Raw genomic sequence first — 68502 nt, 5'->3', positions numbered from 1 at the left:
TGAGCCCATCACAGCCACTGTCATCCCCCAGATCAGTGGGGTGCAGACCTGCAACACAGTCCGTGTGCTGGAGTGGAAAGATGGGGTGGCTACTCTGCCCGGGAGTAACCTGCGGGTAAGTGTAACCTTGGGCCACCATGTTTGCCCCCTCAGTCGCTTGCCTTTGTCAGTGGCAGGCCCCAGGCCTGTGCTGGCCAGGGACCACTTAGCTGTGATGTGGCCACCCTGGCAGTACCTGCAGCCCCAGCAGTACCTGCATCCCTCAGCTGTTCCTACTCTGCAAGGCTTTTCTTGTGCCCTAATCCCAGCAACACTGTGTTGTGAGTTTAACAGAGAGAGCACACGCATGGCACCTGGGGACTGTGGCAGCTCTGTCCTGCACAGGTGGCAGAGGGATGCTGCTTGCTGTGCAGGATGTCTTGCCTTTCCAAGCTGTGCTGTGGAGTTGCCCAAACTCCTGCACTCACACTGGAAACAGTGGCCTTGCACTCATCAGACAATGGGTGCCTTAGGTCTACTGTGGCTAGGGAGTGTGGCGGCCTGGTAGCATGAAACAGCTTGCACAAAGTGCATCTTCTCTCCTCCAATTTCTCAGCTGCTCTCAGGCCCAGGGCACCACATCTTCCAGCCATTGCCCTGCCCCCTTGATGCTGCCAGCTGGTGCTGGTCTCACCAGCAGGCAGAAAGAAGGCAGAAAGCAGGGGAGATTTGGGGGCTGCCTTCTCTCTTGTGCTTCATCCATCTCCTTGAGCCATGTGTCTCCCTGCTAGTACACCAGCCTGGCAGGCTCAAGAGCCAGCAAAGATTGCACGGAAGGACAGCAGGACAGGTGACTTCAATGCTGTGCTTGGCTCCATCATTGCTACCCTCAGCCTTGTGCTTCTGGGAGAGCTGTCCCTTTGTTGAACATCATGTCCCTCTCATTCTCAGAGCTCACATGCACCCACTAGCTGTTGTGTTACATTTCTATCCTCCTTGTTAACTTTTTTCTTTCTCTTTTTTGGGTCTATGACATAGTTTCGGATAAATGAGTATGGGACACTGAAGGTGGTGAGCGCAGATAAGATGCCTCCAGGGGAACCTATTAAGGAGAGTCACCCAGAGAAAGACGGGGACTCAGAGGTGCCACCCACCAGCAGGGACAATCCTACCGTTGCTCAGGGTAAGGGGACCACTATGGCACTTCTGGGGTTGGTATCGTCATGCAGCAGGTACTGTCTGGCTTAGACCCTGAGTGAGGCAAATACCTACTGCTTCCTGCTCTCCTTCCTTCACTGATCCTTGGGCCTCACTGCTCCTTTTCTGTCTCTCCTGACTCAGATGTAACAGAGCAGCCCAAGCTGCCAACAGCAGAGAGCATGTGCCACTGTGATACCTGTGGCCGGAGACATGTTTCGGATGGCACCCGGGAAGGCAGGGGCTTCTGCAGTGAACACTGTCACCAGCAGTTCAAAGAAAGGTAAAGGAGAGGGAGTCTGTGCCACAAGAGCTATAACCATTTGTCTGTCTGCTTACCCTCCCCGCTGTGTGTGCTCCAGCAAGGGATGCAGGTGCATCTCTCTCTGGCGGGTGCTGGGGACCCCATTTGTTTCCCTCTTTCCTTTAGGTAGGGTGCCCTGGCTGCAGCTTGGGGGTATGAAGTCCTGTCCCAAGGGGCAGCAGGAGTCGCAGAAAGCCAGATTTTCTCCTGCCTAGTTTGTGGCCTCATAAATGTGCAGCTACTGGCGCAGGATTGCTGTGGGAGGTGCTGCAAGAGGTGCTCCCAGGCCAAACTGCACGCAGAGGCATGGGTCAGGAGGGGATTTCCAACCTGCCGCCTTACCGACATGTTCTCTGAGGTGTCACCGAGTGCAAGGTGTGACTCCCAGGACTGGATTTCCATCATCTCTGAGCAATTCTGATGCAGCTTAGAGCCTTGCTACAAAACTAGATCTCTTTTGATTGATCCCCAGGTCCAGGTTTCTGACACTAGAGCATGTGAGGGTGGCTCAGACCTGTCCTTTGGTTCTAACCTCTTGGCAACTTTTCTCTAAGAGGAGTACATACATTAGTCAGGAGGAATGAAAATGTATGCGTGTGTAAGAAATGGGATGACAGTGATTCTGTAGCAGTCACTCTCTTGCAGTTGTGTTGACTGCCACCCCAGCTATTGCCACATGCTCTGCTGCAGTGATTTACTCTCCCTTCCTCCATGCAGGTCTGTCATTGTGGAAAACTCTGCCAGCAGCACCAATGTCACCGAAATCCTCAAGCCAGTGAAGAAACGAAAGAGGAAGGATTACCAGAGCCCTTCAGAGGAAGAATATGAATCAGAGCAAATGGTAGGAAGATGGAGGGTGTGCATGTGCTTGCATGTGTACATGACAATATTGGGGTGGGCCAAGGACCACCCATGTATCTGGTGCAAGTGTGTATAATTCTCATCGGTGCTTCTTAGTACCATGCCAGCTATGTGTCCAAGTGGTAACAAGAAGCTGTTAACACCAAAAAGACTTGAATGTGTGGATTGTCGTGGCTTCTAGACACTTGGCCTGCTGTTTGGCATGCTGAACATGCTGGATTATACAGCGCTGGGCATACACTGATTGGGTTATAGGTGCTGAGCTCTCCCAACTGGTCTCTTGAGTCTGGGCCACCAAACTCAGTGTTGAAGTAAGAGAGCATCTGTCTGATGTGTGTATAATGTATATCCCGGGGAAGGGAGAGTGACTTTGACAAGCCAAAGAACAGCTGTGCATGCAAGCCTTGCCTCTAGCAGATTCAAAACAATTGTGGTTGCTACCACTCAGCACCAAAATCCCCCTCAGGTTCCCATCACCAGATCCTCTTGGACACCCATTTCTGGACTAAGCATCATCTAATTCATGGATGTTGTGGACGCCCCTTATGGCACAGGCCTGAGGGTACAGTACGCAGTGTAAATCTTTGCACAGGAATCCATGACTTTCAACATGATGGGCTTCTGTTTTGTCTGCTCTCATGCGTAGGAGGAAAAGCAGGAAGAGAGGAAAAATTCTGCAGGAGACCCTGCCATCAGCAATCCAGACGTTGAAGCATGGAATGGGAGCCAGCATGGTATGGAGGGGCTGGGTGGGCTGTGGGGTGAGCGCTCTGCCATCATGGCTCCTTCTTGCCTGCGCAGAAGTGAGTGGGGCCACACAGCGGAGGCTGCAGGATCCCTCTGCAGCGCTGAGGAGCTGGGCTAGCATTATGGTGCTCCAGCAGTGAGTCAAACACACAGTGCCGTGAGCCGGTACCTGTTCCTGAAGGCTTGTAAGCTCCTCTGCTTGCTGCTCCTGCTCTCCCTGTCTCTTTCCCTTTCTCTCCTTCCTCTCTTTCTCTCCATGGGTGCACCCTTACAAGTGTACAGCTGTATCTTTTTCAGGATTTGGGCCGTACTGTACAGTGCTTTCTGGTCCCTCCCATTGGGAGCTGATTTTATTACTTGCTTGTGAATATGCTGTTTATGATGATCCCGTTTTGCTCTGAGAGATGCTATCGTGAGCTGTAGTGTGACTGTGTGCTACATCTGGCTTTGCCCCACTTTTCACAGTCTCATGGGGAACATCCCTCACATGATCCAGACACCATGAGTTTGGGGGCTGCTCCTGTAGGTCTGATGCCGCTGAAGCCTGAGGCCTTGCCATTTTGTCATCTCACAAGGTGGGCTGTTCCTAGACCATGTCAGAGCAGATCTCAAAGACAGAGCTGTGGGCACTGAGGGAAAAGAGACAGGCTGAGGGATGCAGTGTTTGCTTTGTTTGTTTTTCCCTTACATTGTGATAGGGAAGAAAGTAAAACTTGGGAAAATATTGGACATAAACATTTATGGGGAATATTTCCTCTTTGAATAGTGAAAGGTCACTTTTAGAGTCATTTTAAAATGAAATTGTTCCTGCTGCACTTTGGAAGCCCCCCAACAGCCAAGTGTAGGGACTCTAACAGGGGCCAGGTTATTGGAATAAGTCAATCTTTTGATGTTACACTGAGTTAACCCATTAAATAGGGAGCTCATATTCGCTTGCCAGGTCCCTTGCTCTACAAACATTAGTTTTCTTTGTGGGAAGAGCAGGTTTCTACTTGCATTGTTTCTGAGCCCTGAACATGTAACCTTTCTTGCTGCTTACAAGTAAGCATCATTGAACCTTGTAATTTTCAGCATTTTATTTTCTTTTATTTTAGAGATACATCAGTGGACAAAATACACACTTGGATACTTCAGTGCATCAGAGTTCTATCTCTAGGTACATTTGTCCAGAAGTGCAGAATTTGTACTTACCCAAATGTGCCTTTCAGTTTTTCTTCTATGTGCTAAATAATAATACAGGTGTTTGCCACTCTTGAGCATTAAATAAAGTATCTTTGTTAGTTAGTATCCTTGCTCACTGAATCTCAGCTTCAATTTCTTCCACAAGTTTTCATTTTTTCCTTTTCTGCCTCCTCTAAACCCAAGGGAAGAAAGGAGAAAGGAGTTGGTCTGTTTTCCCCATGCATCCTTGGCCTGCCCTACAGAAGGCTGCCTGCCATGGCTGCTATGTAACTGCGAATTATTTTGTGCTGGACTAGAGATCACACTCACAGAATCCCTTCAGATGCTAAGGAGCAGGGAGAGGGTGGCTAGAGAGCAAGAGATTTTGGGTGTGTCTTATGTGCCTTGGGCAAGGCCTCTGTGGCATTCCCAAGGGACTGAGTGTGTGAAGAGACACCTTCCTGCCTACAAAGGGAGGATGCTGTCTTCTTTCATGAGTATGCTAAGAGTAAATGCATCCCTAGGGCATCAGGGTGGCCCTGGTCTGCTGAGGAGGGCTTACGCAGGTATCTCAGAGTAGAGGATAGCAGAGCTGGTGCCTCCAGAGCAGCTCTGCCCCGGCTGCCGTGGGAGGTTAGCCTGCTGCAAGCCTGACTGGCCAGGAGCCCCTCTGCAGCTGGGGGTGACCTCCTGTTGGATGTTGTGGCCATTTTGGATGTACCAGCTGGAGGAGGAGTGGTTGTATAGGTCTCCCGACATGCTTTGTGCAGGATGGTTTTTCTCCCGAGGGCTCTCAGACACCTTGCCAGAGCACTTGTGTAGTGACAGAGGACATTTGGGGTCATGGGGACCTGTGTGAGAGGGGGCCTCTCGGCTCTGTCCCTTGTCGGACAGCCAGACAGGTTTGCTGGTGAAGGGGCTCTGGTAGGGTGGTGCTGAGCTTCATAGGAATGCTGGACTGTGTGCGAGAGCAGGATGTGGCCCCGGTGGGACCCATGGCCTCACCTGCCCTCCGCACTGCCCCGAGGCAGGCAGGGACTGGGGCTGGAGCTGACCCTCAGCAGCGCCTCTTGTGTGTGCGTTTGTGCTGCGCTCAGGTGCCAGCGAGGAGAAGAAAGAAGGCTGGTCTTGGGCGTCCTACCTGGAGGAGCAGAAAGCTGTCGCTGCCCCTTTAGATCTCTTCCAGGATGTGAGTTGGGATTTTCCTGTCTTTTTCCCTCTTTCATCTTCTCTTTTCTTTCCCTTTTTTTCCCACCCCTCCTCTTTCTCCTCTCTTCCTTGCTTCCCTATTTTGCGGGGCTCTGTGCAATAAGCAAGCTCCTTTCTTCATCCAGAGGTGACCAGTTAGTCCCACTGCCTTCCAGTTGTGATTTATCCCCACTGCTGCTCCCCGGTGGGGTCTTGTCCCCCAGCCCTGCACCTCATGTGTGCCTGGGAGACCCTGGTGGCTCTAGAAGGGTGGCGGAGCCCTTCCAGGCCTTCCCTGAGTCCATGCGTGAGTGCTCTGGGAAGCCGTGTGCCATGTTGGACCTCTGCTTCTGGCTGGGTGCTCACCAGGGCATGATAGGAGCCCAGACCCCAGTGCCCCCGCTCTCCCGTGGCCCCAGTGCTGTGCAGCTCTCAAGTGGGCTAGTGGCCCAGGGACACCCTGCCCTGCCAACAACGAGAGAAGCAAACCCGCAGGTAGATGGAAGAATGTGTTTTTCTACGGAGAAAGGATTAAAATTTGGCTGACGACATAACCTGTTGCCTACCATCTCCTGGGCCCAGAAGCTCCCATTACCTGACGGTTGCTCCATGGGATTGTTCTAGACCCCTTTACCTGTGTTGTTTTTTACATTTTAGTTTAATTTGTGTTTCCAGTACCAAGTAGCTTCGCAGCACAAGAATGGCTTTAAAGTGGGGATGAAGCTGGAGGGGATCGATCCACAGCACCCATCTATGTACTTTATCCTTACTGTGGCTGAGGTAAGGCGCCTCCAGCTTTGCGGGTGCATCCTCTGGCTCCTTCTTTTGCTCTCCTCATGCCCAGGCAGTGGAAGGCTCGTCAGGAGAGGAGGTGCTGCAAGGAGGCTGGCAGAGGGCTTTGGGTCCTCACCTGCACATGGCTGCCAGCACTGCTGGGCACAGAATGAATTGGCACTTTGGCACCTCAGTTAAGGAAATTGGAGGTTTCTTGCTGTTTTCTGGAGAACAGGAGATAACACTGGGGAGCAGTTGCCATTTCCAAGTGTAGTTAGTCTCTCCATCACACTGACACAGGGTGTCAAGGTGACACTATGGCTTCACCATGGGGCAGAGAGGCCATAGCAATGGCAACAGCTTCTTACCTTTGAGCTGATGCCTCTCAGATAAGTCTGACCCCTGGAGGTGGATGGTGTGGAGGTATCCCTTTTCTTCTGGGAGGTATCCCTTTTTTTCTGTCAGTGGAGGCCCACTGTCTCTGGGGCTCTCAGCTCAGCCATGTGTCATGCCCCAAAACCAGCCTTGCCTCACAGTGCTCCCAGGGCCCAAAGGGAACCAGGGAGAATGGCCATACAGCAGTGGCTGCTGGAGAGATTTCACCGAAACAGCATGGCATCCAGCCAAAACCCTGTGCTGGAATCTCCCACAGGTGCAGAAAAGGGAATCTTTGCACTTGCTGGATCTGGCAATGTGCCCGACCATTTCACAGAATCACACAACAGCTGAGGCTGGAAGGCAGCTCTGGAGATCATCTGGTTCAAACCCCCTGCTCAAGCAGAGTCACGGTCATGGTCACCTGGAGCAGGTTGCCTGAGACCATGTCAGACAGCTTTTGTATATCTCTGAGAATGGAGACTCCACAACATCTCTGGGCAACCTGTTCCAGTGCTCAGTCACCCTCACAGTAAAAAAGATTTTCCTTAGATTCAGATGGAGCTTCCTGCGTTTCAGTTTGTACCCGTTGTCTCTTGTCCTGTTCCCATTTCCTCCTATGCCAGTGTATAGGGCCGGCTTCGTGATGGCTCAACACTTTCCTTGCTTCATGCTGAACACCTCCTGGGATTGGCTTGTGCCTCCTGATTCAGGGGGCTGGCCTATTAATATGACTTTTGGTTTCCCTAAGTGATACACTGAGATTGTAGGTGGGAAGGTAGGTGTAAGCGGTGCTCAGCCAGGGCATCAAGAGGTTTCCATGGTCCTTCCCTTCTGCTCTCCCTGCTGGTAGGTGTGTGGTTACCGGATGCGCCTTCACTTTGATGGCTACTCCGAATGCCATGATTTCTGGCTGAATGCTGACTCCCCCAACATCCACCCTGCTGGCTGGTTTGAGGAGACAGGACACAAACTCCAGCCCCCGAAAGGTAAGGAGTTGGAGAGTCTGGGTCTACAGGCCCTGTCGAACAGGGGGATGAGGAGCAGACCCCCAAACTGCAGGTGGGATCTAGGGGCCAGGGTGGTTCCAGGAGGGTGAGGAGGGATGCTGCTGTGTTGGGGCTGTTGCAGGACAGCCCTGCAGGTACCTGTTGCCACTAAAGAGCTTGGCTTGCTCCCATCTGGGGCAAAGCCTTGTTTCCCTGGATGACACTGTGCTGCTGGAGCCCAGCGGCTGCAGCACCCTGGGCAGAACACAATGCGCCCCACAATACATCTGGGACCAGAGCTCTCCAAGGAGGAACCAAGCGCTGGATTTCCACTCCAATGCTAACATTTCTCAGCATTCCTCTGAAACAAGCCACTGGCCTGTGCCGGATGTGGCCAGGCTGCCGGATTTCCCAGGGTGCCCTAGGGCCCCTTCTCCCATAGTGAGGCAGCCTTGGCGGGGCGAGGGCTGGCCAGACTTGGGTGGCTGGGCTCAGCCATGTGGCCTCCTGGCTGATCTCTATGAACTGGCTGCTCTCCTTTCCCTTCCTGAGGGGTTGTAGGTTATAAGGAGGAAGAATTCAGCTGGACAAACTACCTGAAGATAACAAAGGCTCAGGCAGCTCCTAAGCACCTCTTTGTGATCCGAAACAGTGTGAGTAGCAGCTTCTCCTTCCTGCCAGAGCCTACAGGTTCAAGTGTAACTTCTTCCCATCCATCCCAGCCCAATCCCTCCCCCAGTTTTGGGCTTTTCAACATCCACCCCATGCCTCTGATCCCCCCCAGTGCAAAGGGCCAGGAGAATGCACTGCTGGCATTGCTTAATGAGACATGATATGATTTGCTACTGAGGATCTGCAACTTGGACGCTAGTCTGGTCTGTTCAAAACTGGGGTGGGTCTGATACACCAGATCCATCTCATGTACAGTTACAGCTCTCCCAGATGTACTGGTGGGGAAGAATTAGCCTTTTTTCCAATCTGTTTTGCCAAAAAGAAACCCCAACAGTTAATGTTTCATCAGTATAATTCTTTTGTCTCTGTTTTCTCTTGACCTTTGTTTTTCATATGGCAGCTTGGGTAAAGAAAGGGAGAATACAGGTGGAATGCTAAATGCTGATGGTTTTTTTTGTTAGTTGCAGAGGAAATTCAATCTATTGATAAATCAGTCTCTCCAAGTTATTTATTATGTCTAAATCCTCCTCCTTGAAATGATGTATCCCTGCCAAGGTGGAGATGTATGATTGCTGCAATGATCCCGCTAGTGTGTGTGATGCAGTGTTTTACACAGATTTTGCATCCAAGAAATAAAGGCAAGGTAGGGTGCAGGGCCCCATCCTAGGTCCTCCTGCCTAGGGGATTTAGTAGCTGCAAACAGTGGAGGAGCATGACTGCAAACAAGTATTTTGTGACAAAATCTGAACCAATATAAGCTGGAGACTGCTGCTGTCTTGGAGCTTACTGCTTATAGAAGATCCTGAGGGTCTGAAGATGTTTTTTTCTTCTTTCTTTGTGTGGCCAAGCCAAGTTACTTACCCTGTGTCTGTTTTCTTGTGCACAGCAGGGTGCTGCCCTCTGGGACCCCTAAGTGGTCACAGACCCCAGGTGGAGGCCAGGGCTGAGTTTTATTTTGGGAGAGTTTGGGGAGGCGCTGTGTTGCCACAGGTGAGGGAAGTGGTGAGGAGGGCGACTGGTACCACGGGCGTGAGCAAAACCTGTCCCCTCTCTCCTGCAGCATGAGGCTCCGCCGGGCTTTGAGGTGGGCATGAAGCTCGAAGCCGTGGACCGCATGAACCCTTCCCTGATCTGTGTCGCCACAGTGACGGATGTGGTGGACAATCGCTTTTTGGTGCACTTTGACAACTGGGATGATACTTATGACTACTGGTAAGCACACAGAGGCTCCTGGACACCAGTGCTGACAAGGAGCCTTGCTGCTGCTTCAGCAAGAGTGACAGGGTGCTCTGGGATGATCCCAAAATGCCAGGCCAGCAGTGGCCTGATAGGGCAGAGGGTTGCCTACCTGTGCTGAAGGAGAAACCTTTTCCTGTCCCATATCACTGTTACTTTCTAGGATGTAAGCACATCTCTCCCATTAACGTGAGTTTAAAACAGGCCTGAACACAAGCCCTGACCTGGACCTGGAGCCCACTTCAGTGTCAGGCAGGGCCACCTACAATGTCACCAAAGCAAAGGCTGAAGGCCTAAGCTTAAAAGGAGCTTGCAGGGCCATGGGCAGAGGGTGTGTGCGTATGTGGGAGGGGAGGTTGCAGATGAGGCTGGCCAAGGCTGGTTAAGGCCGATTAGTGCAGTCAGGGCCCTGAGACCAAGTCTGCATCCATCCTGCTTCATAGCCAGAGCCTGCAGATCTTCTCTCTCTTCTTGCTTGCTTCAGTTCCCTGCCTGAAGAGCTGTGTTTCTTTAGCTGTTGCTGCACTAATCATTTTAAATGCCTGACCCTTGCTGCTTGCTCCTTGCTAGGTAATGCTGGTCACAAGAAATGGCTCCTGTGTGCTGCGCCCCAGGGCAGACCCACGAAACAGGAGCATCTGAGTAGCTACGATCTATTTGGGGGCCATGACCAGTACTTGAGCTCCCCAGCCACTCAGCTCTGCCTGCTCTGAGCTCTGGAAATGCATGGCATGTCTCCCTTCCTACAGCAAAGCGTTAACTTTTCCCTGGGCAGCTCCACTGCGGAGCTTGCACCCAGGACGTATTGTCAGGGTTCATGCCCTGCTCTTGTGAGCTGGAGCCCCCCTCCTCTAGCCCTTGACTCCACAGTCCCCTGGGCTATTCAGCAATGAGGGTGTTGTAAAAGACCCAAGCTCATGCAAGGCCTTTTGCAGGTTACACAGGCCTGGGCTGTGCTGCCAGGCAGCATGCCCCGGTTTCTGACAGCCTGCACTGTTCAGCAGTGATGAGCCAGGTGTCTCTGCCACATAAGTGTACAGGTGTGTTTTGCAGGTGTGACCCAAGCAGTCCATATATTCACCCAGTCGGATGGTGTCAGGAGCATGGCAAACCCCTTACACCTCCTCAAGGTGAGTAGGTGGCCAGGGAGCACAGCCTGCATTAGCGCATCCCGTTGGGGACAGGCTTTGCCTGGGGAGACAAGGGTGCCCAGGGGCTTAAACCTGACAGCCTCTGCTCGCCTGCAGGTCTGGGAGATTTCTGTGCCAAGGAGGCAGCATGTACTGGCCAGGGATCTTGTACCTTTGTTCAGGTGCAGCAGCATTGTTATCAGGCCAAGTGGAGTTGTCAGGAAGCCCCAGTGCAGGCCCAGACATTTTTGCTTCCTCTGTACTCTGTATGTCATGGTTCATTAGAAAATAGTGGCACATCTTGATGTCTCTCAGGTTCTCACATACCTGGTGCAGGTTTGGTTGGTCCTTCAGGGCAGTAGGACGTTCTGGGATACTTGCTGTCCTCCTGCAGGCAGGTGTGTTTCACCCTGCACATCATTCCCCCTTCTAGATTATCCTGACCCTGACAACTTCAGCTGGGAAAAGTACCTAAAGGAAACTGGAGCATCTGCTGTCCCAGCTTGGGCCTTTAAAGTGGTGAGTGCCCCATTATCTGCTCCACTGTGCCTGAGCAGGCCTTCAGGTTTTCTCCATTGTCAGGTCTATGCTTTTATGAAAGGTGATGTTTAGTGTGCTCCTGCCACAGCCTGGGGTTCAAATCTACACTCAGGGTGCAGAAATCAGGGCTATACTGGGCAAGTAGATGCAAACTGGGAAAAATGAGAAATATGACCACTTCCTTGGCTAGATAGGAGCCAGGTGATGGGAAATCATTTCAGCTTGCTTGGTGGTTTTTGTCTCCAATTGCAGTAACAGCAGCTGTTTCCAGCCAACTGCAGCCACAATGTAAATCCCCCAAATGGGTCTCCAAGAGGCCTTTTTCCCTTGGCAGAGATTTCCTATCTTGCATCAACACAGTTCAGATCCAGGAAATCCATCCCTACTCTCTCCTGGTTGTAGTTGCAAGCTTGAGAGGGCTCCAGCCCAGATGGGCCAGAGGTGGGAGCTAGGCTTTGGAGCACATGTTGGTGGAAAAATGGGGAAGGAGTGCAGGAGCCCAGATTACAGCCCAGCTCCTCAATGACCTGGTGTGCTCCTCACTCTCAGCGCCCACCCCATGGCTTCCTGGTGAACATGAAGTTGGAGGCAGTGGACAGAAGGACTCCCTCCTTTATCCGAGTGGCCAGTGTGGAGGATGTGGAAGATCACAGAATAAAGGTGGGTTCTGGGGTCTTGGTGCTGAACTTGCATCCAGGCACTGTCCTGGCTTGCTCCTGCGCTTCCCGTTTCACTGTGCCAGTTGTAATGGCAAAGTAGGCGGAGGTCTGTGGAAGCATTAAGTACATAGGATGGCAAGTCTCATTGCCCAGCTCCGAGAGTGGAGCAGAGCCTTCTGTTGTAGTTCAGCTCTACCCTACTGCTTGCCATCAGCTTGGAGGGCTCCAGTGCTGCTTAGGGAGGTGCCCTGAGGTTTAAGGATGACCTTTCCACTTGTTTCCCCAGATCCATTTTGATGGCTGGAGCCACGTCTATGATTTCTGGATCGATGCAGATCATCCGGACATCCACCCCATAGGCTGGTGCTTGAAAACTGGGCACCCGCTGCAGCCTCCTCTCAGTAAGTCCTTGGCCTGGGGCAGCCTCTCACACCAGGGCCCAAGAGTGCCAGATCCCTACTGTCACTGGCCCCTGACCATGAGCAGAAATGTGTCCTGGCTGAGGGTGGGCAGGGAGAAAAGGCCTTTCTCACAGAGCTGGCAGCTGGAAATGTCCGTGCAGTTTGGAGCAGGCAGGGAACACAGACCTCTGGCCCTGCCGGGGGCCATGGCTATAACCGTGTTTCTCCTTCTGGTACAGGGCCAAAGGAACCAGCTTCCTCTACCCATGGGGGCTGCCCAACTCTGGGCTGCAAGAGCATCCCTCACACCAAGGGCTCCAAGTACAGCTTTCACCACAGGTGAGCTCCCCCAGCATGGTTTGGAGGGGCAGCGGTTCCCCATGGGCCCAGCCCCAGGGCCTTCCTCCTCTCCTCTGCCACCCACATGGCTTCTTGGCACCGTTCTTTGCCCTCATCCCGCCCACCACCCCAATTCTGGCTCTCCCTCCAGCTCAGGGGCAGCCCTTGCTCTCCCTGTGTCAGACCTGCATAAAGCACGGGGGCTCCATTCCTGCTGTAATTCTTTATTAGGTGGTGCTCCCTGCTCTGTACCTGCCCTGTGCCACTCAGAGCCCCCCAAAGGCACCTTAGACACCCATCTGCCTGTGGGGCACACGGGCTATGTAGGGGACAGCCTTAGGTACTTTATGACACTGCTCATTGATACCAGCTTCCAGGATGGTATTCTGCCAGTCCCTCATGGATGCTTTTTCCTATGAGATTTTGATCTGAGAAGCGCTGAGACAGGACAATAAATCTCCCCCAGGTCACTTGTGTGAGCTTTTTCCAGGGAAGTCAGAAATGGCGTAATGCTGACCCCAGCACGGCAAGCTGGCAGCAGAGCAGAGGAGCATGTCAGGTGGAGAGTCCTTGAGGACAAGGGAGGCAGATCAGGCTCCCAGGGGTTTCTCTTCTGGCCAGGCTCATGAAACTTGCTTCCTCCTTACTCTGTTGATTTTGGGGCCTGTGGATAGTCTAGATGTCTGTGGGGGAAAGGAAGGGATGATGGAGACTGTGAATCCTACTGACCTGGTTGATCAGGACTGTGGAGACCTGTACAGGGTCGCAGTTACAGCTGTGGGGAAGGTGGAATGGGGATTTGTACCTGGAGGGGCTGGACTTGTCCTGCCTGTGAATTCACGCGCTCAACGCCCTGGACCTAGGGCATTTGTTCAGCAAGTCTTTGACATTGCTGTGTGTGGCCAGAGCTGTGGCTTCCTGTGGTCTGGAGTGGAGGGGTAGCCATGCCACCAAATGTGCTGGGCCTGACTGGCGTCTGTGTGCTGCCCCGTGCTGGGTCCAACTCTCACCTACCCTCTGTCCTCTAGGAAGTGCCCCACGCCGGGTTGCGACGGGTCAGGACACGTGACTGGGAGATTCACAGCCCATTACTGCCTCTCAGGGTGCCCACTGGCAGAGAAGAACCAGGGCAGGCTCAAAGCAGACTTATCTGACACCGAGGCCTCAGCTCGAAAGAGGAACCTGATGGGCTTCTCTCAGCGAAAGAAATCTCGGCACCATGGGAGGTAGGGGCAAGCCTGGTAAGGCCAGTGCAGGCAGTGCTGCACCTGCACTGTTCTGGGCATCCTTGGAGGGGACAGCCAAACCAGAAGAGGCACCTTACCCATGGGGGTGCGTGCTTGCTGGCAGCTGGTGTTCATCCTTCCAGCTCTGTTGGGTCACCTTGGGCAGCTCTCCTGCTTTTTCTTTCCATTTTGTGTGAGCTTGGCTGTTAGCCCTTTGGGTCAGGGTCTGAGAGGGAATCCTTGCTCCCACCGCCAAGGCACAGCTCTGTGCTACGCAGAGAAGAGCCCTCAGGCTGGTCCCAGCTGTGTTTGAAATCCATCTTCTTGTCTCTTTAGAGGGCGACCTCCGAAGTACCGGAAGATCCAGCAGGAAGACTTCCAGAGTAAGCGCTGTCTTCTGCCATGGTGTCACTGCAGAGCAGAGGCATGGTTTGAGGACTTGGCATGGTGGGTGGGAGAGAAAAGTCTCCTCTTGGACTGTTTGGTTAGACCTAGTGCAGGTCAGCACCTTGTGGAGGACTCTGCAGAGTCTGTGCACAGCTCATGGCCTGACTTTCAAAGCTCTGTGACAGGGGACGTCCCTGCCTCTTACCAGAGCTGTGCTTGGTCCCTTATTATGTCTCTTGATTTATATTCCTGATTCCTTTGAGTGCATTAGGGCAGGGAATTAGGATCCTCTCTCCATGGCAGTGCATTTTCCAAAGCCCTCTGTCCACTGCAGACAAGGATGTTGTGCCCTCATCCTGTGGGTGCCATGTGTACCCCAAAACATCAGTGGGATTGTGAAATGCCATGTTATTGCCACAGTACAAAAAATTAGGGCTGAACAATTCACTTTGCATTTAGTTGTTATGATTGAAATAAAACACTGACTGGCTGCAAGAAGCAAAGACATTTCTTCCAGCAGTTAACAGTTTTACCATGGGCTGGTGCCCACCCCAGCACTAGGAATGAATGAAAAGGATCTCTTTTTGGGAGACATCCCTGACTCCTTGGGGCAGAGAACAAGAGAAAAACTCTGTTAAAAACCTGAAATGAACTAAATTATTAAGGATGTCATTCTGGTGTGAAATTTGACATTAGAATTTAGTTTAATTTAGAAAATGAGTGATGGGAGGTGGTAAGAACAAGGAAAAGCCAAGTTTGTTGGCTCAAAAATTCTTCCCCCACCATCGCCAGTCCCACCTACCTGGACCCTTTGATACACTAATATCCTGCTAACGCAAGGGACAACCTGGCTCTTGATAGTCTGAGTCCATGAGACCATCTGCTTCCAACCCCAGGTCCTCCGCTGGCAGGGGGTCTCTCCAAGGCCTGTAGGATGGGATGGGATGTTCATGTCTCTCTACCTTGTATCATGTCTTGCCTTTTTATTGCCAGCTATTTCCTCGGAGAATATGCACCAGTCGCTCTTTATGTCTGCCCTGTCTGCCCACCCTGACCGCTCCCTGTCCCTCTGTTGGGAGCAGCACTGCAAGCTCCTGCCAGGGGTGGCTGGCATCACAGCAACCACAGTGGCCAAGTGGACCATTGATGAGGTAAGGAAGTTTTGGAGAGAGCTTGCTGGCTCCTAACCCACAGGTGTGGCTGTGCAGTGCTGTTGGCACATGTGCCAGGTGCTGAGGAGCCTCGAGGGCCAGTTCCCTGGACTGGTGAGGAGATGGCCAGCTTGATGCACTTGTGCTCAGTGGGGGAAGGTGTGGATATCTGCCAGTCATGTGCCCTGATGGCAGCTGCTGGGAAGGGCACATGCAGGATAGGCTGCCAGAACTACCAGTTTGTGGCTTGGCTTGAATGTGACACTAGCTCAGGGCTGGGAGATGAAGGCAATCAGCAATCTCTTCATTTAGCCTATTACAGTTTTCCAAACAAACCAGTTTAATCTTTTTTTAAGTGAAAAAATTAGACCATTGACTCAGCAGAGAAGGAATCACTTCCCTGGTTCTCCTCTGAAGAAATCTTTGTCTCAGACCCTTCCTTATCATCTCTCATTCACTTTCTCAGGCATCCGTGGTAGTCCCTTTTGAGGCCAGGGTAACTGGACCTCTGCAGCCAGAGAGCCAGCCCTGGCTGCCAGGCTTGCCTGATATCCCCATTACCCTCCAGTGTGTCCTTCTACTGCCCTGGACCCTCAGTGGGAATCATCTTGCCATGCTGAATACTGCTTGCTGGAGATGAAACTGCTGTGGCATTTGCTGCTGTGGGGCTGGAGAAGGCCAGCACCTTTCCCCTGATCTGACGCTGGTCTCCCCTAGGCATAGGAGAGCACTGCAACTGCAGCACTTTGTCCTGTCCAACAGGCATGTGTTACCTTACAGTAGGCAAAACACCACTGTGGAAGTGAGGGTGTGGGCTCAGGGTGTTTCCAGTCAGGGAAGTCACTTCTTCAGGGAAGTCTTGACATTGCTCTCCCTGTCTGTTCCAAGGTTTTCAGCTTTGTTCAGACTCTGACGGGTTGTGAGGACCAAGCCAAACTCTTCAAGGATGAGGTGAGATCAGCCGGAGGACAGGCACAGGCAGCCCAGAACAGCAAAGGGGGAGGGAGGGATCGGCCAGCAGCCTTTGGCCCAAAGCACAGCCGTTGAATGTCGAGAATATGTTTGGTGCCTGACAGCAATCTCACCCTGCTTTTTCCTTACCCATTCATCCTCCCTATCCCTGTGTCCTCTCACTAGAGCATCAGTCCAGCATTATTCCTGTCCATCAGCCATGTTCATAGTTTTTAGACTCCTCTGCAGACAGAACCACAGAGGAGCTGCTCTCCACCATATGCAGTATGTCTGGGGCAGGCTAATCCTGGGCACTCTGGGTGCAGTGAGTGTCCCAGCCTGTTGAGTAAATGGCCTGTGCTTTAATGGTGCTCAGGCAATCAGAGCCAAGCTGGGGCAGCCTTCATGCAGGCAGAGGGCTGGAGCAGGGAATAGATTGGTGTTTGCCTGGAGAAAAACACCTGTTGGCTGTGTCCTGTGCCCTTTGCGGTCTGGCCTGCAAGCCAGTTGGCTAGCTGCAGCATGAGCTTCTTGGCCACCCTTGGAAGGGACATTTCCCCCCTGTTCCTGGGTGTGCAAATTGCCCAGTTTTGGCTTACATGACATAGCGGGTTGGGACATGGTGGGAATGGTGTGTGTGGCTCTTGCCCTGCTCTGTACGAACGGGGATGGCCTGGAGCAGGGAAGAGGCTGTGGCGCAACACTCCAAAAGGCTTGGAAGGGAACAGCTTGAGCTATCTGCTCCCTGCAGCAGATGTGGAGGTGAGTGTGAATGTGCGTGTCTCCAGGGAGTACCTGTGCTGGTTGTCTCTGGGAAATTGCAGCCTGGCTTTCCAATGAACGCCATTGTCCCTGCTCTCCTCTCCAGATGATCGACGGCGAGGCTTTCCTCTTGCTGACGCAGGCTGACATTGTCAAAATTATGAGCGTCAAGCTGGGCCCGGCACTCAAGATCTACAATGCCATCCTCATGTTCAAAAATGCTGACGACACCTTAAAGTGACTTTTCTTGGCCCATCTGAGACCCTCCCTCAGCACCGGTGCTGCCAAACTGTCTGGCCACGACAGAGACCCACCCCCCCAACAACTCGCAGCTTGTCATGTCTTCCCCATGCCCTTTGGATGCCTCTTGTCTGCTCTCGCACCAGTCCATCTCCCTGACCCTCTTCCTCTCTCTCTCTCTGTCCTCTCATGCTGTCCCTCTCCTCCAGTGCTGGTAGAGGCTGATGAGGCAGAGGGTGGATGTGGGACTAGCCTGCCTTAGTGTGAAAGCCACCCTTGATGTGCTCCAAGCACGGTGACTGCGCTAGCTCAGGGGTGTGTTCAGGGATGGTGGAGCTGAACAGAGGGTGCAGGAGACCGAGGACTGACACCACTGCTCAAGTAACCAAGGAAGGGGAAGGGACTGACTACCCACATGGATACTCACACCCATTTAAAGGCTTGGTTTTTCTTTGTTCAGCAGCTGAGAGAGATTTTTTTTTCCCTCAGTGTGTTCCTCTGGGGTGAGGCTTGTGCTAACAACGTATCTGAGGGACGCTCTCTCGAGGAGCTTCTGCTCACTTTGCCTTTTTCTCTCTTGACTCCTTGTGACTCCCTCTTTTAAGGCCTGATGATAACTTTGCTTTGCCCCTTCATTGCACTGGGAATCAGTGGCCAACCTCTTGCCCCTTTGGGCGAGCAGTGTGTCCCAGCCATGGCTCTGCCCATGACCAGCATCAGTGTTTTATTGCTCTTTACTGTAAGGCAGCAGCCCCAGGGCCCCATGTGGCCAGGGCTGTATGGATGCAAAACAAAGCTCCATTTCCTCTTATGCTTTGGGCTGTCTAGGCCAGCACATCTCTGGGAGAAAGGCTTTTTGGTTAACTTGTGCCCCTTGCAGCGATTAAAAGTTCTCTACAAAGGAGAGACAGACCCACTTTAGTCCCAATATTAGGAGAAAGGCCCTTTCTAGCATTGAGGCAGCTGCTGAGGGCAAAAAGCCTCTATTTCTCCAAAGGCAGATCTGGAGTTTGGTTCCTAAGGAATTCCTGTTAGTTGACTCCGTCCTGCCAAGCCACCTTCTCGCCCCCTTTTGCCCTCCTGAGGCTCCCAAGCTTTGGTATTGGAAAGGTAGTATTATTTGCTTTCATTCTCTGGTTTCCTTCCCTGCAGAGCTAAAAAATTCAGCAGTGGACAGGTTTTTCTGTCCTTTTAACAACACAGCGCCTTTAACAAAGGATGCATGCACTTTGGAAATGCTCATGTAACACTGTCCCCTGTAATGGAGGGAAGGCCAAGTAGTCTAGGATTTTTTAGCCTGGAAAGCTGACATGACTGAGGGGATCCACAGAGTCCCAGGTGACTTCAGATAGTGCCCATGTCACCACCTGCCAGGAGGGAGAGGACATGCAGTGCCTATGCAATGGTTGTTGGGGTCTTTTATCCCTCCCTGCACGTCTTCTGTGGGTGACCACTGGAGCGAGGACACCAGGCTGAGAGACCAGTGGTGTGCCTGTGCGGTGCTTGTGGTTCTGCTCTGTCGCACCAGAAGGAGGTCAGCGCAGGCTGGGCTGTGCATGACTGGAGGTGAGCTCCTGGGCCCCTGAGAACTTTCCACAGTTTGAAATGGTATGATCTGAGTCCTGGATGTTCCTTCTTTCCCATTCCCATGAGTGACATATCAGTAGCGAAACAAGTCTTTTCCCCTTTCCCAGTGCTCAAAGACAGGGGTGAGAGATTTTAGCGTGTGCACCAGCAACATGTCTCGGAGCAACACTGCCTTGGAAGCCGCTGTCACACTTGGGTCAATTTGTGCTAGGCTTCCCATGGAAATGTAGCATTTTGACTTTTTCTTATTGAATATTTGAGGTCACATTTGACCTGCTCTTGAAATGTCTGCTGCTTGCTGTTCATGTGGGGCTTGTAACTAGTCCATGTATTTATTTTGTCAATGCTTGGGTTTGATTTAGGCAGCTCTCCCTCTCCTCTCCCTTTTCATTTTCTTCCATCTCTTCAAGCACTGCGGTGCGGCCAGCTGTGGAGAGAGGGTGAGTGGGAAGGAACAGACATGTCCTTGAGTCCCACCATCACTCCTGGAGTCACCCTCAATCCACAGTAAAGGGTGTCAAACTTGGTCTCTTCAGCTGTCAGAGAGTCTCTTCCTGGGCTGCTGTGTGCTGGGGGAGAGGAAGAAGAGCTCTCAGACCTTCAGCTGTGAGATCCTCCATGTAAACTGTGCTCTGAAACATCTCCAGGTGTGATTTGGAATGGCACATCTCCTACTTGTCTCTCAGTACCCTTGCACAGGACCTGGTCAGTGAGCTTATAAGGAAATATCTTATGAATCCTGTTCTTGTCTGCTCCATTCCTTCATGCTAAGTCATTCGTCCTTTTGGGGGAGGGACTAAGTGCTTGCCTTGGGTGTGCAGGAAGAAATTGCTACCAGGGTATCAGATCTAAAACCAGCACAAAGGATGGAGGGAGAGTCTTGTCTCTCCCAGGGCCACCCCAGGGAGCAGAGGTGGTGGGGAGCTCCCAGGATCCCTGCTGAAGGGGAAAAGGAGCTATAAAGGCAAACCATGGCTGGCCCACAGGACCACGTTGCCCACACTGGCAATTCTTGCTCTGCTGTTGTGACCAAGCCGTACTCTGCCTAGGCCCTGGTAAGATGGACAGAGGTGGGTGCTCCAGCCTGTGCTGGCCTTGGGCATCAGAGGGTGCAGCTGGAGGCTGCTCCCATTGGATACTGCCTTCCTGAGCTCTTGTAACCCCCCTGTAAGAGCGGATGCAAACTGACTGAGCCTGCCATGCATGGCCCCCGGCTGCACGGCTGAACCCAGGGTCTCTGGTGGGGATGATGCTGGGTCCAAGCTCTGCATAGGGAAAAACAGCCTCATGGGAAGTGTGAAGTGAGATGTGAGGATTTCTGTCACACTCGCTCATCTGCTGTCTCAAGCACCAGTTCACCTGCCACTTGGGCTGGCTTCTTTCGGTCCTTTGGGTACAAAGCTTCTGAATTGGTCTGGGTGAGAGAGTTACAGTTTGTAGATGGTCAAGGGCTATTTACTGTTAAAGCTTATAACCTTTTTGTTTCCTTAAAAAAAAAAACAAAAAAAAACCCAAAGCATTGTGTGTGTGTGTGTGTGTGTGTGTGTGGCTGGATGTTTGTGGGTGCCAGTGTAGAAAAATCACAATGCCATTTCCTCTGCTGGTGGTCTGACACTGTTTTATTGTGGTGGTCTCTGCCTGCCGCAGAGATGTGGCTGGGAAGGTGATAGGCCCTGGGCCATGGGTAGTGGCAGCTGGGGGAGCAGGCAGCCTGTTGGGGAGCAGAGGTTGCCCCTGGTCCCAGCAGGGAGGCTGGGAGAAGGAAGGGTGGCTGCACCCTGGCTGAAGCAGGTCCTCCATCTCCATAGAGCCCCAGTGGGGAGCCCCAGGTCAGGGAGTGTCGAGGCAGCTGTGGCCAAGGCAGAAGCACCAAAGTTTGTCATCCTTCCCCTGTTGGCCAGCCAAGCTCCTCCTGGACACCTCCACTGCCGTGTCAGCAAGGAGCTGGAGCAGACGCTAGGACTGAAGCTGGCCAGCAGATCTTCTGGAGGCTCTTTCCAAGAGATGTGACAACAGCCCAAGTTTTTCAGTTCATGAAGGATTTTTTAAATATATTTCTGAGTGGAGGCCCCTGAAGCCTGTGCTCCCACAGCCCCACCTGTGCTGCCAGAGGTGGCGTTGGCTTAACTGGAGCCATGGGAGACTTCCTGCCCTGTGGTGAGTGCTGCAGCATCACTGCCCCTCCAGCCCAGGCCTCAGGTGCCAGAGTGTCTGCCTGGGCAGCGGGTCTGGGGATGGCTCTGGGTGCATGTGAGCAGTCTGAGCCTCCCAGGAGGGTGTTTAGCGCTTCAGTGAGAGCCCAAGGTCTCTTCCTGCAAAGAAAAGGGTGGGCCTGAGGCTCAGTGAGGAACTGGACCTTATCTGGCCAGAGTGTGGCTGGCTGCCTCTCTCTTGCTCCAGGAGGCCTGAGCAATTTTTTCATCAATCACAAGCACTGTTTAAAAAAAGAAGAAAAAAAATCCAAATTGTCTGAGAGGGATGATGGCTTACGGCAGCTGCCTCTGCCAAGGCAAATCTATGGACTTGAGTGCAATCAAGGGACTGCCAGAAGAGGAGGCAGCCGCATGGAGAGGTGACTTAGCAGCTTCTCTGCTGTTCTCCCTCACTCCTTCCTTTCTTGGGAGGAGGGGGCATACTGAATGCAAAGAGAAGGGAAACAGCCAACCAGCTGCAGCTCGGGTCTGTCGCCCCTCCCCTCTCCTCCCCTCCCCCCCCTTCTGGGGCTTGGGGCTTGCTGTTACCTGGTGGGAGGAAAAGGGAATTGCATTTTGGAAGAAGCGTGTTTGTGATGACAAAGCTTTTTTGCACTTTCATTCATTTTGCACTTGTTTCTAATTTCTATTTCTTGATTTTTTTGATATTTGCACCTCCTCTTTGTGTTTTCATAATGGAAATACTATTGTAGCCAGTGCAGCTATTCCAGAACTTGTGTCCTGAGTATACAGAGGTTTAAAGATCTTATATATATAAATTTATGTTTGTACAAAAATAAATTTATATATATAGATCAGTATGTGGTGTGTTTTGTCAGTGTTTCAAAATAACAATAAATAAATGTGAATAATGGAATTACGCACAGCTGGAGACTGGTTACTCAGCCCTGAGCCGTGCACAGGGAAGATGTGAAGTGGAGCAAGGGAAATGACTGCATCCGCCTTCGGCCACAACGGAAATTGAGGTTGGGGGGGGTGGGGAGCCTGCCCTGTGGCTCTGCCCCTAGCCCCGCCCCACCCTGGGACCCTGCCTCCATGCCCCGCCCCACTGCTGTGGCCGCCCTACCCCTGAGCCCCGCCCCCAGGCTGCCAGTGGCCAATCGGCACCACCTCTAGAGGAAAGAGAGGCAACTCCTCTGCTCCTAGAGTGCCCAAGGTGGAGTTGGACCACAACACAGAGACCAGGAAGTGGGGGATGGAAGGGTGTGGCAGGACGAAGCCTCTGCGGGGGTAGGGATCTGCAGTCCTGTGGTGTGAGGGAACAAAGGGGCCTGGGCCATGGTGGCCTGGCCTGTATGGGGCCCTGGGGGGCTGCCATGTCAGGTGCTGAATATGTCGTATGGCCCTGTGCAGCAGCCACTGCATCTGGGGCTGTCCTAGGGTTGGCCCTTCCTCTCCTCTTTGGTGCCCACACTACCCTGCCCTGGGGTGGGGGTCCCTGTGCCACCACTGGATGGGGGCCCTGTGCTGCCATGGGGTGGGAGGGGTCCCTGCACTGTCTTGGAGTGAGGGTACCCAGGCCATACAGGTCCAAACATCCACCCCAAAACTTTCCTGTCCCACAAAGGCAGCTGCTGGAAGCAATGGGATTGGGAAGGGCTGGTTTATTGCACTGTCAGGAGGTGGAAGGGGAATACCAGCATCCGTTTACTGGTCACAGTTCAGATGATGGTAGTTACTTGGAGCTCCCCATGCAGGGAGCATGCGGGCCGCCTCCAGCCTGCGTGGCCATGGCAGCATCACCTTCTCTCCTGATGATTTGGAGGTTAGCTCTGTTCCATTCTAGAGGGGACTCAGGTGTGCAGGTGTGGGCCTGTGGCTGTGCATGGCCTCAGCCACAATCAGCCCCAGCAGGACCAGGATCCCGGCACCCAGGGCCAGGCGCACAGTGTTGCCCCAGGTGTAGTCTGCAGGGTATAGGAAGGGACAGTCATTGGGGTCCCAGGGCAAAGGGACAAACCCCAGAGAGCTTCCAGAGCAAAGGGGCCCCATGGGGGCAACGGGACCCCAGAGGACAAAGCAGGGACACATGGGGCTCCCAGGGCAAACAGACCCATGTGAACAATGGGACACCCTGGGGGTCTCCTGGGCTAAAGGGGGATACAGGGAAGTTTATAGGGAGCCAAGGGGAACCCCAAGGGCTCCTAACTGCCTCTGTCTCCCCTGTCCCCGCTCCCTGCCCCACTGTGACTCCCCCCACCCACTCTCTGACCTGTCACCCTTCGTGGTGTGTCCTGGCGCTGAGGCCACAGAGGATGCCAAGAACATGGAACCTGCCCTCACCTGCCACCACCAGCCAGACGGTGCTGCTGAGCTCTGATGAGAGGTACGGCTGCTGCCGGGGGTGGTAGGTGCAGGCGTAGGTGCCCCCATGGTGTCCCATCACATGGGGCAGCACAAAGGTGGCCACATCCCCCTCTGGCTCTGTGTTCTTTACCATCTCCCTGTCCCTCCAGAAGTAAACCTGGGCATTCTGGCCCACACCAGTGCACAACAGGGTGACATTGGTCCCTGGTTGGACATGGCTCAGTGGCTCTAGGAACAGGCTGGGCCTGGCCAGGCCAGGATCTGCCAGGAGGAACACATGGGACAGTTGGAGAAGTACAAGCAGCCCTTTCATCACCCCATGGCCACCCTGAGCTGCCCCAATGCAGAACATCCCCTCAGTGCTGGTGGAGGCAGTCCCCCAGCCCAAAGCCCATGTGTTTTGAGCATCTCTGGGGCTCAGGACAGCTCCTGATGTCTCCACCAATCCCCAAGCCCAACAATGGGGTCATGGCTGTGTTTCACCCCTCTCACCTCTTACTAGTAGCTCTACGGAGTGGCTGGACTGTGACAGGCTGCTGGGGTCGGACTCATTCCCATAGCGGCAGGTGTAGGTGCCTCCATCTTCCTTGTCTACACGGGCGATGGTGAATGTTGCCACATCCCTGGCCAGCTGGGCTGTTTGTCGAGCGCTGGTGTCCCCAGCCTTGTACAGCAGCATGGCTGTCCCCTGGCAGGGACACTTGCAGTGGATTGTGGCCGGTGTCCCTAGGATGGCTCCATCTGGAGGCGTCACAGAGATGGAGGGGCTGGGAAGCTGTGACTCTGAGCATAAGCAAACATGACAGCCTCTCAGAGCTGGATCAGACCCCATTGCTCTTTGGGATTGACCCCAAGCCCTTCCCCTAACCTCCCCCCCCACTGGTGTCTCAGCAGCACCATGTCTATAGGGTCTCTGAGGAGTTGGCAAGCCTCAAAAACATCTGGAGGAAGCTGTAAACCTCTGCTTGGGGCCCTATTTCAGCTGCTCTCTTTCCCCCACCTCCTGTTTTCTAGCTCCCCCAGGATGTGGCAGATTCTAGTGAGGAAAAAGAGGGTAGGATGAGATGGGGGGGGGTCTCACCTCTCACGACCAGCTCCAAGTACTCACTGGTGCTAGACCATTTTGGCGGGGTCCCTTTGGTGTAGCACTGGCAGCTGTAGCGGCCCCCATTGCCCTGCTCCACCTGGGAGAGGTAGAATTTGGCCTCCTTCTCAGGGAAGTTGTGGAGTGTCCCAGCCTGGCCCTCCAGGTACAGGAAACAGATGGCATTGGCGTACGGGAAGATGCAACGTAGTAGCACATCAGACCCTGCAGCCACCTCATGCCCGGGCAGGATGGAAAGGACAGGTTTGGGGCCCTGGAGCTCTGTGGGGAGAGATGTGGTGCTGGAAGCCTTGTGGGGTCTCCGTGATGCCACCACCTCACTAAGGCAGAGGCGGTCATCGCCTCTCCAAGTCAGGGAAGAGGGGAAAAACTCTTCCTGTCATGCAGACAGGGAAGCCAAGATGCCCAGTGCTTCCCCTGGCTTGGAGGGTGTTGGAGTGGCCACGACACATCCCTCACCTTCCACCAGGACCTCCAAGGTGTCACTGCGAGCCAGCACAGCACCATCATCTCCATGCAGGTAATGGCAGCTGTAGGGACCCGAGAAACTTCGGGTGGCATTGGAAATGGAGAACTCAGCCCTGCTGCCACGCGTCTTCAGACTGCGGAACTGGTGCCCGTTCCTGTACAGCACAAAGCTCCCACCATTGTACTGGCACTCACAGTGGATGGTGGTAGAGCCTCCCAGTGGGATCACCCCAGGCGGCTGCAGGTAGATGGTTACATTGGGGTCACCTGCAGTGAGAGAGATGCTGCCAGACAGACATGGAGTGCTCTGGAGCCCAGCTGCCCTGCTGCGAGCGTGGAGCCAGCTCCAGGCCCCATCTCCACACAATGGTGAGTTTGGTGCAGTGGGGCTGGGGCAGGGCCCCAGGAAGGAGACAGGGGTTTTGATATGTGTCCAAGCTCCCCATCTCCCTCCTCATGTTACTCACTTGTGGCAGTCATGCTCTGCACCACCAACCAAGCACCTGCAAGAGAAATGGCCCCGTAACATCTCTGTCGGAGGCTCAAGGCACCTCGTGTCCCCTCTGGGAGCCCACACAACCACTGGCACTCACCAAAGGCTAGGATGTGGGTCACAGGCAGCATCGCAGTCCCTCTTAGCTCCCTCTGTCCCTGGCTTAAGCAGGGCTTGCTCAGGAGGAAGGGTTGGGGGGGAAACGCTGAGTCTGTTCTCTTGCAGCTGCACGGCTTCTTGCTGTGTCCCGGCAAGTCCTGATTGTCACAAGCCACTTCCTGTCCCACAGCTCGTGTGGAGGAGCCCCCCAGTGCAGGGCTTGGATGGTTGAACTGGTCCCAGAACGTCCCAGTCACCCCCTCAGGACTGTGCATCCACAATGACCTGGTCTTAGGCTTCTGTGGACCTGAGGGGTAAATCTGTTGGGGCTTTTGGTTTCTCTTCCTTGACTCTGGGTCACTTGATGGGGAAATGGCTTCCTCTTGGCCCTTGTGAAATGGGGGCAGTGGTGCGGGGGGGTGGCGGTGGGGGGGGAGATGACACTGAGATCAGCCATGGGGAAGTGTCCATGCTGCGCCTTCCTCATGGTTGTGGGGGAGGTTTGGTGAACTCACGGACTGCAACAGCAGGAAACTGACTTGGCTTCCCTTTTTTGCCACTTCAGGGACTATTTCCTCCCACCTGGCCTCATCTCCTGGTGACCCCGAACCCCAAAGACTCCCGTTCCCTGTTTATTGTCTGCCACCTGGCACAAGCCTGCTCTCTTCCCACTTAAATGTTCTCCTAAAAGCTGGATCATCCATGATGTCTTTCATTGGGGCAGGGGTGGGAGCTAGTTGGGGGGGAGGGGAATGGGACAGTCAAAGCTCTAAGAGACAGCAACATTTCCCTCACCTGTAGGTCTGAAGCCACTCCATGTTCTACAGAGTCTGACCCATTCCGTGGACATGCAAGCCTCCTCAGGCCTATACTGGGGCAATGGTATGGTCCGTACCCCAAATAATTGCCCCCTGCCTCCACACCCTGAGCCTCACCTCCAGCCTCCCCAGCTGTGATTCCCTCTTGGGTTGGCCAGTGGTGTTGACAGAGTTCCCTTTGGTAATAACAAAGGGTTAACTGAACTGCAGAAGGGCTGTATGTCCCTTTGAGTGACATGGGAGTGAGGCAAGCAGGGAAGAGAGGAGCTGGGGGACTGGAGCTGTGTAGGATAAGTGTCAGCTTGGCCCTGGGCTGGGACTGGACAGGGGTGACTGGCATTTGAATGGGTTGAGAGGAGCAGAGACATGCGCAGAGGTGCTGCCCACATCCCAGTCTGTCTCTGCTCACAGGGTCCATCTTCTGTGTTATGGCACAGAGGAATGGGACATGGAGGGGAGAGTGCTGGCACTGCAGTGTGTTTTAATCCGCCTGGCAAAGAGGGCCTAAAGCCTGCCCTGCTGGGTCCTCACCATCAGAGTGAGTGCAGTGGACCACTCTGGAAGGTTATGAGGAGATAGTGATTTTGAGTAGACCCTGTACATAGGCCATAGCTATGCAGATACCCGTATGTTAGCATAAGTGGCTGCTGTATAACCTCATAGCACTAGTATGCATATTAGACTCTTGGCTAGCTTATAGTGTTGAGCTGATCTATGCATACACTGTCGAACCCATATACTACCACCACACCACCTAGGTGCACATCAGGTAGATAAGTGCATACCACCTGTCAGATAGGACATGGTTAATGATTGTAACGAAACTCATGTATAACTGACCCAGACATCCCGATGTATGTTGAACCTTGACACAGACAGGATTCTGTGCAGTGTACCATGTAGCCTGACACAGAGGTCCATCTGATGCTGACTACACACAGAGTTCCCAGCATCAGAAGGGACATGAGCATATGCCAACTAGCTGCTGTACTTTCTATCTCTTAGTAAATTCCAAGGTTACCAGTATATCAGTATATATGTCAAGCAGCTTTATTCTGACCCCCAGTTTCTATCCCAGACTGCAATAGTGAGACATTTCCATGGACGTCCCCTGAGTTTCATTCCAAGCCCTGTGTTCCCAGTGTAAAGTCAAAGCCAGGAGAAACTCGAGGAGCTCCTTCCTGCACAAGTCCAGTCCAAAGCTTAATAGGGTGAGTAGGAAGCCTTGATGGGGTTATACATGATGGACATCAGGGAGGCAGACTGCCTGTAGGAGCAGATGTGCTCAGAGATGGTCCCATATCCTTTCTGAGATCAATAATGGAGGAGATTTCCTCCAGAACCAGCAGTTTTTGCCCAGTTCATTGAGGAGTGAGGGCTGTTTAGGTTCATGACCCAGTTCCATTGCTAGTCCTCCAAGAGGCATCAGTGGGGTCTTGTTCCCATGGCCCCATGTTGCTGTAGACTGCAGCATCTGCAGTTGCCTGCATGCCTGCAAACTGCAGGCAGGTTTGTCCTGCCCTCCTCCAGCTGTGCACAGCCTCAATCATGATTGGCCCAAGCAGGAGCAAGACCCTGGTGCCCAGGGCTAGTCACATGGTGTTGCTGTGGCTGTAATCTAGGGTGAATGGGAGAAGCAGTCACTGGACTCCCCCAGGGCTCTCAGCAGCCCCATGTAGTCTTCCCTAGGCCTTCACACTTTTCCTCTTTCCTCTCCTTGTCTTCAGCACTTTTGATCTCCCTTGGAGACATTATGAGGTAGAGGAGATTTTGCAGCAGGGTGCTCAATGGCCTTATCTTTTTCTAGGGCACCTCATCTAGTCCCGTCTCCCCTCTAACCCTCTTTTGCCCCCTCCAGGCTGGATCAACTCTTGGCATCTCATTGGATGTCCTGTCTCCAGGCTCACCCATCTTGGTGGCCTCTGCTGTCCCCTTTGTACTGGGGGGCCCCAAACTGGGCCTAGTATTCTGCTCTGGCTTCACCAGCACCCAGCGGAGAAAAACCCCCCCTTTCTCGCCCTGCTGGTTACGCTCTGGCTAATACAGCCCACGATAGAGTTGGTGGCATTGCAACAGGGCCAAGCCATGGGATTGTTGGACTCCTGGGTCTTCTTCTGCAGAGCCTTTTCTCATGTCCCCTAGCCTGGAGACCTACCCCTGTGTCCGGGTTCGGGTGTGAGAACATGGAGCTGGCTCAGCCCTCCATCACCACTGCCGAATCTTGTGGCCCAGTAGAGGTGAGGCTGCTACAGCTCCATGCCCCCAGGTCCAAACAGTAGTGAGGTTGGGCATGTATTCCCAGTAGGCACAGATGCAAACACAGGTATGCTATACACATATACACGGCCAGCCGCACAGAACGCCACAGACAGAAACATTTAGCACTCATGCGAAAGCTGACAGCACCAACAGCCTCATCCTGTTCCCCTCTCTGGCTGATCAGGATGAAGGTCCATTATTGGGTAATGTATATATACATAGGTACAATGTCTCACCCTCAGACACGCATGCACACTTGGCTGTTCACCTACTTGGCAGCTAGTCCTGCTTGATACCCGCAAGTGATCGCACGCTCCCTTACACATCCTCTCTCTCTCTTGCACCCTGAGACCTGGGCCCGAGACCTGCAGTCCCCCTCCAGCTGCTGACACTCAGATCTCCTCACACATGTGCACACAGAGTAGAGAGCCCCTCACCCAGGAAAAGAGTTAGAAAGGAATTTAAGAGGAAGACAAGACTGTCTGCACTGATCAGGCACAGAGCATGGCTGGATAAGCCCTGTTTACATGCAACCAACCCTTTTTATCCCCTCTATTTTCCCATGTTTGTTCCTCCCCAAATCACCTGGATCCCTCTCTTTCCCCACCTTTGGTTCCTACCCTAGACATCCCATAATAAGGCTGGTGTTATCCCCAAATGCTATTCCCTACATCCCACAGTGTATCCCATACTCCAAGGCAGTAACCATCCTCAGCCAGAAAGGTGCTCCGGAGAGCTGCTCCCCTTGACTCACAGCCTTTGGTGTCCCATGGGGTGATGCTCTCCTGGGACAGCCTGGTGGGGCTGAGCCTGGGGTGGGTTTCTCTGACTGGTCCTCAGATGGCCCCAGAGATGGCCTTCCAATAACCCTGGACGTGGCTCTCCGATGATTCCAGTTGTGCCCTCAGATGTCTCCAGATGTGGTCCTTGGAGGTCCAGCTCTCTGCTTGGCTAAGTCCACAACACCCAGCCTCCTTGGTCCTGTGCCCCACTGGACCCTCTGTCCCTAGCTGCCTTCCAAGCATAGGGACCCTGCAGGGCAAGGACAGCCCATATTCTTTGTCCCCCAGTGCCCATGTTCCTTGGGGGGGTGCTTTTCTCAGTGCCCTTCATGTCCCTGTGCCCTCTCATCTCCTCTGTCCCCACCCAGTCTCTGTGCCTGGGCGACTGTCCTCGAACCCTCCAGCCCTCTGCCTTTAGGGATGTGCCCTATGGGACCCACCAGGTTCCCCCAATGGGGACATCCCTCCCTTTTGGAGGAGTCAGGTGGGTACACAATGCCTGCTGTCACCTAGGGCTTCCCTTTGAGCAGGCAAGCAGGGAGATGGGAGAGACCTGCCAAGTCTCCTCCCACCACGAATCCCACCCTGTGGCCATGTCTCCCACATCCCTTCAATGCACAATGATGTCCCCATGCCACCCCCATCCCACAGCAATCCCATCCCACAGTCATGTCCCAAAGTCTCCTCACCTCACAGCTATGTCCCACACATTCCCATCACTTGGGAGGAATATAGGAACGTTGTCAGAGTATGCAGGGATGTGACGAGGAAGGCCAAGGCCCGTTTGGAATTAAATCTGGCAAGAGATGTCAAGGACAGGAAGAAGGGTTTCTTCAAATACATCAGTAGCAAGAGGAAGACTAGGGAAAATGTGGGCCCTTTGCTGAATGGGGTGGGTGCCCTGGTGACGAAGGATGCAGAGAAGGCAGAGTTACTGAATGCCTTCTTTGCTTCAGTCTTTACTGCTCAGGCCAGCCCTCAGGAACCCCAGACCCTGGAGGCAAGAGAGAAAGTCTGGAGAAAGGAAGACTTTCCCTTGGTTGAGGAGGATCGGGTTAGAGATCATTTAAGCAAACTTGACACCCACAAATCCATGGGCCCCTATGGGATGCACCCACGAGTGCTGAGGGAGCTGGCGGATGTTATTGCTAAGCCACTCTCCATCATCTTTGAAAGGTCATGGAGGACAGGAGAGGTGCCTGAGGACTGGAAGAAAGCCAATGTCACCCCAGTCTTCAAAAAGGGCAAGAAGGAGGAGCCAGGAAACTACAGGCCAGTCAGCCTCACCTCCATCCCTGGAAAGGTGATGGAGCAGCTCATCCTGGAGGCCATCTCCAAGCATGTGGAGGAAAAGAAGGTGATCAGGAGTAGTCAGCATGGCTTCACCAAGGGGAAGTCATGCTTAACCAATCTGATAGCCTTCTATGATGGAATGACTGGCTGGGTAGATGAGGGGAGAGCAGTGGATGTTGTCTGCCTTGACTTCAGCAAGGCTTTCGACACTGTCTCCCATAGCATCCTCATAGACAAGCTCAGGAAGTGTGGTTTAGATGAGTGGACAGGGAGGTGGATTGAGAACTGGCTGAATGGCAGAGCTCAGAGAGTTGTGATCAGTGGTGCAGAGTCTAGTTGGAGGCCTGTAGCTAGCAGTGTCCCCCAGGGGTCAGTACTGGGTCCAGACCTGTTCAACTTCTTCATCAATGACCTGGATGAAGGAACAGAGTGCCTCCTCAGCAAGTTTGCTGACGATACAAAACTGGGAGGAGTGGCTGATACCCCAGAGGGCTGTGCTGCCATTCAGAGAGATGTGGACAGGGTGGAGAGGTGGGCAGAGAGGAACCTCATGAAGTTCAACAAAGGCAAGTGCAGGGTCCTGCACCTGGGGAGGAATAATCCCATGCACCAGGACAGGTTGGGGGCTGACCTGCTGGAAAGAAGCTCTGCCGAGAAGGACCTGGGAGTGCTGGTGGACACCAAGTTGACCATGAGGCAGCAATGTGCCCTTGTGGCCAAGAAGGCCAATGGTATCCTGGGGTGCATCAGGAAGAGTGTTGCCAGCAGGTCGAGGGAGGTGATTCTCCCCCTCTACTCAGCCCTGGTGAGGCCACATCTGGAGTACTGTGTCAGTTCTGGGCTCCCCAGTACAAGAGGGATGTGGCACTACTGGAGCGAGTCCAGCGAAGGGCTACGAAGATGATTAGGGGACTGGAGCCTCTCTCTTATGAGGAAAGGCTGAGAGAGCTGGGCCTGTTTAGCCTGAAGAAGAGAAGGCTGAGAGGAGATCTTATTAATGTGTACAAGTATCTAAAGGGAGGGTGTCGAGAGGATGGAGCCAGACTCTTTTCAGTGGTGCCGAGCGACAGGACGCGAGGCAACAGGCACAAACTGAAACACAGACACTTCCATCTGAACATGAGGAAAAACTTTTTCACTGTGAGGGTGACAGAGTACTGGAACAGGTTGCCCAGAGAGGTTGTGGAGTCTCCTTCTCTGGAGATATTCAAAACGCGCCTGGATGCAATCCTGTGCAATGTGCTCTAGGTGACCCTGCTTGAGCAGGGGGGTTGGACTAGATGATCTCCAGAGGTCCCTTCCAACCTCAGCGATTCTGTGATTCTGTGATCACCCTATATCCATGTTCCCATAACCTCCCTACCCCACTTCCATGTCCCCATGTTCCCCTCAGTCCACTGCCATGTCTTGCATGTCCCCCATGCAATAGCTACATCCCAGTGTCTCACTGTCCCATAGCAATTCCACCCCACAGCCATGTCTCCACATCCCCAAACCCCACAGCCATGTGTCCCTGCCCACAGCAATCCCACCCCATAGCCATGTGCCACATAACTCCACCCCATAGCCATAGCCCCAGTGTCCCTCCAGCCCCACAGCAACACCCCCATGTCAACTCCACCCCATTGCTATGACCCCATATCCCCTGTACCCGCACAGCAATCACACCCCACAGCTGTGTCTCCCATATCACCCTACTCCATACTGCTGTCTCCATGTTCCCATGCCCCATGGCCATACCCCGTGACCCCAACCATGACCACACCCCCATGACCCCCCCCCCCATGGCTGTACTCCCATGGCGGCCCCGTGTCTCCTACTCGGCTGCAGTGCTGCAGTTTCGGGTTTAGAAGAATCGACGCGGCCGGTGCTCTCAGGAAACGAAACTCTCAGAGTGGGAGGGGCCCTGCGGAGCACAGTGCAGAGTCCCAGGCATTCGGGCCACAGACACAGAGCAGGAGTAGCTAACGGGGCAGAGTCCTAGGCATCCGGGACACGGACTGGTAGCAGCTAACAGGACAGGGACCCAGGCGTCTGGGAGTACTGCTGTGCACCCTACTGCAATTTTTGTCATGGCCCTCAGACAGCCAAAAGCGTGAGTGGGGCTGGGGGGGGGCAGTTTAGGGGATTATTGGGGCTTGCAGGGGCACTGTGCATTACTGGGGGGCACTGGGTGTTGTGAGGGGACATGGGGATTACTGAGGGCTCAGAGGTTGCTGGGGAGGATCCAGGGTTGCTGGGGGGACATGGGATTCCTGGAAGGGGCCCAGGAGGACATTTGATTCTGGGGGGGCTGGAGGTTTTGGGGGGTCCCATGAGGACATGGTCGGACTGGGGGACATTCTGGAGGGGGATGGAGGGGTTGGGTGGTCCCAGGAGGACACAGGGTTCCAGGGGGCTCATGAGGGTCCTGGGGACCCATTGGGGCCGGCCCCCACTGACCCCTTCTTTCTGCTTTGCAGTGAAGCCTTCTGCCAGCAAGCACCCATCTTCCTCGACTACCTGCACAGCATCCTGCAGAAGTACCCCGATGGGGGGCAGATCCTCAAGGTGAATCCCCAGATCCCAGGCACCTGGGCACTCCTGCCCAACTGCAGAACTCACTGCTGGGTAGGGAACCCAGGCGTCCGAGACTGGAGGGTGGCTCTTGCCCAGTACTAACTCCTAGACCCTGCTGCCCACCTGGGACAGAGGACCCAGATGTCTGGGCAGGGTTGGTGCTTTCTCTGGGCTTTAGGGGGACCCAGGTGTCCAGGTGCTGATCCCCAATCCCAGGAGCTGGTGCAGAATGCAGATGATGCAGGCGCTACCGAGGTCATGTTTGTGTCCGATGAGCGGGAGTTCGATGTCGTCACTGGAGGGGGGCTTGAGGGGACCCAAGGTGAGGGGCACCAGGGAACACTGGGAGAGACTGGGGGATTGGGAGTACTGGGTGGTAATGGGGAAGAATTTGGGGGATCAGAGGGAAGGGGAGGCATTGGGAAGGACTGGGGAGGTTTGGGGGGCACTGGGAGGTACTGGGGGGCACTGGGTGGAATTGGGGGATACTGGGGTGAAATTGGAGGGTATCAGAGGAGATTGGGAGAACTGGAGGCAGTGAGGGTCCGGGGGTATTGGGGGCACTGGAAGGACTGGGTGGTACTGGGTGCACTGAGGTGGGTTGAGTGGGACTAGGGGGACTAAGAGAAATTGCAGGGGCTTGCAAGGCACTGGGTGTGGGTCCAAACCCTCCCTCCCCAGCCCCCTACATGTCCCCAGCCCCCCCTAACCCTGGTGCCCTGGCTCCCTAGGCCCGGCCCTCCTGGCCTACAACAACGCCCCGATGGCCCCCCGGGACTGGACTGGGCTCCTGTGCCCAGGGGTGTCCCATAAGCGAGGGGACCCCAGCACTGTGGGGCGCTTCGGCCTGGGCTTCACCTCTGTCTACCACCTCACTGGTGAGCAGTGCTGGGGGCCTGACCTGAATTGCTGAGATTGTACTGGGGGCATGGGAGGTACGGGGGATGCTCAGGGGGGGCACAGGGAGCCAGTGATCCACTGGGAGTCACTGGGGACTCCTTGGGGGGGGGGGCAAAATGGAGGGCTGCGTTTGAAATGGGGGAACCTGGAGAACCAGGGGCTGGGAGGACTGGGCAGCCCGGGGGGCTGAACAAAGTGAGAACTGGGGCACTGGAATGAAACCTGGGGGCATGGGAGGCATGAGGGGGCTGAACTTGGGTGGGCATTCAGGGCATTAGTGTGCTGGGAGGGCCTAGGTGGACTGTGGGGACCATGTTGTCCCTGTGACCTGATAGTGCCCATGTCCCCAGACCTGCCGGGAGTGCTGAGCCCCCCATCCCTGGGGGTGCTGGACCCTGAATGCCGAGTGCTGCCAGGCGCTGGTGCCCGCTGGGACATCTCTGTGGCCCAGGACCTGCCTGGTCTCTTCGAGCCCTTCTGGGCCGGGCTGGAGGCTGTGGGGCAGTGCCGTGGCTCTGCCCAGGGCACTCTCTTCCGCTTCCCCCTCCGCCGGCAACCCTCAGGCATCGCCATGGGGGTCTCCAGTCCTGGGTTCCTCCGTGGCCTTCTGCAGACCTTCCTTGCTGAAGCCCCCCTTGCCCTTCTCTTCCTTCGCCATGTCCGACATGTGACCCTGTACCACGTGTCCCCCAACGGCTCTCAGACCCTCATGGGTACCCTGACAGCATCCCCTCAGCCTCTCCCCATCCTGGGGCCTGCAGGAGCCACGGGGCTGAGCCTGACATGGCGCCTGGTGGCCCTGTTCAGGGATGGAGTTAGGGACGGAGATGAGTGGCTGGTAGCCACAGGCAGAGCCACGGCAGGGATGGCCATGGAGCTGGGTGGGCGGATAGGGTGCAGCCCCGAGCTGAGCCTGGCACACCCCCTCCATGGGCCCTGCCAAGGGCGGCTCTGCTGCTTCCTACCACTGCCAGCCACAGAGGAGATGGCCACAGGGTTACCTGCCCACGCCAGTGCCCCCTTTGCCCTCTCCGACGATCGCCGCCACCTCCGCTGGCCCTCTGAGGACGGGGAAGGTGAGGAAGATGCCAGCTGGAATGCCTTGCTGCTCCTCGACCTCCTGCCACGGGTCTACGGCCACGCAGCAGCTGTGGCTGCAGCCCTGCCTGGCGCTGACCCCTATAGCCTCTGGCCAGATCCTGAGTGCACTCCACGCCACGGCCGTATCCATGGGGTGGTGGCCAATGTCTGTCGGGAGCTGGCAGCTGCCCGTGCCCTGGTGCCAGCCGCAGAGGGGGCGCCAGGGCGGCTGCAGGCCACCGAGGCTGTGCTGCTGCTGGAGGACATGGAGGACACAGACACAAAGCAGGTGGTCCAAGCCTTCCTAGTGGCAGCCGGGGAGCCAGTCGCTGTGGTCCCAGCCCACGTCCAGAGGGCACTGGCACTGGGACTGGCCAAGGGCCCGCAGGAGGCCACAGCAGGCCATGTGCGAGAGGTGCTGAGGTGCCATGGGGACATGGGGCTCCCAGCCTCCGACCGGCTCTGCCTGCTGCGCTATGTGGCTGGGGATGGGCACTATGCCAAGCTGCAGGACCTCCCACTCCTCCCTCGTGCCGATGGTACCTTTGTGGCTTTTGGCAATACAGCGGCCACTGTCTACGTGGACACACATGACTGCCCCAGGTGAGCTAGCAGGGAACCCAGGCATCCAGGTGCTTGTCCTACTCCCAGTCCTTCTTGAGCACGCAGAGAACCCAGATGCCTGAATGGGCTAGGGCACAGCCTGGTGGAGGGGGTGGGGCAGGGTTGAACCCAGGCATCTGGGCACCTCATTCCTCCTGCTCCTTTCCCCCCAGTCTCATTGAGTGGGAGCTGAACCTGGGTGTCTGGGAAGTTCCCTGCCCCCCCTTACCCCTATATCCCCTCAACATCTTTCATTTCCCCCCCCCTAGGGTGCTCCTGCCTGGCCTGGCTGGGTCCTTCCTGCCCTCCAACTTGGAGCCAGCCCTGGACAACCTCCTGCGGGGCATCGCCAAGGAAGGTGAGAGAACAAGAGTTCCTAGACCCACCTAGGGTCCCCGATCCCGGTCTGGGCCCCCAAATCACCTGTCAACCAATACCCCTTGAATCCCCCAATACATCTGGGATCCTCCCCATCCATCCCACAGCACTGTAGATCTGGAGTCCCACTCTCCCCACAATCTGGGGTGCATTCGAGAGCCCAGGTCCCTCTGTCCATCCCCAGATCCTGGGTCCCCCTGTCCCATCCCTGGTCCCCCTGTATCTCCTTCTGTGGGCCCCCCTGTCCTTGATGTCCCTCCCACATTCCCCCTGTCATCTCTGTCCCCTGTCAGATTCAGGGTCTCCCTGTGTTCTCCCATTTGAGGACCTCCCTGCCTCCCAGTTCTGGGCACCCATCTCCCCTCTTGCCCTCTCAGATCCCTTTTGTCCCCACCAATCTGGGGTCTCCCTGTTCCTCCTATCCCGGATACCCCATGTCCCACCAGAGCCCAGGTCCCTTCACCCCTTCTATGAGGTTCCCCCATCCCCTCCACATCTCAGATCCTTTCCCCTAGATCCCATGTCTCCCCAGTCCCAGGTCCCCCAATCCAGCCTCTGCTCCCTCCCCCTGCCACAGGTCTCTTCCCCAACCTGGTTCTGCTGGACCCAGCCATGACTGCCCGGACCCTGCGCTCAGCTCTGCCCCCAACCTGGACATCGCAGTCCTCAAGTCTGGTGACCTGGTGCCCAGTCCAGGGTCCCCCCCAGCCCCCAGCCCCCTGGCTCCCAGCCCTGTGGCTCTTCATAGCCAACCACATGGAAGACCTGGGCCCTGTGGAGGGGCTTCCCCTGGTCCCCCTGTCCCTACCGGGTGCCTCCAGCACCCGTCTGGCCCCACTGATACCCCAGTCTGGCCTTATCTTCCAGGCATGGGAGGATCAGTGCCTGCCACCCACTGTCGCCCCCATCCTGGAGGCCCTGGGCTGCCCCGTGGTGCCCCCAGGCATATGGCACCGTTCTCTGTCCAGCTACATCCTGCCCCCGTCCCCCCTCAATGCCCTGCGAGCCCTGGGCACCCGGGAGGCTGCAGATGTGGCCTCTCGCCTGGCCTCACTGCCCACCACAGCTGTGGACGCCCTCCGGCTCTACCTAGCGGACGTCCCATCCCTGGCAAAGCCAGAGAGAGACATGCTGGCCGCTCTGCCTCTCTTTATCCCACTGCCCTGCCTGGCCACCCCGCAGCCCATGGGACTGGTGCCTGCCAGTGCCACCCCAGCACTGGAGCCAGAGCTGGAGCTGCCCAGAGACATGGTCCTGCCGAAGGCTGTGTTGCGGTGCCGGGACGAAGCTGACCGGCGGCTCCTAAGGCGGCTCCAGAAGTCCTTTGTCAGTGCTGCCTCTGTGGCACTGGAGGGCATCAGAGCTGTGGCCCAGGGCACCTATGCAGGGTGGGCAGCTGAGGCCCAGGGGCTGCTGCTCTGGGTGCTGCGGCATGGAGACACCCTCTTTGCGCAGAGCCCCCTGCTCCAGCAGGCCTGCAGCAACCTGGCCTTCCTGGAGACCCCCAGTGGCCCTATGCACCCACGGGACCTCTACGACCCTTGTGAGAGTACCTTGCAGGTGCTGCTGGGCCCTGAACACTTCCCCCCTGCCTCCTTCTGCAGTCCACCCATTCTCCGTGCCTTGAGAGCCCTGGGCTTGCGGCATGGCAAGGGGTGCCTGGTGGCTTCGGACATCCTAGAGGCCGCAACAACTGTGAGTCAGGGTGATGGGGCAGCTCTGGACAGGGCTAAGGCACTGATCAAAGTCTGCAATCACCCCAAGGTACTGGCAGGCTTCAGCACAATGGAGCTTAGGCAGCTCTGTGCTCTGCCATGGGTACCCCGCTCAGAGTGCACCGGAAAGCCTGAGCAGCCCTTCCTGCCTCCAAAACAGCTGCGATCCACCCGGTACATGTGTCTGGTGGGGCTTGCAATGCCTCTAACAGGTGTCTTCACACCAGAGGCAGAGGAGAAGCTGGGGCTGTGCCAGGCCCCACCACCAGAGAGGGTGTGGGAGCAGCTGAGATGCCTGGCAGGATGCAGGGACACAGATAAGGTGGTTCCTGCACTCCGGGCTGTCTACCAGCACATGCAGGAAGATCTAGGGACCTTTGGAGCTGCCCCGGAGGGTGCTGTGGTGTGGACTGGGGCTGGGTTCGTCCTGCCAGGTGATGCTGTGCTGGGCTACCCTGAGGAGCTGGACCTGGCACCATTAGTGCCCCGGGTGCCCCCTGACTTCCTGCCCTACAGCTACCTCTTCAGGGCTTGGGGGGTGGAGGCATGGGTGAGTGAGGAGAGGGCGGTCACAGCCCTGCGCTGCTTGGGACAGAACATAGACGCCCGCAGCTCTGGTGCTGGTACAGAGGCAGAGTTGCGAGTGGCTGTGGCTGTCCTGGAGTGGCTCAAGAGCCGGGGCCACAGGGCTGAAGGCATGGTGCCAGTGAGGGTCCCGGAGAGCTCTGGCTTTGCCCTTCGTCCAGCTGCCTCTGCTGTGTACCTGGACATGGAGCTGGAGACAGAGGAGGATGTGCAGGAGGTGGTGCACGAGGCAGTGCCATGCAGCACAGCTGTATTCCTCGGCACAGAGCTGCTCAGCACCCGGGTGCTGGGGCCAGAGCCATTCACAGCCTGTGGACTTTCAGAGCCCATCACCTTGCGGCTCCGTAACATCCTCCGGGAGTATGGTGAGGAGGGTGACCTCTTCAAAGAGATGGTTCAGAATGCAGAGGATGCTGGAGCCACTGTCTGCCGCTTCCTCCTGGACCTCCGACACTGCAGAAAGCCCATCACCGGGCTGCTAGATCCAGGCATGGCTGCCTGCCATGGCCCAGCCCTCTGGGCCTACAACAATGCCCTGTTCACAGAGGATGACCTCCGTAACATCACTCAGGTCGGGGCAGCTACAAAGGAGCACCAGGCAGGACAGATCGGACGCTTTGGGCTGGGCTTCAGCTGTGTCTACCGCATCACAGACGTGCCAGCTGTGTTGAGTGGGGCCACACTGCTCATCTTCGACCCCAATGGCACCCATCTGGGCAACCACATCCCCAAGAGTGGCTGCCCTGGCATCCGCCTAGACTTCTCCACTCGGCCCCGCATCCTCCGTGCCTTTGCTGAGCAGTTCCAGCCCTACCAGGGTGTCTTTGGGTGCCACCTGCCTGAGCCAAGAGCCTTTCCAGGGACGCTTTTCCGCCTGCCTTTCCGCACTGAAGAGGAAGCTGTGGCATCACAGATATGCTCAGAGGCCTTTGGGACAGAGCGTATTCGGTCCCTTGGCACTGGCTTCATTGACTCTAGTCGGCTCCTGCTGCTTTTCCTGCGAAGAGTGAAGGAGCTATCCCTGGAGATGTTGCCAGATATGGCCACCTCACCTGAGGACACTGTGTCTCTGGCCACGCTGCAGCGAAAGAAGATCCAAGACTTGGGGGCCCCTGCGGATCCCCCAAGTTGGGCAGCCATTGAGCAGCTCACAGCCCACGAGAAGGCCTCCAAGACCACCTGGTACTACCTGGTACTGGTGTGCCAGGGGGATGGGGAATCCCTGGAGCTGTTTCACCAGAGGACACAGGCAGGGCTCCATAATCTGCCCCCAATGGCTGGTGTGGCCCTTCCCCTTGCCCTCACTGCAGATGGCAAGTGGGTGCCGCGCATTGGTGCTGAAGAAGGACAGGTTTTCTGCCACTTGCCCATACCAGTGGTCTCAGGGCTGCCCATCCATGTGCATGGGGCCTTCAGCATCCTCTCAAACCGCAAAGGGCTGTGGGACACAGCAGAGCAGGGTGAGTGGAACCGGGCGCTGCTCCGGGATGCTGTGCCGGCTGCCTGGCTCCGGGCACTGGCCCACCTCCGCACCTTGCATGAGGCAGGTGAGTTGAAGAGCTATGAATATCATGTCTTTTGGCCAGACACCAGCACTGCCCAGTACCCCTTTACTGAGGCAGTGGCTCGTTTCTACCAGGCTGTGGCAGCCAGGAATGGCCCCAGGCTCTTCTCTGATGGTTGCTCATGGTGCCCACTGCAGGATGCCCGCTTCCTGCATCGAGCTGTGGCCAGTCACCCCAAGCTGGGTGCCGTGGCAGAACGCGTCTTTGCCACCACCTTGTCCCATCCTCTGTTGGCTGTGGCCTTGCCAGAGCGGGTGCAGAGGGGCCTTGGGAAAGCGGTGGCTGCTGGCACCTATGACTGGCCCCGGTTTTACTGTGAGCTTGTGCTGCCCAACTTGGAAGACCTCTCTGTGGCTGACCGGGACCCACTGCTTCTTCATGCGCTAGATATGTCCCATGATGATGTGGACAAGGTGCTGCAGACAGTGCCCTGCATTCCTGTCACCCCTCATGGCCACCTGCAGCTCATCAGCCACCTGGTGCATCCCAGAGGCCGTGCAGCCTCTTTATATGACCCCAAGGATGGGCACTTCCCCTCTGGGGATGCATTCATGTCTCCAGCGAGACTGTGTCGGCTGGAGCAGCTGGGCATGGTTAGGGATGTGTTGGCCCTGCCAGAGCTGCTGGAGCAGGCAAAGACAGTGAAGCATATCTGGACTCAGGACCACGCCCAGGGATGCCGGAAGGCTGCCTGCATCCTTGAACTGCTTCAGGATGCAGTGGAGCAGAGGGTGAACAACACCATGCAGGCTGCTTTCCGGACTGTGCCATTCCTGCCTGGGACACTGCCCACTGGCGAACATGTCCTGCTCCCGGCTGTCCAGCTCTACCGTCACCTCTCTGCCCCACTAGTGGGGCTCATCCACCCTGTCTTGGCTCCTAAAGTGCTGGGAAAGGACTTCAGCCTCCCCAAAGAGATTGAGTCCTTCTTGGGGCTGGACCGGCAGCCACCAGCAGCTGCAGTCCTTGAGCAGCTGCAGGCGCTGAGCCGTAGCTCCAATGCCTTCTCTGCTGCAAGCCTCCAGGACACCACCCGCTGCTGCTATGAGCACCTGGACATGCTGCTCAAGAGAGACCACTCCAGCTGGGGCGAGGTGGCTACCGCAGTGGCCCAAGGGGAGCCCTTCATCTTGGTGGACTCCCACTTCGTGCCAGCTACAGCTGTGGCAGAGACTCTGTCATTTGAGGCTGCCCCATATCTTCACCAGCTCCCAGTGCAGTACCGGCTCTACAGGCAACTCTGGGAGTGTGTGGGGCTGCGCCACACATTCACCTGGAATGATTATGCCCGGGTGCTTTGCATCCTGGCTGAGAAGCATGCTGGAGAGCCCCTGCCTGCTCCAGAGCTGGCCCTGGCCTTGCGGCTGATATCCTGTGGCTTGATGACAGATGGCAAAGAACCAGATGCCTATCAGACCCAGCAACTCTTTCTGCCTGACCGTGAGGGCATTTTGCGTCCACGCGACAAGCTCCACTTCAATGACACGCCGTGGCTGCCAGTGGACAAAGGGGCCATGCTGTGTCATGAACAGCTGGCTCGGGCCACAGCCCTGCGCTGTGGGGTGCCTACCACACGCCACCAGGCACTGGAGAGGAACCGGCTGCTGGCAGCACATCTGAGTCTCCTGGCACAGCCATTCGGTGCCCATGAAGACCTTCCCACACGGCTGAAGAACATCTTGGGCGAGTACTCAGCATCCACTCGTGATGTGGTGATGGAGCTGCTCCAAAATGCAGATGATGCTGGCGCAGGGATCGTGCACTTTGTGTGGGACCACCGGCAGCACCCAGTGGATGCCACCTTCAGTGAGGCCTGGAACAATCTGCAAGGCCCTGCCCTCTGCATCTACAATGACAGTCCCCTCCAGCAGCAAGACATCGAAGGCATCCAGAATCTGGGGGTGGGTGGCAAGCAGGGCCGGCAGGATGTTACAGGCAAATTTGGCCTTGGCTTCAACACTGTCTTCCACCTTACTGACTGCCCGGCCTTTCTTACTGGAGACAGTGCCCTGTGCATCTTTGATCCCCACCTCACCTATGTGCCTGGAGCCACAACTGAGAGCCCCGGTGCGATGTTCGCTGTCAACCCTGAATTTAAGAGGACCTTCCCAGATGTCTATGGCACCTTCCTGCCCTCCTTTTTTGACCTGAGCCAGGGTGTCCTTTTTCGGCTGCCCCTCCGCACTGCAGAAGGGGCTGCCAGCTCCAGGGTATCTGGCATGGTTGTGCGGGACCAAGACCTTGTGGACATGCAGACGACACTGGCTGAGGAAGGTGGTGACTTGGTTCTTTTCCTCCGGCACCTGCACACTGTAGTCTTCTCTGAGATCCCCCTGGATGGGGGGCCATTGGTCAAGAGGCTACAGGTGGCCATAGAGTTGGCAGAGGAAGATGCGGAGGTGAGACGGGGTTTCCAAGCCAGGCTGAGCCAAGCTGTGGATGGGGATGACCCCATCTCTGTCTCCTACATCATGAGGGTCAAAACCAGCAAGGCCAGGGCCAGTACCGTCTGGGGGGTGACTGCCCAAATTGGAGTGCAGGAGGGGGCTGAGGAGTCTCCAGTGCCTGGGCAGCTGCCGTATGGAGCTGTGGCCGCCTGCTTGGAGCCACAGGACAATCCCATGGGCAAGGCTTTCTGCACCCTCCCATTGCCACTGACCACAGGGTTGCCTGTGCACATCAATGCCAACTTCTCTGTGGATGCAGCCCGACGTGGCCTCTGCCAGGACCGAGGCAGCACCAAAGCAGCCTGGAATGACTTCTTGCTCCGGTGCTTGGTGGCCCCAGTCTACTGCACCTTCCTCACCAAGCAGTGGAGAGCCCTGGGGCCTGAACAGTTCCAGTTCAGCTCCTTAAATGTCTGCCAGCAGCACCTGACCCCCTACTACCTCCAGTTCTTTCCTGCTGTGACGAAGAGTGTGCCACCCACCTGGCATGACCTGGTGAGGAACATCTACAGGCACCTCAGCTGCCAGCGCCTGCCACTGGTTCCCGTGTGCCGTGTGAAGCTACCTGACAGCATGGTGACAATGGCCTGGGCATCTCCAGGTGGCAGGGATGTGCTGACAGAACCGTACTTCCTTGAGAGGGAGCCTGAGCCACCTCTCCGGGAAGCGCTGCAGCACTTGGACATGAACTTGGTGCCAGCATTCACCCACCTGTGGCAGATCTACCAGGAATTTATGGCAGCTGGTGTGGCGGCTGTGGCCTTGCAGCCAGCTTCTCTCCGGCGCTTCCTCAAGGCCCTGGCTCTCCCCTTGCCCTGCCTGCTGGCCAAGACACCCCTGAGGACCCCAAAGAACTGCTTCATCCTGCTGCAACACTGCCTTGAGCGCACAGAGGAGGTCCAGACGGAGCTGGAGGGCCTCCCCTTGCTCGCCATGCAAGATGGCTGCCTACGTGCCCTCAACTCCCACCAGCCAGTCTTATGCAGCTCCTTTGCCCACCTCTTCCCCCAGCACAGCCATAGCTTTGCCAACAACCTTGTGGCTCCGTTGGCCCCACTTGGCTTTGTTCAGGACCTTGGCCTCCCAGAGGCCACACCACTCATCCAGGAGGTGCTGGGACAGCTGGACTGGGCCACAGATGGGCAGAAGTGGCTGGAGGGACTGTGGGACTTCTTTGACACTGTGATCTACAAGGCCACAAAGGCCGAGAAGTTGGAGGCAGCCATGAACACATTCATAGACCATCTCCAAGATGCAGTGCTGCTGCCTGTGGAAGGGCATGAAACAGGCTCAAAATGCCTGGTGTCACTGTCCTCCCTCCCCAGTGTTCTCTATGATTGTGACAGGGATGTGGCCAAGGTGCTGCACAAGCTGGGCATCCCTGTGCTCCAGAAATTCCTGTTGTCCTTTGACTTTGCCCGCTACTGCCTCAAGCCACGGGCACTGCAAGTCACGAAGCCCAAGGCTGTGCTGGCTCGGCTGGCAGACACTGTTGCTGATCTCCGCTGGAGGGACCTAGAAGCATTTGAGTTGACTGACCTGCTGCGCTTCATTATTCAGGACAAGCTGGACTGGCAGGCACTGGAGCATCTCCGGTGCCTGCCTCTATTCCAGAAGCATGATGGGGACCACGTGGCTGTGGCACCCTACCAGAAGGTGCTGATTTTCAACAGCCAGTTCCCAGAACTGCCTTCAGGTGCCCAATCCCTGTACAGCCTGGACAAGAACATGTTGTTGCTCAAAAAAGACCTGATTCACGAGCAGCTGGCCAAGCATTTAGGATGGAAGGCCATGGATGACCGGCAACTCTTCATGACTGTGGTGCTGCCCCGGCTGACCCAGCTCACAGCACCAGAGGTTGTGAAAGCTGTGCAGCTGTTCTTAACCTTGCAACACGCCTGTGAGGATGAGTTCAGTCAGGATGCCATGACAGTCTTCCAAACTGTGGCCTTCATACCTGACTCCCATGGCATGCTGCATCAGGCATCCTACTTCTATGACAACACGTCCTCCCTCTGCACGCTGCAACTCCAGCACCGCTTCGTGCCTGAGTCCTTCTTCAAGGCACTGTGTGCCAACCAGACAGCTGCTAAGACCTTCCTGCTCCGGGCAGGTGTCCGCACCAGCCTCTCTGCAGAGGATTTTGTGGTACTGGCCCTGGAGATAGAGCGTGAAGCCACCCAGACCAGGGGCCACACTGAAGAACTGTTCCAACGACAGGAGGAGATGGTCAAACAACTTGTCATCCTCCTGGATAGCCCGTTGCAAGAGGGTTTTCTGGAGCAAATTGCCTCCATCCACTTCCTGTCTCCACTGGAAGTGCCCCTGTGCTTGAGGGAGGTCCACCCTCCCTTTGCAGCCTGCACACAGCCCGTGACCCTGAAGGGCAGTGTTTACCATGACTACCAAGATGTGGCTGAGCTCCTGTGGACATCAGCCACCATCCTGCCACAGTCCAACATACCTGAGAAGAATCTGGGCCTGCTGAAGGCTATAGGAGTCCTTGTGGAGATACCAACTGCCCTGGTGGTGGCCAACCTGGAGCAGGTGTGCAGGGCAGCCTGCCAGACACCAAAGCAGGTGGCCACGCGGGCCAAGGCTCTCCTGAAGATGTACAACTTCTTGCAGAGCCGGCTGGAGGAAGTGGATGCAGGACGGCTTGCTGAGCTTCCTGTGGTGCTGACCAAGATGGGGGACATGGCCACACCACAGCAAGTGGTAATATCACTCCCAGATGAGGCTGACTTTCACCCTTATCTCTTCATGCCTGACCCCACCATGGCCTTATATGGAGACCTTCTGCAGCACCTTGGGGTGGTCCCACGCCCCACGCTGGCTCACTACAGCCGTGTACTGGCCCAAATCTACCAGGAGAGCCATGCCAAGGGGACCCTCCATGCCACCCAGAAGAAGACAGTCCTGCTGGCCACACGGCACCTCTTCCAGCTGCTGCAGGAGACACAAGAGCCCCCTGATTTTTCTTCTGTGGCTGAGTTGTACTTGCTGAGCACTGCCAACCGCCTAGAGTCATCCCACAAGCTCTTCTTCAATGACTGTGCATCCTTGAGAAACTCCAGGGCTTTGGGGAAGACCTTTGCTTTCATGGCTGAACTGCCCAGGACTGTGTTCAATGGCTGGCACCTCCTGCAAATGTTGCCCCAGCACCTGCGGCCACGGGCACTCTCAGAGGTGCTGGAGCGACAGCTGGAGGAGGGTAGCGTGCAGCCATGCCGCTACAGTCCCCACTGCCATGAGCAGAAGCGTCTGCAGACCCTCCTGGTATCCCCGTGCTTCAGGATGGGACTGGAGGCCCTGCTCCAGTGGCAGAGCTGCAGGGGGATGATGCAAATGGAGGGGGCCAGTGGCTTTGCAGCAGAACAGTTGGAAGTGCAGTGCTGTGAGGACATCCGCACTGTGCTGGTCCACTGTGGTGCAAAGGTGGAGGGCAGCTCCCAGCCGCAGACCGTCCACGTGTGCCGGGCTGGTGGTGCCCAGCGGCTCATCTACATGCGGCATGCAGAGATGAGGCTGGTCCGGCACCAGCTGAGGGTCCTGGAGACGCTGGTGCAGGAGATTAATGAGCTTCTGGATGGGCAGCTGGGGGCATCTGCCTTGTCTGTGCTGCGGGAGATGCTGGTGTGCCAGGAGCCTGGGGAGGTGGCCAGTGTCCTGGAGGAGAATGATGTGGCACTGGCAGATGATGCACCAGAGCCATAGGAGGCCATGGTGCCAGAGCCAGAGGGGAAGCCACAGCAGGACTGGCTCAGCCCAGCAATGGAGGAGGTGAAGGGCGATGTGGATCAGAACATAGCAGTCTTGCAGCAGCTGCCTGCTGAGAAGTGGATGAAGGTGTTGCTGTACCTCTACCTCCAGTACTGCTCTGAGAGGAACCCAGAGCAGCCTGAACTGCTAAGATGGTGTGCCAGTACCTCCAGGCACGGAGTCATGCCATGGCCAGTGACTGCTGGGCGTCATGGAGGTGCTGGCAGTGCTAGGACCTGCAAGCCCAGTGCCACTGCTGGGGACAGGAAGACCATGGATCCTGGCCCTGCAATGAGAAGGCCACAGCCCCAACACAGTCCATCCAGGAGGCCCAGCGGTAGCTGCAGCAGGCCAAGAGCACCCTACAGGCAGTCCACAATGATGTCAAGCTGCCCCAATTGGATCCTGTTCAAGATGCCTCTCCACCTGGAGAAGGCCCTGGTGGCCATCACACTTGGCAATGGCAAGACATTAGAGGCTCTGGTAGGGCTGGTGGGGCTGGGCTGGCCAGTGGAAGTACTTATGCTGGAGCTGAGGGGCCTGGTGGAGGAAGTGGAGTGGCTGCATGGCTGTGGGGTGGATGGCAAAGCCACTTAGTACCTGCGATACCATCCGTTCCTCATCACCCCCACTGAGGCTTTCCATGGCACAGATGAGGAAGAGATACTGAAGTGGGCGCAAGGAGTGCTGGGGAGGCTGCAGGACCATGTGGACAGGATGTGAGAATGTCTCCACAGAGAAGGCACTGCCAACTGCGCCATGGGACCACCACAAACACCCTAGAAACCTGCCAGGGACTGTCACGAACTCACCATGGACCTGCCCTCACCATGGACCTCACCATGACTCTCCAGCTCCTGCAGTGGGACTGGGCTGTGGGAGGGAGCTTGGGGGCAGATGGGTGGCCACTGAAAGCTGTGGAATGACATGGGCTCTTGGCACATCTTGAGAGTGGGGAAATAAACTACAATAACAAACCTTGCAGTGCTGGGACACCCTACATTAACAGTGGGGTCAGGGGATGTGGAGAGGTCTGAGATCATAGACAACTGGGGGTGCAAGGGGGTAAAGGGGGCCATGGAGGGTGTCATGGGGGCATGGGTGGTCAATGGGCACGAGCGGGTGATGCAGCAAGAGGAGGTCAGGTTGGGGTCATTGCCATGGGCCCACAGGTCTTTGCCAAGGGTTGAAGGGTGATGGTGTTGTATGTGAGGCAAAGAGGCCATTGCCATGGGCCCAGGGGGTTGCCATGGCACCTTGGCATGTCCCCAGGAGCTGGGTGCATGCTGCCATGAGGCCAAAGGGCAGCTCCTGGGGAAGCTGGGCATCTCCCTGGGTCAAGGGTGCAGGGTCACGCCATACCTCCGTACTGGTGGGTCACTGCTGGCCCTGACCCCAGGGATGGGAAGTGGGAGGACTGAGCACGCTGCTCTCCTCTCTCCTGTCTGTGGTTCGCCCCTAGGGTGTGCGAAGGGGTTGAGCTCAGAAGTGACCTCAGACAGTGGAAGGGGCTGTTGCGCCTCAGTGGACCATAAAGATGAAGGTAGAGTGGCTCTGACCACTGCGGAATCTTGCTGTTGCTGCCCAGAGTTCCTCCTTCTGGCCCGACAGCACCAGGGCTCCGTGGGCCGGTTGCCCTGGGAGCGCAGGACCCAGCCATCCGGGGAATGCCCCCTCCTCCCCCCACGAGAATCCAGCTGGGAGAAGTGAGTGCATGGGGGTAGCCCAGCCCAGATGCCTGGGTCCCCGGGCAGCAGTGGGGATGGGGTAGCTTGGACGCCTGGATCTTCTGTCCCCACTCCTCGTCTCCCCTCCCCCTCAGAGTTAACGGTTGTCACCGGGGCCTCCTGGAAGGAAGCCAGGTTTCCGAGCTGTGGCTTCCTGTGGAGCCTGGTGGGGAGTCAGGAGCCCGGATGCCTGGGTTCTTGCCGGGTCCCTGGCAGGCAGGGTGGGTGCTCCTGGAACCGGCACACTTCTGCCGGGGGGGGGGGGGAGGGGGGCGTGGCTAGGATAGGAAGGGAGAAGATGCTGCCATGCTTCATGCCTTGGTCCTCCCTCGGGTGGGGGGGGGGGTTTAGGGGTCCTGGATGCCTGGGTCCTCCTCTGGCTTGTGGGAGTGGAGGAGGTTCCCCATGTCCTGGACCCCTGCCTTCGTCTGCAGTTTGTGGAAGGAAAGTCTGGGGGTTAGAGCAGAGGGACGGTGTCCTAGTGCCTTGGTCGCCTGGAGTTAGTCTAGCTGCTTAGCAAGTAGCACTTGCCCTGACCAAGGCATGTTCCATTTAGCATCATAAGAGGAGCACCTAATATAGCATTTAAACAGGCCTGAGAAGAAATATGTAGTTACTATATAAGAGGAGTGTTTGGAGGAACCTGCTGCTACAGCAGAAAGGATTCCTGTGACAGGGCACTTGTCTGAACGCTCTGTTGCTGCTCACTGGGCTTGGTGTTGCCTTTCCCTTTTCTCCCTCTCCCCTTTATAGTTTTAATTTTTTTCCCCCAAACATGCCTTTTCCCCTGTTGCAGTCAAGTCTGGTATCAGCTATGGACGCTGCAAATAAATCTTTGTGTATATCAACCTGTTTTGGTATCCCGATGCTCACTGGCTCTGCCCATGGAAACTAGCAAAATGTTCATTTCTAAAAGAGCAGGAGCCTTTCTCCAATCTTGGTCCATTCTTCTAAGAGAAAACATGGCTACTGCAGGTCAATATTTCTGCAGGCGTTTTTGAAATCAACTCTTGAAAGAAAGTGTTCCCCTCTACCCCAAGCAAAAGCTTAGTTCCCAGCATCTTTTTTTCACACCCTCTCTCCCTTCTTCCTTCTTCCAGATAGAGGAACTGTTTCACCCATGGTCTATTATGACAAATACATCATAATTTTGAGTGTTTATAGGCTTTTCTTGACCAATTTGCCCAGTCAAATCTTTGGCAATTTTAAGGTACCACCATCCAACAGACAAAAACTCCCTACTCATGGGAAATCTTAACTACATAGTTTAATACAAACCAGTCTCCAGATATTGTGGTGAGGAGGGCTGGATGAAAACATATATAGAAGGAAATAAAATTGGTTTCCTCTTACTTCTGTGAGTTATCCTGCTCAGTATGACAAGAGGCTGAGAGCTGGGTTTGTTCAGTCTGGAGAAGTGAGGGCTGCAGGGGGAATCTTACTTCCTGTCCTCAGCTACCTTATGGGTGATTACATGATTACAGAGAACTACACGTTATGACTTCCTTTAGGCTCCCATCGCATGCAGCTTTTATTGTCAGCAGGGTCACCTAGAGCATGTTGCCCAGGTTTGTGTCCAGACAGCTTCTGCATATCTCCAAGGAAGGAGACTCCACAACCTCTCTGGGCAACCTATTCCAGTGCTCAGTCACCCTCACCCTCACAGTGAAGAAGTTTTTCCTCATGTTTAGACAGAACCTCCTGTGTTTCAGTTTGTGCCCGTTGCCTCTCGTCCTATTTCTGGGCACCACTGAAAAGAGTCTGGCCCCATCCTCTTTACACCCTCCCTTCAGGTACTTACATGGTAATATTTGGTAATATATGGTAATACTTGTTTGCCTTTATTATTATTCTGTAATTTCCCAGTAAACTAGTTAGCCTTAAACTTCTAGTTTCTGTATCTGTTACCATATCCCAAACCGATATTGCAACTAAACCTTTCTGTACACGTTCCATCAAACAGACCTGGCTTCAGCACTGCCCTGCTTAGACCACATAACCCTATTTTTATTTATTGACCTCTCACCCTGACCAGCTGACACCCCATCCCATACTGACATATCTCCTCACATTTGCCTTCTCAGCTTGCGAAGCTGACAGAGGTCTAGCCCTGCTCTTGGCCTCAGCAGGAACACATGACTCTGACCACTGGCACAACTTAAACCTCCTACAGTGAGAAAAATCCCAATTCCCATACTTCTCCTAATGACTCTCCTGCCTGCCCCTCACCAGGTATGAACTTACACCACCATCTTCAGTTTCCTAATCAACACTGTAAACCTATGATGACAAATCTGCTCTTGCTATCCCAGAAAATGACTTAAAACCAGTACTTGGGAGCTGATCATGTTTCAGCTCCCTTAATAGCCCTCACCTGGTGACTACTCTTGAAATCATTAGTCAGCCAAACCCACCTCTCACCAAAGCCCCTAGCATTAAAGATGATATTTATAGTAGTTGTAATTTGCTTTCCACTTTTCTGACTTTCTTATTTTTGGCTAGGGAACTTCTCTTATTTTATATGACATTTAAAGGTCTCTATCCCCATCTCTGTGACTATCACATGATGGGAAAGCTAAGCAGAACATTCACATGCTAGATTCAGCTTCCTCTATTGTGCTCTAGTAGTCTCCCTTCCACCCCTAAATACCCTCCCTCCTCTGTGTGCCCCGTTGCACAGGGACAGCGCTCTTTCCTGTTCTTCCATGTGCCCAACATTCCTGCACTCATATGCACACAGATACCATGGGATGAACTGCCTGGCTCCTAGACTTCCTGGTAAAAGCACCCAGGATGGCCTCCAGCCATGACTTCCCAACCATGGTACCCCTTCATAATCTTTGTGCTGTACCATCAAGACTAACTCAGCTTGCCTATGACAAACTGTCCTCAAATCTCTGCCTGCTCATTCCTCAGCACTGCTACCAACAGCTAGTCTAGCAGCAGAATTAGCAATTATTATCCCCCTATAGCATTGACCGAGCTTTGGGTTACTGGAGCAGGACTATCTACCAGCAAGTCTTCCACACAAGAATAGCCCCTCTCATCTGCAGCCCTCCTTATCCTACTTGCAGAATTAGTTTTGGGAAGTCTCTTGTGCAGACAGGTTCAGCACAGATATTAGACTGTGACTCTACAAGAGGAGTTAAAGCCTACTCATCATGTAGGAGATATTTGACCAGCAAGGCCTGTCCACTTCTGTACCTGAGACTGGCCCCGCAGCCATTTGTGTAGAGCAGTAATGGTTGCCCCCACCTCAGGGACCTATGGGAGAGCCATGGCCCGTTTCTGACTTCCAGCACCTCTGTCCTATGTGCAGGATCTCTTCTACTGACCCCAGCTTTTCTGTTCTTGAGCCCAGACACACATTACCCAAGCAAAATCCAAAACAGTGGAGCAAAGAGCCATCTTCACAAGCCACTTTGCCATCTTGCCTTCTTCTACTTTGATAGAGACCAGCATCACAGATGGATCCTGCAGCCATATCTCAGCCTTTGCAGTTCATTCCAGTGTATTTGACTGCTCTTGATGCTACTAATGACATCTTTCCTCACTGTCTTGCTAACTTGATGTCTCCTAGAGCTCTTGAGCTGGTACATTGCTTCAGACCTTTACTTTATTAAATAAGCCAGCTCTCTCTGATACTACTCATGGATGAAGTATGGCTCATTCCAGACTACACTGCTGCCAGTGTAGCAGTGTGCCTAACTACTGTCCCCAAAGGAATGGCCTCATGGTGTGCCCCTGTCCTTGGCCTGGGTGCTGCCCAAGCTGCTGGGCTCTCCCTGTGCTCCAGAACAGAAGCCAGAGGCCACAGCAGTCCTGGGGCAGTTGGGGCTGGCCTGTAGCTCTGTGCTCCTGTGGCTCCCTGCAGCTTGTGCCTTCATGTGGCTCCAGGCTCTCCATGGCTCTGGGCTCCCCATGGCTCCAGGATCCTTGTACCTCTGGGGTCCCTGTGGTTCTGGGGTCCCTGCAGCTCTGGGGTACCTGCAGCTCTGGGCTACCTGTGGCTCTGGGCTCCTTGCATCTCTCCTGGACAGATGGCACTGGCCCAGCTGGGACAGGACCCTCCTTGCACCAGGTGCGTAGTCTGTCATTCCCTCCAGCAGTGAGTATAAGCCCCCTTTGGAGAAGCTGGGTCTTGTGCCCATCTCCTCTCCAAGAAGTGCTGCTTTTGTGCCCTCTTTGAAGCAGCTGTGAGGGGGTGCTGGCAAGCTGGCCCTCACTGTTCTCACAGCCTTTCTAGGCTGGCTGGCTGTCTCCAGCCTCAGGAGCCTCAGGGTTGGCTGCCTTTTGCTCTTCAGTTGCATGTGCTTCCATCGCTGGAAAAAATGTCATCCAGAGGGAGTGATGTGCAAAGGCCTGAGGCTGCCCTGAGGCAGTCATTGAGTGGGCTGACAGGGGCACCTGCAGCAGGATGGCAGCAGAGGTCTGCATACCAGTGCACATGGCAAGCGAGCCAGCCAGCCCTCTGTGCAGCTGAGTGATGGAGACAGTAATGCTGTGCTCCTCCCTTCTTGCAAGCACAGGAACTTCTGCAACAGGACCTTTCAGGAGCAACTGTATGCGCTCTCACTCCTCAGTTTGCCCCCACTGTGGGAGCACTCACTGTCTCATCCCTGCGTGGCCTTTCCCCTTCTGCTCCCATCTTTTCTCTGCCTGGCCTGCTGCACAGGGAGGCCCAGCTCACAGCCCACCACCCCAGGGCCCCAGGCAGCCATGTCAGTGGCAAGGAGACTCAGGGTACTCGCCAGCTCACTGTAGCCTCAGGGGCAGAGATGCCTGCAAGGATACAAGAGAAATGGGTCCAGGAAGACAAACTACAAGACCCCCTTTATAGCAGGGCATGCTAAGGAAACAGCAAGTTCAGCTTGTGCCAGGAACTTGGAAAGCTCACGCCCCACAGTGCTGGGCAGGCCTGCATCCCTTGGAGGAGGAGGAGTAGGGGAGATGACTCCAGCCCACAGCCTGTGGAGGGTCATTGTTTTGGGCATTTAAATAAAACTGCTTTAAAAAGTTAAAAAAAAATAAAGACATCTCTTTGTGGAGCCATCCCACTCGCTTTCTCTCTGAATCCTGGGACACGTCACCCTGCTGTGAGAGGAGCGCCCTGCTCCATTCCCTTCCCGTGGTCCACGGAGGTGCTCAAATGAGAGCTTGAGGGACACTCACTCTTAGAGGGAATGGCCCCCAGAGACCCCTGACCCTGTAAGTGATCCAAAGATAGGCCAGGACAGAGATAAGATTGCACATCTCACCTGTTCCCTTGGGAAGAGGGGAAGCTCAGCTCAGTCGGGTTTTCCTGCTTGGAACAAACCCTATTTTATTAGCTTCACAGCAAGGAGCCTCTGCCGCACAATGAGGTGGGGGCCAAACGCACCCACTAAGAACAGTATGAGATTAGTCACATCCCAGTCCTGCGGCAGGGGACTGTGAGGAGAATTTGGGAGTTGCATGCAGCTTTTCTCTCACTCCTATACAGCCCCAAGAAACTGGAGAGCCTCCATCCTGGCCCTGGGCCTGCACCCACTGTCCCCTGTATATCCACACCCACTGCCTCCCACACCTCCATGTTTCCCTCTGCAAGCCCCATTTGCTGCCTCCCATGGCTCCCTGCTCCCCCATAACTCCCCTTCCCACTCCCATATCTTCCCTCAGCAAACCCCTGCCCACTGCCCCCATCCCTATCCATGACACAGGGCTCACTGCCAGGACCTCTCACCCCAGACAAGGGAGAGCCTGAATTCCCAGTAAGCACAGACAGACATGCACACAGCTTAGACAGCAAGGTCAAAGAGCAAATCACTGGGAATGGAGTTCAATAAAAGGACAGGACAGAATGCAGTGATCAGGCAGACCAGTGTACATACCAGCAAGCTACTTACACACACTCAGCCCTTTTAGCCCCCCATTTCTCTCCATTTTCCCATGCCTGTTCCTCCCAGATCCCTCTCTTCCCCTGCCCTTGACCTTCTCCAAAACAACCCTTAAGAAGCTCTGCACACTCCCACAATCATTCTCGATTATCCCAGAATAAGTTTGCTTTTCTCCCATGAGACCCATGATAATCTTGTTTTTTCTTGTTATTCATCACAAAGTTCTAGTTGAACCTCTTTAAAATTATTTTTGAGTGGTTCTCTCAGCAGCCCATTGATCCAGAGAGCTCTGGGCTTTGCTTTTGTCTCTGTTATCCTCTCGGTGGGATTTGCATGTCTGTTCATTAGATTTATTACCTCTGCTGTTTGTTGTCTGCCTTTTGTTGCATAGCTGTCAGCCTGATACCCTTACCCCAAATTGCTCATGGCTGCTTGTTGCACATGCTGAATTCCCTCCTGGGAGTGCTCATGAAGCCAGCAGGAACCATCCCTGCCATGCCATGGCATGATGTGCCATACCCACCACAAAGTGGCCTCCTGGGGACAAGCCAGAACTTGGAGGACTCCCCAAGTCCTTCGGGTGTTCCCTGAGACCCTTCACCTGTGCTGTGGGGAATGGTTTCACCCTAGAGATGCTCTGATGCTCTGGGAAGCTCCTAGGCTCAGCCCCTTGTGAGCTCAGGAGCACATATTGGCTCGGGCCTGGAAAATGCCTATGTTTTCCAGTCATCACCCTTGCAGACGAAGTCCCCATCTTTGTGGGAGTGCCTCTGGCCCTGTTGCCACAGGATGATACATAAGCCTCAGCTAGAACTGGGTTGGGAAGCACACAGGGAGAAAGGGATGCAGAGAGGGAAATGTGCACACTGCCCTGGGGAGAAGGAAATCTGGCCTTGTCCACGGTTTGCATTGTCACATCATTTTGAGAGTCACAGCCACCACAGCTGCAAAAGCTCTTGCCTCTTCTTCTTTGAGTTCGGAGGGACAAGCCTTCTACCAGCACTGTGGTGTGCCCAGGTTGCAGGAGTGCCTGGCTCCCCTGGCTGTGGACAGGCATGGGGTTGGCCCCTCTCTTGCCTTCCAGGGTGGCCTGGATGAGGAAGACCCATTTCATGAGCGAGCATTGAGTGAGGCTTTACACATGATGGCAGTGTATCTGTAAGCTCAAGCAAAGCTTCTTCTGAGAAATGCCTGCGTTTTGGCCAAAGATAACCAGCATGGAAGCATCCTTCCATATTTCCTCTGTTGGAAAAATGGGTCTGGGTCCAACTTTTGAAGAAGTGGGAAGGTCTGAGCCTCTTCAGCCACTTGCCTCTTGTAGGGCTCCCATCAGCAGGCCTTCATGGTGGTCTTGGCTGCAGGAGGGGCCAGACCCCCAAGCCTGAGTGTTCCTTCACCCATGGCAGTTGTGCCAGGGGTGTGGGGCTGGTGGGAACATCCAGGGCCTCCTCATCCAGTCTCACCCTGCTGGGCCAGGTCCTCCACCCTTTCCTTCCCAGACATGCAAGGATGTTCCTGGCACCAGAGCATCTCACCAGATCCATAAAGGTGTCACAGAGAGGTGAAGTCAGCCCTCTTGAGGGGATCTGGGACAGGGAAGGGACAGACCATTCCCAGTGGATGCTGAGCTTCCAGAGGAGCAGTGATGCCCTTGCTAGTGCTGGTCACACTGGCCCTACAAGCACAGGTGTCTGTTCCTGTGGCTCTGCCCAGGAACACAGATGCTCATCTGTGGGACCTGCTGGAGCCGGCCCAGGGATCTCTGCTGGCACGTCCTTGGTCTGGGACACTTCACCCCAGTTGCCTTTCAGGCATCCTTGCCTGCTCTGACTGCTGCATTCACTAGCCTGTTTGTTTCCGCAGGCCATGGCAGCTGCTGCCCTACTCCTTGCGTACCTCACATTGGACCCACTGACGCTACTCCTCCTTGGCAGATGCCATGGGCACAAGTGTGACAGTTGTGCTGGCCTGGACACTGGCAAGAGGCAAAGGATGTGGGTCCTAGGGCAACTCTTGGGGCTGGGCAGGGCAGTGGTTTGGGTGGGTTCCTGGTGAGGAGAGTTGTGTGGCCTCAGCCAGCTCTGGAGAGACCTGGCCAGCAACTCCCTGCCTCATTGCTAGGGGGCAGCTCCCCCACAGAATCACACAACAATTGAGGTTGGAAAGGACCTTTGGAAATTATCTAGTCCAACCCCCCTGTTCAGGTGGGGCAACTACAGCAGGTTGTCCAGGACCATGTACAGTCAGGTTTTGAATATCTTCAAGGATGGAGGCTCCACAACCTGTCTGGGAAACCTGTTCTTGTGTTCAATCTCTCCACAGTGAAGAAGTGTTTTCTTTTGTTCAGATGGAATTTCCTGTATTTCATTACTGTGTCATACTGAATTGTAGTAAAGCATAGATCCATGAATACTGCAGCTGAAAGATCCCTTTGTGCATTTTCATTTGACTGTTCAGTTGCTTCTTTAGATATTAGTTCTGAAAGAAGTTACCATCTATTCCTATAATAACCCATTCAGGTCTGGATGGTCATATAACATGTCAGAAGACTTATTTTGGCTTTCTTTATTCTAGACATGTCACTGTGAAGCTTTTCTGTGATAGAAAATAGCCACTTTCTTTGTAGCTCCTTGGTCATAACAGAATGGCTTTTCAGTTGGGCCTGTACTAAGTCAGGAGGCAGAAAATGTCAATCCATGGAAAGATTCCGCCTTGAGCCTGGGGGTGGCTGAAATGAACAGAAAGGCTACTAAAGAGAGGGAAGAGCATTTCATAAGAACTTATTTCAGCTAAAATACCTTGATTTCCCATCTTAGTAGATTCTTTGTCAAAGCTCTGTAGTAATTTTCCAGATGTGCATGTGACAGGCCAAGAAACATCAGTATCAGGGTCTTCTGCTCAAGAAGATGTACTAAATGTACCCTGGTAGGCCACTGGTTTTTGAAGAAGCAGCAAGTGGGGCAGTGACATTAAAGTGAGGTTAAAGTCTAAAGTCAGAAGGTGTTACTAAGATCATTTGGTCTGAGCTGCCCATTTCCATGATAGGATTTCATTAACAATTCCTACTATGCAAATGGCCACTATCTTGCCTCAGTGGTCTAGAGCATAGTGTCACAAGTGAAATGCAAATACTACAGAGGGACCAAAGGCGAATTGCAGGGAGCCCCAAGTGAGGCTCTGACCTGCCTGTGAGGCTGAGCTGAGGCAATTCTCTTGGTCCTCCAGTCATGGCTGCAGCATCACTACCAGAAGTCATCTGCACTGTCTGCATTTGGGGAAACAGCCCCATTGCTTTGCTGCATGAGTGTCTCTCTTCCTTAGCAGAAGTCCAGTCTCATTAGTAATAAGATTACCAAGACCCTAGACTACAGCAAAAGAAAGCAGTGCAAAATCTGAAGAGGCACTGAAGGAGAGGTGGGACAAGGCTGCCAAATGTCCATCAGCAGAGAAGGAGAAAGAGACAGACACTCAGAAATGAAGATCTAAAGATCAGCGAAACCTCCAGGTCCAAGTGGAGACTTCTTATACACTGGTGTACTGTCAGCATTGCCCCTTTTACAGCAGTGGAGCTGTTAGCAAAGGGAGAAGGGGTGCCTTCCTCAATGCTAAAATCAACTTAGAAATGCAAAATAAAGATTGTTGGTGCCTGTTCACAGCTGGAGTAACCAGCCTGTGGCTTGCCATGAATTTCCTAGCACACTGGAAGGAGAGGCTGTTCAGAACCCCATGGGCTATTCCATGCTTCTATGTATGGCCATAACGGAATAAAGAGCAAGTCCATCCTCGGCTGCATTAGGAAGAGTGGCACCAACAGCTTCAGGGAGGTGGTTCTTCCCCTGTAGTCAGCACTGGTGAGGCCACCCCTCTGGAGGACTGTGCCCACTTCTGGGCTGCCCAGTAGAAGAAAGGCATGGCCCTGCTGGAGCAAGTTCAGTAAAAGGCCATGAAGATGATTAAGGGACTGGAGCATCTGTCATATGAGCAGAGGCTGAACGAGCTGGCCTAGTTGGGCCTGGAGAAGAGAAGGCTCAGGGTGGATATCAGTGTGTATAAATACCTGATGGGAAGCTGTCCTGACCCGTCATTCCCTCTTTGGCATCTTGACAGGTTGATTGGGCACTAATGACACCAAGGGCAAACTGGAGACCATCAAGCAGGATTTCAGAGCTCTGGGGATGGTGGCCAAGGGTCTGGGAGCCCAGGTCATCTTCTCCTCAATCCTGCCAGTGAGGGGGATGGATGAGAGGAGGAGGTGACAGACTTTCCAAGTTAACAGCTGGCTGCGCCACTGGTGTTGGCAACAGGGTTTTGGTTTCTATGACCATGGGACCCTGTTTGAAGATCGACAACTGATGGGGAGAGATGGAATCCACCTCACTAAGTGGGGCACACGTGTCTTTGCCAACAGGTTGGCCAGCCTGGTAAGGAGGGCTTTAAACTAGGAAAGATGGGGGAAGGGGAGAGTTATAGTGCCAGGGTAGCTGGCAAAACACGGCTCAAGTCAGGATGCCTCCAGCGGGTGCATGCAGCCAGGGAAGTGCGCATGGGATGTGGCTATGGAGGATCCTCTTGTATCCCTCCTGGGAAAACTGCATGCTCAATCACCTCTCTGAAATGCCTGTACACCAATGCACGCAGCATGGGGAATAAACAGGAAGAACTAGAGATCTGTGTGTGGTCGCAGGGCCATGATCTCATTGCAATTACAGAGACATGGTGGGATAGCTCGCATGACTGGAGTGCTGTCATGGATGGCTACGTGCTTTTTAGGAAAGACAGACCAGGAAAGTGAGGTGGTGGAGTTGCTCTTTATGTGAGAGAGCAACTGGAATGTATCAAGCGGTGCCTAGGGGTGGATGAAGAGCAAGCTGAGAGCTTATGGGTAAGGATTAAAGGGCAGGCTAGCATGGGTGACACTGTTGTGGGTGTTTACTACAGGCCACCTGATCAGGAAGAGGAAGTCAGTGAGGTCTTCTACAGACAGCTGGAAGTAGCCTCACAATCCCAGGCCCTGGTTCTCATGGGGGACTTCAACCACCCCAATATCTGCTGGAAAGACAACACAGCTAGGCACAAACAGTCCAGGAGGTTCCTGCAGAGCACTGATAATAACTTCTTGACACAGGTGGTGGAGGAGCCAACAAGGAGAGGTGTGCTGCTGGACCTTGTACTAACAAACAAAGAAGGACTGGTTGAAGATGTGAAGGTCGGGGGCAGCCTTGGCTGCAGTGACCATGAGATGGTGGAGTTGAGGATCCTGCGAGGAGGAAGCAGGGCACTAAGCAGGATTGCAACCCTGGAGTTTAGGAGAGCAAACTTTGGCCTCTTCAGGGACCTACTTGGAGGAATCCCATGGGTTAGGGCCCTAGAAGGAAGGGGCGTTCAAGAGAGCTGGTTAATATTCAAGCATCACTTCCTCCAAGCTCAAGATCGGTGCATCCCTATGAGTAGGAAGTCAAGCAAAGGGGGCAGGAGACCTGCATGGATGAGCAAGGAGCTCCTGGCAAAACTCAAACAGAAGAAGGAAGTATAGCAAATGTGGAAAGGGGGACAGGCCACTTGGGAGGAATGTAGGAACATTGTCAGAGTATGCAGGAATGCGACAAGGAAGGCTAAGGCCCATTTGGAATTAAATCTGGCAAGAGATGTCAAGGACAACAAGAAGGGCTTCTTCAAATACATCAGTAGCAAGAGGAAGACTAGGGAAAATGTGGGCCCTTTGCTGAATGGGGTGGGTGCCCTGGTGACGAAGGATGCAGAGAAGGCAGAGTTACTGAATGCCTTCTTTGCTTCAGTCTTTACTGCTCAGGCCAGCCCTCAGGAACCCCAGATCCTGGAGGCAAGAGAGAAAGTCTGGAGAAAGGAAGATTTTCCCTTGGTCGAGGAGGATTGGGTTAGAGATCATTTAAGCAAACTTGACACCCACAAATCCATGGGCCCCTATGGGATGCACCCACGAGTGCTGAGGGAGCTGGCGGATGTTATTGCTAAGCCACTCTCCATCATCTTTGAAAGGTCATGGAGAACAGGAGAGGTGCCTGAGGACTGGAAGAAAGCCAATGTCACCCCAGTCTTCAAAAAGGGCAAGAAGGAGGAGCCAGGAAACTACAGGCCAGTCAGCCTCACCTCCATCCCTGGAAAGGTGATGGAGCAGCTCATCCTGGAGGCCATCTCCAAGCATGTGGAGGAAAAGAAGGTGATCAGGAGTAGTCAGCATGGCTTCACCAAGGGGAAATCATGCTTAACCAACCTGATAGCCTTCTATGATGGAATGACTGGCTGGGTAGATGAGGGGAGAGCAGTGGATGTTGTCTGCCTTGACTTCAGCAAGGCTTTCAACACTGTCTCCCATTACATCCGCCTAGGTAAGCTCAGGAAGTGTGGTTTAGATGAGTGGACAGGGAGGTGGATTGAGAACTGGCTGAATGGCAGAGCTCAGAGAGTTGTGATCAGTGGCACAGAGTCTAGTTGGAGGCCTGTAGCTAGCGGTGTCCCCCAGGGGGTTAGGACTGGGTCCAGACCTGTTCAACTTCTTCATCAGTGACCTGGATGAAGGGACAGAGTGCACCCTCAGCAAGTTTGCTGATGATACCAAACTGGGAGGAGTGGCTGATACGCCAGAGGGCTCTGCTGCCATTCAGAGAGACGTGGACAGGCTGGAGAGGTGGGCGGAGAGGAACCTCATGAAGTTCAACAAGGGGAAGTGCAGGGTCCTGCACCTGGGGAGGAATAATCCCATGCACCAGGACAGGTTGGGGGCTGACCTGCTGGAAAGAAGCTCTGCCGAGAAGGACCTGGGAGTGCTGGTGGACACCAAGTTGACCATGAGGCAGCAATGTGCCCTTGTGGCCAAGAAGGCCAATGGTAATCTGGGCTGCATTAGGAAGAGCATTGCCAGCAGGTCGAGGGAGGTGATCCTCCTCCTCTACTCAGCCCTGGTGAGGCCACACCAGGAGTATTGTGTCCAGGTCTGGGCTCCCCAATGCAAGAGAGACATGGAACTACCGGAGCAAGTTCAGTGGAGGACTAGTAAAATGATTAGGGGACTGGAGCCTCTCTCCTATGAGGAAAGGCTGAGAGAGCTGGGCCTGTTTAGCCTGCAGAAGAGAAGGCTGAGAGGGGATATTATCAATGTGTACAAATATCTTAAGGGAGGGTGTCAAGAGGATGGGTCCAGACTCTTTTCAGTGGTGCCCAGCAACAGGACGCAAGGCAATGGGCACAAACTGAAACACAGACAGTTCCATCTGCATATGAGGAAAAACTTCTTTCCTGTGAGGGTGAGAGAGCACTGGAACAGGTTGCCCAGAGAGGTTGTGGAGTCTCCTTCTCTGGAGATTTTCAAAGCCCGCCATTGACGCAATCCTGTGCAACGTGCTCTAGGTGACCCTGCTTGAGCAGGGGAGTTGGACTAGATAATCTCCAGAGGTCCCTTCCAACCTCAACCATTCTGTGATTCTGTGATTCTGTGATTGTCGGGACAAAACAAGGTTAACCTGTGTTGGCGAAAAAACATATCGAAACTGGAAGCAAAAAGTTACTTTGCACATTTTCATAGTGGACAAAGCCCGGCATTTGTAAATGTACACAGAAGGAAAGCAAAAGTTTTCAGTGTCCCCAAACTGTCTTCTAGAGCCTATGTAAACATCTCTGGCCCTGCTGGAAGGACACCTACCCCGGCCTCCAGACACCTTGCTGCACCCTTGCATAGTGCCAGAAACCAGGCTGGCGTTAACTATGGCAAGCACGTGCATGGGCAGAGACCAGTGGTGAAACACACTCTCCAGATCTCCGGCCAGTACTGGCCACTGCTCTTTGCAACTCCACCCTTTTCTCAGCGGCACTGATCCTGGAGCTTGCTTTGCCCGCTGAGGCCTGCCTCATTTAAGGACTGCAGCTCCCACTCTACAGCACAGGTTGCCACACAGATTTGTTAGAATTAATGTTTCTTTTCCAGGCTGCTCAACGTATCTGGTCAAGGAGGTAATGAAAAAGAAGGGACTTTTTCTACTGCTTTCTACTGCTTTGACCTTTTCCCCCAGCTTGGTCCAGGAGAAGACAGGGTGGGAGCCAGGCAGCAAAGGAATTTTTGACCCCGAGTGGGATGTCCAGCAGCTCAGTACATCCTACTCCAAGCTGCTGTCCTCTGCGCCTGAGCTAGCAAGACAGCCACTCATGGGCATTCAAGCCATGATCTCAAGAGCCTTCTTGCACAGCAGTTACCACAAATGCTCTTTGAAGATTCTGAACAAGGACTGCACAAATGGTGGCCTGTTCAAATGCAGCTTTCTGCTTTATCGCCTCCTTCTCTATAACTCCAATCTCTGTAAACCAAACCCAACCTCCTTTCACACCACCCCTCCTGCCTTCTGAGCTGGAATCCAGGATGGGCAAAGAAGCAGGACTTCCTGAGAGCCTCCACTGGCCTCACGCTCTTTCTATCACTCTCAGTTTCCTCCGTGCTTCTGGACACCCCAGAGAAGGCCCACATGGCTGCCGGCTCCCAGGCTAAGCCCTCTCCATCTGCCCAGTACATATCTCACCCCTCTTCTCCTCTGCGCTCAGCAGTCCATTTATATTTCAGATGCCAGCAGCAAAATAGCTCCTTTCAAGAGCCCTCCTGGAGCTGCAATCCTCTGCTGGTACCTCTCGCTCCAGCAGCACCCAGTTCCAGCTGCCCCAGCCAATCTCCCAGCAAGTGGCATTGCCAGAACAATTGCGTACTGTTGCATTGCCACTTTCCCGTACCACTTCCCTGCTGCTGCCAGGCCCCCCCCCACCCAGGCCTACAGCCCTGGTCTGCCCTTGGCTTGCAGGAGAGTTCAAGACCAAGGCCAACAGCGCCCTTGACAAATCTATGCCAGGGCTTCTGCGACCTCTTGGCCTTTCCTAACCAACAATCACAGCATCCAAACTGGGAAATCGGTAGTCACAGACTTGTCCGGGGAGTACTGCTGACCAGAGCTTTGGCTTGCTCTGTGCTGCCCCACACCTCCCCCTCTGCACAGTCCCCTTCTCCTGGAGGGCTCCAAATGGACAAGGCAGGGCCCCAAGGTTCAGAAAAAGGCACACGGAGACTCTTGGTTGGTCAGCCCAAAACAAGCAACATGTCTCTGGGTCATGCCAAAAGCCACTCAGAGGGCACTGGAGCACACCCAAAGGCACACGGGTCACTACGGGTCGCAGCAGAAGGCACAGCCAGGGGCTGCTTAAATGGCTCACCCACCAACCTGTGCTCACAGACAGCATCTCTGGAAAAGCCAGTCATTCCTTTGCCTGTCTAGTGCAGCCCTGTAACAAGTGTCCCTCTCTTCTTCCTCCCGCTTCTGAAACTGACACCAGGCCTACTAACAGATTCTTACAAGAATCGACACCCTCGTTAAACAGCTAAACCACTGACACTACTTGCTCGCAAGTTCTCTTCAGCCCCTACTCTTGCCTGGGCATGCCTAGTCCACCCCACAACAATTGCCCCTCTGCAATTCCTTCCACTTCCCAATTTTGCAGCATGCCTACTCACAGATTACTACAGGGAGTGCCTCCCTGCTAAAACGCTTCACCCACACACCAGCGCTCATGGGGAAGAGTGCTTGGCATGCCAGTCTTGCCTTTGCATGCCTAGGGTAGCCCCACAACAAGTGCCCCTCTTGGCTTCCTTCCCTTGTGAAACTTGCACCATGCCTACTCACAGCGTACTACCAGGAGTGCAAACCTGGTGAAACGGCTCTTCCACCAACCAGTGCTCGCAAACAAGGCCTCTTGGAATGCCAAACTTTCCTTTGCATTCCTACCGCAGCCCCAGAAGAAGTACCCTGTCTCCTTCCTCCCGCTTCCGAAACTGACATCAGGCCTACCAACAGATTCCTATAAGAATCGACACCCTCGTTAAATGGCTAAATAACTAGCATTACTTGCACCCAAGTTCCCTTCAGCCTCTACTCTTGGCTGGGCAGGCCTCTTCCACCCCACAACTGCCCCTCTGACCTTCTTCCTGCTTCCCAAATGGGCAGCATGCCTACTCACAGATTGCTACAAGGAGTGCCACCCTACTTAAACGACTCACCCACCAACCAGTGCTCACAGAATGACATTTTTTGTCCTGACTCTTGCCTTCACTTGCTGGTTCTGGAACCCAAACCACTGCTGCTCTGCATTTCCTCCCTCATCCCATACTGACAGCATGCTACTCACACATTACTATAAGCAGTGCCACCATGTGAAAATGGCTCACCAACCAATAAGTGCTTGCACACTGGACATCTTTTGCCCCACTCTTGCCTTTGCTTGCCTATTCCAGCCCCAAAACCACTGCCCCTCTGCATTTGCTCCCTCATCTCACTGACAGCAAGCTGCTCACACATTACTACAACAAGGAGTGCCACCCTGGTAAAATGGCTCACCCACCAACCAGTGCTCAAAGGCAAGGTCAGTTGGGTCAGACTATTGCTTCCGCCTGCTTATTCCACACCACAAAAACTGCTCCCCCCCCCCGGCACTTCCTCCCACTTCCCAAGCGGACAGCATGCCTCCTCACAGATTACTACCAGCACTGCCACCCTGCTTAAATGGTTCACCCACCAATCATGACCCACAGGGAAGAGCTCTTGGCACAACAATATTGCATTTGCAGTCCTAGTGCAGCCCGAGAAGAAGGGCCCCTGTTGGCTTCCTCCCCTTCCCAAACTTACACCAGGCTGCCTCACACCTGACTACCAGGAGCACCACCCTGCTTAAATGGTTCACCCACCAATCATGACCCACAGGGAAGAGCTCTTGGCACAACAATATTGCATTTGCAGTCCTAGTGCAGCCCGAGAAGAAGGGCCCCTGTTGGCTTCCTCCCCTTCCCAAACTTACACCAGGCTGCCTCACACCTGACTACCAGGAGCACCACCCTGCTTAAATGGTTCCCCCACCAACCAGGGCTCACAAGGAAGAGCTCTGTCATGGCCACCTTACCTTTCCATGTGTAGTGCGGCCCTACAACATGTGTACCACTCGGCTTCCACCCCTGCAGAAACGTAAACCAGGCCTACCCACAGCTTACTACCAGCAGGCCAACCCTGAACAAACGGCTCCCCCACCAACCAGGTAACATAGGGAAGAGTTCTTGGTATGTCAGTCTTGCCCAGCCATGCCTAAGGGAGCCCCACAAGAAGTGGCCCTCTTGGCTTCCTGCCTGGCCAAAACTTAGAGAAGGCCCACCCACAACTTATTACCAGTAGGCCCATGCTCCCAAAATGACTTCCCAGCAACCAGCACTCACAAGGAAGAGCTCTTGCCAGGACAGTCTTGTCTTTCCTCGCCTAGAGCAGCCCCGCAACACATGCCCACCTCACACTCCTACCAACCCAAAACTTACACCAGCCCTACACACACCTTACTGCTAGTTGTTTCACCCTGCTCAAACGCCTCCCCCACCCACAAGGGCTCACAGGAAGACCTCTGGGCACATGAAGTTTGCCTCCGCATGGCTAAGGCAGCCCCACAACACAGTGACATTAAAGTGAGGTTAAAGTCTAAAGTCAAAAGCTGTTACTAAGATCATTTGGTCTGAGCTGCATCTGTTCGTTACCTCATGGAAAAAGCACACTGCTGTGTCTGTTCTCTGCCTCACAAACTAACTACTGAGTCTATTCGCTGAGTTGCAAACAAGCAAACCGCTGCACATGTTTGCTGCCCTGCAAAGAACGAACCACTGCGTCTGTTCACTGCCTCGCAAACAAGCGAACCGCTCCACCTGTTCACTGCCTTGCAAACAAGTGAGCCACTGCGTCATTCAGTTCATTGCAATTTAACTAACCACTGCGTTTGTTCACTGCCTCTCAAACAAACAATCCGCTGCATGTTCGCTGCCTCGCGAACAAGCACACCGCTGCATCTGTTCGATGTGTGGAGAAGAAGCAAACCGCTGCATCTGTTGGCTGCCTCGCAAACAAGCAGACCGCTGCATCTCTTCTCTGCCTCGCAAGCTAAACTAAACGCTGCCTTTGTTCACGTCCACGTAAAAAGCAGAACGCGATGCCGGTACGCCACCTTGTGGACAAGCAAAGTGCTGCGTTTCTTCGCTGCCTCACGAACTAACTAACCGCTTCATCTGTTTGCCATCTCGCAAACAAGCAAACCGCTGCATCTGTTCCATGCCTGGCAAAGGAAGTAATGGCTGCGCCTCTTCCTGCCTCACAAACAAGTAGTCCGCTGCGTCTATTCGCTGCATCGCGAACAAGCACACCGCTGCGCCTATTTGCTGCCTTGCAAACAAGCACACCGCTGCATCTGTTGGCTGCCTCGCGCAAAAGCAACCACTACGTCTGTTCACTGCATTGCGAACAAGGAAACAGCTGCATCTCTTCGATGCCTCCAGAACAAGCACACCGCTGCATGTGTTCGCTGCTCGCAAACTAACTAACCGCTGCATCTGTTCACTGCCTCGCAAACACGTGAACCGCTGCATCTTTTGCCACCTCGCAAATGAGCAAGCCACACCGCATCTTCACCGCTTTGCAAAAAAAACGCTGCGTCTTTTCGCCACCTTGCAAACTACCTAATGGCTGCATCTGTGAGGCAGCTCACGAACAAGCAAACCGCTGTGTATATTCGCTGCTTCGCAAACTAACTAACCGCTGCGTCTGTTCCCTGCCTCGCGCACAAGAAAACCGCTACGTCTGTTCACTGAGTTGCGAACAAGGAAACAGCTGCATCTGTTCGATGCCTTGAGAACAAGCAGACTGCAGCACCACTTCACCACCTCGTGAACAAGCACACCACTGAGTCTATTCGCTGTTCGCAAACAAGCAGAACACTGCGTCTCTACCCCTCCCGCTGAAAAAGCAAACCGCTACATCTATTTGCTGCCTCACGAACAAGCACACCGCTGCATCTATTCCCTGCCTTGCAATCAAGCAAACGGCTGCATCTGTTCGCTGCATTGTGAACAAGGAAACAGCTGCATCAGTTCAATGCCTCGAGAACAAGCAAATGGCTGCGTTTTTTTGCTTCTCGCAAACTAAACGCTGCATCTGTTTGCCGCCTCACAAAGAAGCACGCCGCTGCATCTCTTCGCCTCCTCGCAAACGAAGTAAACTCTGCATCTGTTCGCTTCCTCATGAACAAGCAAACCGTCGCATCTGTTCGCTGCCTCGCAAACTAGCAAAGTGCTGCATCTCTTCGCTTCCGCGCCACAAAGTAAACCGCGATGCCGGTACGCCACCTTGTGGACAAGCAAAGTGCTGTGTCTCTTCGCTGCCTCGCGAACTAACTAACCGCTTCATCTGTTTGCCACCTCGCAAACAAGCAAACGGCTGCGTCTGTTCGCTGCATCGCAAACTAAGTAAACTCTGCATCTGTTCGCTTCTTCGTGAGCAAGCCAACTGCTGCATCTCTCCACTGCCTTGCGAACAAGCAGTCCGCTGCGTCTATTCGCTGCCTCGCGAACAAGCACGCCGCTGCATCTATTCCCTGCCTCGCGATCAAGCAAACTGCTACGTCCATTCGCTGCACTGCGAACAAGGAAACAGCTGCATCTGTTCAATGCTTTGAGAACAAGCAAAGCGCTGCATCTGTTCACCACTCACAAACTAAGTAACCGCTGCGACTCACTTCTGCCTCACAAACAAGCAAACCGCTTCATCTGCTCCATGCCTGGCAAAGGAAGTAACTGCTGCATCTCTTCCCGCCTGGTGAACAAGCAGTCTGCTGCGTCTATTCAGTGCGTTGCGAACAAGCAGTCCACAGAATCTGCTCACTGCTTCGTGAACAAGCAAACTGCAGCGTCTCTTCGCCGCCTCGGAAACAAGCAAACTGCTGCCTCTGTTCACTGCCTCCCGAAGAAGGAAACAGCAGTGCATCTTCGCCGCCTCACGAACAAGCAAAGTGCTGTGTCTTTTCGCTGCCTCACAAACAAGCAAACCGCTGTGCCTGTTCGCTGCCTTGCAAAGAAGCACACCGCTGCGTCTGTTTACTTCCTCGCAAGCTAAATAACCGCTTCATCTGTTCGCAGCCTCGCAAACAAGCAAACCGCTGCATCTGTTGGCTGCCTCGTGCACAAGCAAACCACTATGTCTGTTCGCTGCATTGCGAACAAGGAAACAGCTGCATCTGTTCAATGCCTCAAAAACAAGCAAAGCGCTGTGTCTCTTCACTGCTCGCAAACTAACCGCTGCGACTATTTGCTGCCTCACAAACTAAGCATCCGCTGTGATTCTTCACCTCCTCGCGAACAAGCACACCGCTGCATCTGTTCGATGCGTGGAGAAGAAGCAAACCGCTGCCTCTGTTGGCTGCCTCRCAAACAAGCAGACCGCTGCATCTCTTCTCTGCCTCGCAAGCTAAACTAAACGCTGCCTTTGTTCACGTCCACGTAAAAAGCAGAACGCGATGCCGGTACGCCACCTTGTGGACAAGCAAAGTGCTGTGTCTCTTCGCTGCCTCGCGAACTAACCACTTCATCTGTTTGCCACCTCGCAAACAAGCAAACCGCTGCATCTGTTCCATGCCTGGCAAAGGAAGTAACGGCTGCACTTCTTCCTGCCTCACAAACAAGTAGTCCGCTGCGTCTATTCAATGCGTTGTGAACAAGCAGTCCGCAGAATCTGTTCACCACTTCGCAAACA

At 54.5% G+C, this 68502-nt stretch overlaps 3 protein-coding genes across 7 annotated transcripts in view; 2 read left to right on the top strand and 1 right to left on the bottom strand.

Annotated features, from left to right (window-relative positions):
• L3MBTL4 (L3MBTL4, histone methyl-lysine binding protein) overlaps positions 1-19598 on the top strand; it is a 20683-nt gene extending 1085 nt beyond the window's left edge. The window contains exons 2-21 of one of the 3 annotated variants that reach the window (XR_003254355.1): positions 1-115; positions 1018-1162; positions 1321-1459; positions 2198-2321; positions 2988-3075; positions 5347-5438; positions 6113-6217; positions 7440-7575; positions 8128-8228; positions 9308-9459; positions 10537-10613; positions 11047-11132; positions 11703-11813; positions 12099-12213; positions 12453-12552; positions 13581-13778; positions 14115-14161; positions 15159-15316; positions 16205-17029; positions 17136-17226. The exon at positions 1-115 is cut by the window's left edge and continues 109 nt beyond it. Coding sequence is in view for 2 of the 3 variants with exons in the window: in XM_026070757.1 (XP_025926542.1) it covers positions 1-115; positions 1018-1162; positions 1321-1459; positions 2198-2321; positions 2988-3075; positions 5347-5438; positions 6113-6217; positions 7440-7575; positions 8128-8228; positions 9308-9459; positions 10537-10613; positions 11047-11132; positions 11703-11813; positions 12099-12213; positions 12453-12552; positions 13581-13778; positions 14115-14161; positions 15159-15316; positions 16205-16267; positions 17136-17270 (2287 nt within the window). In the remaining variant the exon portion in view is untranslated. Of the gene's footprint in view, positions 116-1017; positions 1163-1320; positions 1460-2197; positions 2322-2987; positions 3076-5346; positions 5439-6112; positions 6218-7439; positions 7576-8127; positions 8229-9307; positions 9460-10536; positions 10614-11046; positions 11133-11702; positions 11814-12098; positions 12214-12452; positions 12553-13580; positions 13779-14114; positions 14162-15158; positions 15317-16204; positions 17030-17135 lie in introns of all 3 variants that reach the window. The other 2 variants (XM_026070757.1, XM_026070756.1) reach the window with 2 other exon arrangements.
• A 3051-nt stretch (positions 19599-22649) lies between these two features.
• On the bottom strand, positions 22650-25881 carry LOC112968464 (immunoglobulin superfamily member 1-like). 3 transcript variants are annotated; one of them, XM_026070753.1, is made up of 7 exons: positions 25543-25881; positions 25417-25452; positions 24941-25216; positions 24458-24742; positions 23869-24159; positions 23353-23637; positions 22650-22976 (listed from the first exon to the last, which is right to left on the bottom strand). In XM_026070753.1, exons 1-7 carry the CDS (start codon positions 25814-25816, stop codon positions 22852-22854), a joined length of 1572 nt encoding a protein of 523 aa, XP_025926538.1. In that variant the 5' UTR covers positions 25817-25881; the 3' UTR covers positions 22650-22851. The 3 variants fall into 3 exon arrangements, with proteins under 3 accessions (XP_025926538.1, XP_025926539.1, XP_025926540.1); XM_026070754.1 differs by having other exon boundaries at positions 24485-24742; XM_026070755.1 differs by lacking the exon at positions 23353-23637.
• A 6750-nt stretch (positions 25882-32631) lies between these two features.
• LOC112968474 (sacsin-like) lies at positions 32632-46260 on the top strand. The gene is made up of 7 exons (XM_026070775.1): positions 32632-32788; positions 33156-33243; positions 33469-33574; positions 33984-34130; positions 34503-35835; positions 36105-36193; positions 36791-46260. The coding sequence occupies exons 1-7, from the start codon at positions 32766-32768 to the stop codon at positions 46240-46242; spliced, it is 11238 nt and encodes a 3745-aa protein (XP_025926560.1). The 5' UTR covers positions 32632-32765; the 3' UTR covers positions 46243-46260.
• The last annotated feature ends 22242 nt before the right edge of the window (positions 46261-68502 follow it).

Source organism: Apteryx rowi, unplaced genomic scaffold (assembly GCF_003343035.1).
Source record: "Apteryx rowi isolate R43461 unplaced genomic scaffold, aptRow1 scaffold_318, whole genome shotgun sequence".
Classification (NCBI taxonomy): domain Eukaryota; kingdom Metazoa; phylum Chordata; class Aves; order Apterygiformes; family Apterygidae; genus Apteryx; species Apteryx rowi.
This window is presented reverse-complemented; position numbering and strand designations above follow the sequence as displayed.

Excerpts from the sequence above, each read along its gene's own strand:
- LOC112968464 (XM_026070753.1), bottom strand. The coding sequence starts at position 25,816 with ATGCACAGTCCTGAGGGGGTGACTGGGACGTTCTGGGACCAGTTCAAC. Across the intron at positions 25,453-25,542 it reads GACCCACATCCTAGCCTTTG|GTGCTTGGTTGGTGGTGCAG; the intron begins GTGAGTGCCAGT and ends TTTCTCTTGCAG. Across the intron at positions 25,217-25,416 it reads GCAGAGCATGACTGCCACAA|GTGACCCCAATGTAACCATC; the intron begins GTGAGTAACATG and ends CTCTCACTGCAG.
- LOC112968474 (XM_026070775.1), top strand. The coding sequence starts at position 32,766 with ATGGCCCTCAGACAGCCAAAAGC. Across the intron at positions 33,244-33,468 it reads ATGGGGGGCAGATCCTCAAG|GAGCTGGTGCAGAATGCAGA; the intron begins GTGAATCCCCAG and ends CCCCAATCCCAG. Across the intron at positions 36,194-36,790 it reads GCGGGGCATCGCCAAGGAAG|GTCTCTTCCCCAACCTGGTT; the intron begins GTGAGAGAACAA and ends CCCCTGCCACAG.